Source organism: Pristiophorus japonicus, unplaced genomic scaffold, assembly GCF_044704955.1.
Source record: "Pristiophorus japonicus isolate sPriJap1 unplaced genomic scaffold, sPriJap1.hap1 HAP1_SCAFFOLD_536, whole genome shotgun sequence".
NCBI classification, from domain to species: Eukaryota; Metazoa; Chordata; class Chondrichthyes; family Pristiophoridae; genus Pristiophorus; species Pristiophorus japonicus.
In genome coordinates, this window is record NW_027254443.1 from 63,541 (window position 1) to 132,459 (window position 68,919).

Below are 68,919 nucleotides of genomic sequence, written 5' to 3' on the forward strand. Positions count from 1 at the left end.
TGTTCTCTACTCTCTGTCCTGTGACAGTGGGAACTGGTGCTCTCCACTCTCTGTCCTGTGACAGTGGGAACTGGTGCTCTCCACTCTCTGTCCTGTGACAGTGGGAACTGATGTTATCCACTCTCTGTCCTGTGACAGTGGGAACTGGTGCTCTCCACTCTCCCGTCCTGTGACAGTGGGAACTGGTGCTCTCCACTCTCTGTCCTGTGACAGTTGGAACTGGTGTTCTCCACTCTCTGTCCTGTGACAGTTGGAACTGGTGCTCTCCACTCTCTGTCCTGTGACAATTTGAACTGGTGCTCTCCACTCTCTCTCCGTTCCGTTCACTCTCCTTCCCCTTTCTCTCTCCCAGTCCCCTTTCCTCCCTTACACTGTCTTTGTCACCCTTCCCACTCTCCACTTCCTCTGTCTTTCCTTTCCCCCTCTATCTCTACCCATCTCTCTTTCTCACTTTCCCTTTGCCCTTTTCACCCTCGGCCTTTCTTCCTCTCTCTCCCCTCCCTCCTCTCTCTCTCTGCCCTTCCCCCTTGAGAGACAGAGAGAGAGTGTGTCGGGGTGTGTGTTGTTCACTGATTGTTAGACCTCGGAACTTCTAGTGGGGAGAGGACAACACATGGAACAAAATTTTAGGCTTAACCCAGGGTCCGTTTTATTACACAACAAAAAACCGACTAAAAACTACAGGACGAGACTGCTGAGAGAAATCGACTGAAGACATACAATCACCATTCCTGGCTGTAGTTATTGTAGGTTTGTGGTTGTTGGTTCCGTGACCGGTCGGTTCTCCTTCTATCCGTTCTCTGCAGCGCCTCTTCCTTTCGTCTCCTTCTGTCTCTCTGTTTGTCCTTTTGCTTCATCTTTCCACCTCCTGCTTCTGTACCTTCCTGCTCCTTCCTGCTTGACCAGCTCCGCTGGGCATGGCCACATTGTCCGCATGGTCCCCAGACACGAGACTCCCCAAAGCAAGCGCTCGAATCGGAACTCCCACACGGCAAACGAGCCAAAGGTGGGCAGAGGAAACGTTACAGGGACCACCATCAAAGCCTCCCTGATAAAGTGCAACATCCCCACCGACACCTGGGAGTCCCTGGCCAAAGACCAGTCCGCCCTAAGTGGAGGAAGTGCATCCAGGAGTGTGCTGAGCACCACAAGTCTCGTCGCCGAGAGCGTGCAGAAACCAAGCGCAGGCAGCGGAAGGAGCGTGCGGCAAACCAGTCCCACCCTCCCCTTCCCTCAACAACTGTCTGTCCCACCTGTGACAGGGACTGTGGTTCCCGTATTGGACTGTTCACCACCTGAGAACTCACTTTTAGAGTTGAAGCAAGTCTTACTCGATTCCGAGGGACTGCCGATGATGGTGATATTTATATCCACAGTAAGAATAAGTTCCCTGCTGGGCTGGTGTCCGATGAATGCATCTGGATCGATGCAGTGATTTGTTTAACTGGCTGTGCTGAGGAGTTTGACTGGCTACTAATTTGCACACGGAGTCGACAGTGCAAAAGATAACTCCTTATCCTTAATGCCCTGTTATCCAAAAATGTGCATTTCCTTGGGTCCTTTATAGTCCTGTTTTCTTGCAGACCTGTAGTCTCTGGGGGGAACTGTGTTACCCCCTGTGGCCAATCAACTGTGGGACTCCCCGGATAGACAGTATCAATCTCTTTGTCTGTATGTATAACCAAGTTCAGTCCTTGACCTCAGCCATTGCTTTTAATGGGTGATGTGTCACCACTTGCCTTCCCCCTCCCAGGTAGTCCAAACATTTTTACTTTAAAACAGTTTTACCGTGGTCTCTTCCTGTGCCTTGTTCCAAGAAAAATAGGTTTACCCTTACAGGTGAGAGAGACACAGAGAGAGAGAGAGAGTGAGAGACAAAGAAACAGACAGAGAATGAGAGAGACAGGGAGATGGAGAGACAGAGAGATTGAGAGAGAAAGAGAGAGAGAGACAGAGAGACAGAGAGATTGGGGTAGAGTGTGACTGAGTTGCCTTGGGATGTTTTACTATGTGAAAGACCCGATATATCGATGTTGAGAGGCGAATATTAGTAGAGACGGAGGCAGGAGTCTGGGGGATGAGACACAATCTGAGCGTTTCATTGACCCCTCCTCATTCTTCAAACACACAGCACTAACTGGGGAATGACGCACAGCCCAGAGCAGGTGGCTCCATAGCTCAGGGGTTAGAGCATTGGTTGAGTAAACCAGGGGTCGTGGGTTCAAATCTCACTGGAGCCTACCTAAAATTAGCTCGGTATTTAAATACCTCTCTCTCTTTTCCCTTTCCGACCGATTCTCCCCCTCTCTCTCTCACTCCTCCCCTCTCTCTCTCCCTTCCCCATCACGACCCGTTCGATATATTTTTCTCACTCCTTCCACTCTCTCTTTTCCCTTCCCCTCTCTTTCCTGCTCCTTCCCCTTTCTTGCTCAGAGCAGGTGGCTCCATAGCTCAGGGGTTAGAGCACTGGTCTAGTAAACCAGTGGGTGTGGGTTCAAATCTCACTGGGGCCTACTCAAAATTAGCTCAGTATTTAAATATCTGTTTCTCTCCTCTCCCCTCCCACCTCTCTCCTCTCCCTCTCTCTCACTCCTTCAGGAGCAGGCCATTGGGAAAAGCATAATTTGGTCAGGCAGATTCAGCATGGATTTATGAAGGGGTAGTCATGTTTGACTAATTTGCTGGAATTCTTTGAGGATGTCACCAACAGGGTGGATAAAGGGGAAATCATTTTAAGAGTGGAAGCAAGTCTTCCTCGATTCCGAGGGACTGCCTCTTGCAATGTCTGTCAGCTTGTAATGTTTGTAGCTCCACATTGAGGATGTGGACGTATTGTGTACTGCAAGTGCAGAGTTAATAATAAACAGAATTCGGCGGGTTTCCGGAGACTTCCGAGAGAGCTATGCGCCATGTTAGGAAGCTGTGTGTGCTGTGCCCTGTGAATATATCACACCGATGCTGATGATGTTCGAGACAAAGAGTGAGAGAGAAAGAGGAAGTCAGGTTGAGAGATTGAGTGAGAAGGAAAAAGAGAAAGAGAAAGAGAAAGAGTGAGGGAGAGGCAGAATCCCATTCGGCCCATCGTATCCACGCCGGCCGGCCAAGAGCAACCCAGCCTCATCCCACTTTCCAGCTCAAGGTCTGTTAGTTGCAGCATTTTGAGTACTTTTTAAATGTGGTCAAGAACGAGCCCATCGTTCCACGGTCAGTCTGGGAGCTGTTCAATATTTATAATTAAAGCCCTTGTTAATTGACAGTGAATTTAAAGACTGAGCTAATTTTGAGTCGGCCCCAGTGAAATTTAAACCCACAACCCCTGGTTTACTAGACCAGTGCTCTAACCCCTGAGCTATGGAGCCACCTGCTGTGGGCTGTGGGTCATTCCCCAGTTAGTGCTGTGTGTTTGAAGAATGAGGAGGGAAATGGTCCACGTTGTCCAGGGCCACGCCGTGGATCTTGATGACTGGGGGGCAGTGCTTTGCGGCGAGGACAGGTTGATGGAGTACCTTTGTCTTACGGATGTTTAATGTAAGGCCAGTGCTTTCGTACGCCTCAGTAAATACATTGACTATATCCTGGAGTTCAGCCTCTGAATGTGCGCAGATTCAGGCGTCGTCCGTGTACTGTAGCTCGACGACAGAGGTTGGGGTGATCTTGGTGATCATCGATTCCATTCATGCCACTTCAAAGGGTACGTTTGCAAGGGCTGTGGAACAATGGGACACCTCCAACGTATGTGCAGGCGAGCTGCAAACACTGCTAATCCTGCAAACCACCTTGTGGCAGAGCAGGACAGATCCACGGCGGAACACGATGAACCAGAGCCTCAGACCGAGGAGGCAGAGGTATATGGGGTGCACACATTTACCACAAAGTGTCCCCCGATAATGCTGAAGGTTGAATTAAATGGGCTCCCGGTGTCCATGGAGCTGGACACGGGCGCGAGCCAGTCCATAATGAGCAAAAAGACTTTCGATAAGTTGTGGTGCAACAAGGCTTCAAGGCCAGTCCTGACTCCCATTCGAACCAAACTTAGAACGTACACAAAGGAACTGATTCCCGTAATCGGCAGTGCTACCGGAAAGATCTCCTACGATGGAGCGGTGCACGATTTACCACTGTGGGTGGTACCGGGCGATGGCCCCACGCTGTTCGGCAGGAGCTGGCTGGGAAAGATACATCCGTCGAGGACACCTCATGTGCCCAGGTCCTAAGCAAGTTCCCCTCGCTGTTCGAACCAGGCGTCGGGAAGTTCCAAGGAGCAAAAGTGCAGATCCATTTAATTCCGGGGGCGCGACCCACCCATCACAAGGTGAGAGCGGTACCTTACATGGTGAGAGAGAGGGTGGACATTGAGCTGGACAGGCTGCAACGAGAGGACATCATTTCGCCGATTGAATTCAATGAGTGGGCCAGTCCGATCTTTCCAATCCTCAAGGGAGACGGCACCGTCAGAATCTGTGGTGATTACAAAGTAACTATCAATCGTTTCTCCCTGCAGGATCAATACCCGCTACCAAAGGCAGATGACCTATTTGTCACGCTGGCCGGGGGTGAAAACATTCACGAAGCCGGACTTGACCTCGGCCGACATGACGCAGGAGCTGGTGGAATCTTCGAAAGGCCTCACCTGCCTCAACATGCACAAAGGTCTTTTCGTTTACGACAGATGCCCGTTTGGGATTCGATCAGCCACGGCGATATTCCAGAGGAACACAGAAAGCTTGCTGAAGTGGGTCCCGTGCACCGTGGTCTTCCAGGACGACATCTTGGTTACAGGTCGGGACACCGTCGAGCATTTGCAGAACGTGGAGGAGCTCCTTAGTCGGCTTAATCGTGTGGGGCTCGGGCTGAAATGCTCGCAGTGCGTTTTCCCGGTGCCTGAAGTGGAGTTCCCGGGGAGAAGAATCGCGGCGGACGGCATCAGGCCCACCGATTCGAAGACGGGGGCAATCGAGAAGGCACCGAGACCACAGAACGTGACGGAGCTGCGGTCGTTTCTAGGACTCCTGAACTATGTTGGTAACTTCTTACCGGGTCTCGGCACATTGTTAGAACCCCTGCACCCTCCACTGCGTAAGGGAGATGAATGGGTCTGGGGTAAAAGCCAAGAAAATGCCTTTGAGAAAGCTAGGAAGCTGTCATGTTCAAACAAATTGCTTGTGTTGTACGATCCATGTAAACGTTTGGTACGAGCATGTGATGCGTCGTCGTACGGGGTCGGGTGTGTATTGTAACAAGCTAATGAATTTGGGAAATTGCAACCGGTTGCTTATGCAACCAGAAGTCTGTCTAAGGCCGAGAGGACCTACAGTATGATCGAGAGAGAAGCGTTAGTGTGTGTTTACGGGGTAAAGAAAATGCATCAATATCTGTTCGGGCTCAAATTCGAATTGGAAACCGACCACAAGCCACTTATATCCCTCCTTTCTGAAAATTAGGGGATAAATACGAACGCATCAGCCCGCATCCAGAGATGGGCGCTCACGTTGTCCACATACAACTACGCCATCCGCCACAGGCCAGGCACAGAAAACTGTGCCGATGCTCTCAGTCGGCTGCCATTGCCCACCACCGGGGTGGAGATGACACAGCCCGCAGATTTAGTTATGGTAATGGAAACATTCGAGAGTGAGCAATCACCTGTCACCGCCCGACAGATTAGAACCTGGATGAGCCAGGGCCCCTTACTGTCCTCAGTAAAAAGCCGTGTGCTCCACGGGAGTTGGTCTAGTGTCCCGTTAGAGATGATCGAAGAAATAAAGCCATACCAGCGACACAAAGATGAAATGTTTAGACAGGCAGATTGCCTCCTGTGGGGCATTTGGGTAGGTATGCCAAAAAAGGGCAGGGGCACTTTCATTAGTGATCTCCACAGTACCCACCCAGGCATAGTAATGATGAAAGCGATAGCCAGATCCCACGGGTGGTGGCCCGGTATCGATGCAGACTTAGAGTCCTGCGTGCACAAATGGAATACATGTTCCCAGTTAAGCAACGCACCCAGTGAGGCGCCCCTAAGTTTATAGTCTTGGCCCTCCAAACCGTGGTCTGGGGTTCATGTCGACTATGCAGGCCCATTCTTGGGGAAAAATGTTTTTAGTGGTTGTAGATACGTACTCCAAATGGATCGAATGTGTGATAATGTCTGCAAGCACGTCCACTGCCACCATCGAAAGCCTACGGGCCGTGTTTGCCACGCACGGCCTGCCTGATGTCCTTGTAAGCGACAATGGGCCGTGCTTTACCGGTGCCGAGTTCAAGGAATTCATGACCCGCAATGGGGTCAAACATGTCACGCCTGCCCCGTTTAAGCCAGCGTCCGACGGTCAGGCAGAACGAGCAGTTCAAACAATCAAGCAGAGCTTGAAAAGGGTAACTGAAGGCTCACTGCAGACTCGCTTGTCCCGAGTCCTGCTCAGTTACCGCACAAGACCCCACTCACTTACCGGGGTCCCTTCCACTGAACTGCTGATGAAAAGGGCACTTTAGACAAGGCTCTCGTTAGTCCACCCTGATCTACACGAACAGGTAGAGAGCAGGCGGCTTCAACAGAATACATAACGTGATCGCACAAATGTGTCACGTGAAATTGAAGTAAACGATCCTGTATTTGTGTTGAACTATGGACAAGGTCCCAAGTGGATTGCTGGCACTGTTTTGGTCAAAGAGGGGAGCAAGGTGTTTGTGGTCAAACTCGCAAATGGACTCACCTGCAGAAAACACTTGGACCAAATCAAACTGAGATTTACAGACTATCCAGAACAACCCACAACAGACTCTACCGTCCGTCCAACACACAGACGTAGCAACCGACCCAGCGGTTGACCACGAAGCAGAACCCATCACCCCCCAGCAGTCCAGCAAGGCCAGCTGCACAGCAGCCCAGCGAGGGCCCAACAAATGATTCACCAACACCAGCATTTGTACCGAGACAATCAACCAGGGCAAGGAAGGCCCCAGATCGACTCACATTGTATATAGTTACACTATTGACTTTGGGGCAGGGGGCGGGGGGCAAGTGTTGTTATGAATGTAAACCTGTAATTATCATGTCTGACCACCAGAGGGCTTATCTCCTGGAGTCCCAAGGGATCCCACAATCCCTTGGGAGCACCTGTACTTAAGGAAGCCTCACAGGCTGGTGAGGCACTCTGGAGACCTGTGATAAAGGACTAAGGTCACACCTTACTTTGAGCTTGCAGTATCTCGTCTGACTCTTGATTCAAGACAGAACACCTTCCACTCTCTCTTTTCCCTGTCCCTCTCTTTCCTGCTCCTGCCCCTGAATTTACCAGAGCAGGTGGTTCCATAGCTCAGGGGTTAGAGCACTGGTCTAGTAAACCAGGGGTCGTGAGTTCAAATCTCACTGGGGCCTACTCAGTATTTAAATGCCTCTCTCTCTTCTCCCATTCCGACAGATTCTTCCCTTCCCCATCACAGCTCTTTTTACCCCTCTCTCCCTTTCCCGCTATTTCGCTTTCCCCGTCTCGCCCTCCTTTCCCTCACTCGCATCAACCGCTCTCCTTCCCCATTTCTCCCCTTCCACTCTCTCTCTCCCCTTCCCCTCTCTCTCTCTCCCCTTCCACTGTCCCTTCTTCCCAGTCTCCTCTTCCCCCTCTCTCTCTCTCCTTCCACTCTCTCTTTACCCTTCCCCTCTCTTTCCTGCTCCTTCCGCTGACTTCCCTAGCGCAGGTGGTTCCATAGCTCAGGGGTTCGAGCACTGGTCTAGTAAATCAGAGGTCAGGGGTTCAAATCTTGCTGGGGCCTACTCAAAATTAGTTTAGTGTTTAAATACCTGACTGATCACCCCCTGACCCTCCCCTTACCGCAAGGACCACATCCAACTCCCTCCTGAACATATCCAATGAACTGGTATCAACAACTCTCCGCGGCAGGGAACCCCACAGAACAACAACTCTCCGAGTGAAGACGTCTCTCCCAAACAGCCCACCCCCATCCCAATAGCGTGCCCCACCCCAGCTCAGAACCCATCCAACACCGGGTATACTGCCCCAACACCCAACACGGCCCGTCCCGTCAGAATCCTCCCCAAATGCCGAACACCCCTGGATGTTGAGCACCCAGCCCCTGCGAAGCCAACCACACCACATCCACCAATCGCCATCTGCGCAGTCAACCTGAAAACTCCCTGCACCGAGGCACAGAGCCCACAGGCCTGACCGTCCAACACACTTTGCCCCCCCACCAGACCTTCGCTGCAATGTGGCCCCTCCTATCCCCTGCCCCTCAATCCCCCACCCCTGTCTCCATTCATCTTCCCTCTGCCTCCCCGCACAGGCCCCCACCTTGGGGACGGTAACTTTCTGGGGTTGGGAATTTTAGCTCCCGCCGCAGAATTGGCCTGACCACCCCTCAATGGAAGCAGCGTGCAATTTCCCACACTCCACTTCCTTTGCGGGCACGACCGGATGTTCATGTGACAGTGGGAACTGGTGTTCTCCACTCTCTGTCCTGTGACAGTGGGAACTGTTGTTCTCCACTCTCTGTCCTGTGACAGTGGGAACTGGTGCTCTCCACTCTCTGTCCTGTGACAGTGGGAACTGGTGTTCTCCACTCTCTGTCCTGTGACAGTGGGAACTGGTGCTCTCCACTCTCTGTCCTTTGACAGTGGGAACTGGTGCTCTCCACTCTCTGTCCTGTGACAGTGGGAACTGGTGCTCTCCACTCTCTGTCCTGTGACAGTTGGAACTGGTGTTCTCCACTCTCTGTCCTGTGACAGTGGGAACTAGTGCTCTCCACTCTCTGTCCTGCGACAGTGGGAACTGGTGTTCTCCACTCTCTGTCCTGTGACAGTGGGAACTAGTGCTCTCCACTCTCTGTCCTGTGACAGTGTGAACTGGTGCTCTCCACTCTCTGTCCTGTGACAGTGGGAACTGTTGTTCTCCACTCTCTGTCCTGTGACAGTGGGAACTGGTGCTCTCCACTCTCTGTCCTTTGACAGTGGGAACTGGTGCTCTCCACTCTCTGTCCTGTGACAGTGGGAACTGGTGCTCTCCACTCTCTGTCCTGTGACAGTTGGAACTGGTGTTCTCCACTCTCTGTCCTGTGACAGTGGGAACTAGTGCTCTCCACTCTCTGTCCTGTGACAGTTGGAACTGGTGTTCTCCACTCTCTGTCCTGTGACAGTGGGAACTAGTGCTCTCCACTCTCTGTCCTGCGACAGTGGGAACTGGTGTTCTCCACTCTCTGTCCTGTGACAGTGGGAACTAGTGCTCTCCACTCTCTGTCCTGTGACAGTGTGAACTGGTGCTCTCCACTCTCTGTCCTGTGACAGTGGGAACTAGTGCTCTCCACTCTCTGTCCTGTGACAGTGGGAACTGGTGCTCTCCAATCTCTCTCCTGTGACAGTGGGAACTGGTGCTCTCCATTCTCCCGTCCTGTGACAGTTGGAACTGGTGCTCTCCACTCTCCCATCCTGTGACAGTGGGAACTGGTGCTCTCCACTCTCTGTCCTGTGACAGTGGGAACTGGTGCTCTCCACTCTCCCGTCCTGTGACAGTGGGAACTGGTGCTCTCCACTCTCTGTCCTGTGACAGTGGGAACTGGTGCTCTCCATTCTCCCGTCCTGTGACAGTGGGAACTGGTGCTCTCTACTCTCTGTCCTGCGACAGTGGGAACTGGTGCTCTCCCCTCTCTGTCCTGTGACAGTGGGAACTGGTGTTCTCCACTCTCTGTCCTGTGACAGTGGGAACTGGTGCTCTCCACTCTCTGTCCTGTGACAGTGGGAACTGGTGTTCTCCACTCTCTGTCCTGTGACAGTGGGAACTGGTGCTCTGCACTCTCTGTCCTGTGACAGTGGGAACTGGTGCTCTCCACTCTCTGTCCTGTGACAGTGGGAACTGGTGCTCTGCACTCTCTGTCCTGTGACAGTGGGAACTGGTGCTCTCCACTCTCTGTCCTGTGACAGTGGGAACTGGTGCTCTCCACTCTCTGTCCTGTGACAGTGGGAACTGGTGCTCTCCACTCTCTGTCCTGTGACAGTGGGAAGTGGTGCTCTCCACTCTCTGTCCTGTGACAGTGGGAACTGGTGCTCTCCACTCTCTGTCCTGTGACAGTGGGAACTGGTGCTCTCCTCTCACTGTCCTGTGACAGTGGGAACTGGTGCTCTCCATTCTCCCGTCCTGTGACAGTTGGAACTGGTGCTCTCCACTCTCTCTCCTGTGATAGTGGGAACTGGTGCTCTCCATTCTCCCGTCCTGTGACAGTTGGAATTGGTGCTCTCCACTCTCTGTCCTGTGACAGTGGGAACTGGTGCTCTCCACTCTCTGTCCTGTGACAGTGGGAACTGGTGTTCTCCACTCTCTGTCCTGTGACAGTGGGAACTGGTGCTCTCCACTCTCTGTCCTGTGACAGTGGGAACTGGTGTTCTCCACTCTCTGCCCTGTGACAGTGGGAACTGGTGCTCTCCACTCTCTGTCCTGTGACAGTGGGAACTAGTGCTCTCCACTCTCTGTCCTGTGACAGTGGGAACTGGTGTTCTCCACTCTCTGTCCTGTGACAGTGGGAACTAGTGCTCTCCACTCTCTGTCCTGTGACAGTGTGAACTGGTGCTCTCCAATCTCTGTCCTGTGACAGTGGGAACTAGTGCTCTCCACTCTCTGTCCTGTGACAGTGGGAACTGGTGCTCTCCACTCTCTCTCCTGTGACAGTGGGAACTGGTGCTCTCCATTCTCCCGTCCTGTGACAGTTGGAACTGGTGCTCTCCACTCTCCCATCCTGTGACAGTGGGAACTGGTGCTCTCCACTCTCTGTCCTGTGACAGTGAGAACTGGTGCTCTCCACTCTCCCGTCCTGTGACAGTGGGAACTGGTGCTCTCCACTCTCTGTCCTGTGACAGTGGGAACTGGTGCTCTCCATTCTCCCGTCCTGTGACAGTGGGAACTGGTGCTCTCCACTCTCTGTCCTGCGACAGTGGGAACTGGTGCTCTCCCCTCTCTGTCCTGTGACAGTGGGAACTGGTGCTCTCCCCTCTCTGTCCTGTGACAGTGGGAACTGGTGTTCTCCACTCTCTGCCCTGTGACAGTGGGAACTGGTGTTCTCCACTCTCTGTCCTGTGACAGTTGGAACTGGTGCTCTCCACTCTCTGTCCTGTGACAGTGGGAACTAGTGTTCTCCACTCTCTGTCCTGTGACAATTGGAACTGGTGCTCTCCCCTCTCTGTCCTGTGACAGTGGGAACTGGTGCTCTCCACTCTCTGTCCTGTGACAGTTGGAACTGGTGCTCTCCCCTCTCTGTCCTGTGACAGTGGGAACTGGTGCTCTCCACTCTCTGTCCTGTGACAGTGGGAACTGGTGCTCTCCACTCTCTGTCCTGTGACAGTGGGAACTGGTGTTCTCCACTCTCTGTCCTGTGACAGTGGGAACTGGTGTTCTCCACTCTCTGTCCTGTGACAGTGGGAACTGGTGCTCTCCATTCTCCCGTCCTGTGACAGTGGGAACTGGTGCTCTCCACTCTCTGTCCTGTGACAGTGGGAACTGGTGTTCTCCACTCTCTGTCCTGTGACAGTTGGAACTGGTGCTCTCCACTCTCTGTCCTGTGACAGTGGGAACTGGTGCTCTCCACTCTCTGTCCTGTGACAGTGGGAACTGGTGCTCTCCACTCTCTGTCCTGTGACAGTGGGAACTGGTGCTCTCCACTCTCCCGTCCTGTGACAGTGGGAACTGGTGCTCTCCACTCTCTGTCCTGTGACAGTGGGAACTGGTGCACTCCACTCTCCCGTCCTGTGACAGTGGGAACTGGTGCTCTCCACTCTCTGTCCTGTGACTGTGGGAACTGGTGCTCTCCACTCTCCCGTCCTGTGACAGTGGGAACTGGTGCTCTCCACTCTCTGTCCTGTGACAGTTGGAACTGGTGCTCTCCACTCTCTGTCCTGTGACAGTGGGAACTGGTGTTCTCCACTCTCTGTCCTGTGACAGTGGGAACTGGTGTTCTCCACTCTCTGTCCTGTGACAGTGGGAACTGGTGCTCTCCATTCTCCCGTCCTGTGACAGTGGGAACTGGTGCTCTCCACTCTCTGTCCTGTGACAGTGGGAACTGGTGTTCTCCACTCTCTGTCCTGTGACAGTTGGAACTGGTGCTCTCCACTCTCTGTCCTGTGACAGTGGGAACTGGTGCTCTCCACTCTCTGTCCTGTGACAGTGGGAACTGGTGCTCTCCACTCTCTGTCCTGTGACAGTGGGAACTGGTGCTCTCCACTCTCCCGTCCTGTGACAGTGGGAACTGGTGCTCTCCACTCTCTGTCCTGTGACAGTGGGAACTGGTGCACTCCACTCTCCCGTCCTGTGACAGTGGGAACTGGTGCTCTCCACTCTCTGTCCTGTGACTGTGGGAACTGGTGCTCTCCACTCTCCCGTCCTGTGACAGTGGGAACTGGTGCTCTCCACTCTCTGTCCTGTGACAGTTGGAACTGGTGCCCTGGAACAACAGGCTTATTTTCCTCTTTTCCCTTCCCCCTATCTCTGTCACTCCTTCCCCTCTCGCTCCCCTCCCCCTCTATCTCTTCCCCCTCCCCCTCTATCTCTTTCCTTCTCCTTTTCTCTCTCCCTTTCCCCATCCAGAAGCAGAGAATAAGTGAGAGAGACACGGAGAGAGAGAGAGGCAGAGAATGTGACAGAGAGACAGAGAGATTGAGGCAGAGTGTGACTGAGTTGCCTTGGGATGTTTTACTACGTGAAAGACCCGATATATCGATGTTGAGAGGCGAATATTGAAGAGACGGAGGCAGGAGTCTGGGGGATGAGACACAATCTGAGCGTTTCACTGACCCCTCCTCATTCTTCAAACACACAGCACTAACTGGGGAATGACCCACAACCCAGGGCAGGTGGCTCCATAGCTCAGGGGTTAGAGCACTGCTCTAGGAAACCAGGGGTTGTGGGTTCAAATCTCACTGAAATGAGCTCAGTATTTAAATTAACAAGGAGCTTTCTTTGTAAATATGAAACTGACCCTGTCACCACAGGCTCTCCCCTTCCCCCCACTCTCTCACCCTGCCATTCTCTCTGTCCCCTTCCCCCGAGAGAGAGAGAGCTCAGAGCAGGGAGCTGGGCCCGACTAAAACTGAGCTCAGTATTTAAATTCACCATCAATTGACAAGGGCTTTAATTATAAATATTAAAAAGCTCTGAGACCGACCCTTGAACTGCAGGCTCTTGCTTTCTCTCTTCCCTTTCTCCTCTCTCTATCATTTCCCTTTATTTTCCTCTCTCTCTCCCCTCCGCTCATTCTCCTTCCCCTTTCTCTCTCCAACTCCCTCTTCTCCCCTTCCCCTCTCTCTCTCCCTTCCCACCCCCCACTTCCTCTCTCTCACCTTCCCCTTCTCTATTTCCTTCCCTCTCTGGCCATCCTCTCCCTTTTCCCCCACTCCATTTCTTTCTTCCTCTGTCTCCCCTGTGTACCGCTCCCTCTCACCCCTCCACTCACTCTCCTTCACCCTTTCTCTCTCCCTTCCCCCCTTTCCCACTCTCTCTCCCCTTCCTCTCCCTTTCCTTCCCCCTCTATCTCTCTCCATCCCTCTCTCCTTCTCTCTCTCCTTCCCGCTCACTCTCTCCCTTTTCCCTTCTGACTGTAACTTTCTCGCTCCCCTTCCCATCTCTCGCTCCCCTTCCCATCTCTCTCACCCCTTCCCATCTCTCACTCCCCTTCCCATCTCTCTCACCCCTCCCCATCTCTCGCTCCCCTTCCCATCTCTCTCACCCCTCCCCATCTCTCGCTCCCCTCCCCATCTCTCGCTCCCCTCCCCATCTCTCGCTCCCCTTCCCATCTCTCTCACCCCTTCCCATCTCTCGCTCCCCTTCCCATCTCTCGCTCCCCTTCCCCTCTCTCTCTCTCCCCTTACCCTCTCTCTCTCCCCTTCCCATCTCTCGCTCCCCTCCCCATCTCTCTCTCCCTTTCCCCTCTCTCTCTCTCCCCTTCCCCTCTCTCTCTCCCCTTCCCATCTCTCGCTCTCCCCTTCCCCTCTCTCTCTCCCCTCCCCATCTCTCGCTCCCCTCCCCATCTCTCTCTCCCTTTCCCCTCTCTCTCTCTCCCTTTCCCTCTCTCTCCCCATTCCCCTCTCGCTCTCACTTTCCCTTTACCATTTTCACTCTCTCCCTCTGCCTTTCTTCACCTCTATCTCCCCTCCCTCCTCTCTCTCTCTCTACCCTTCCCACTCACGAGACAGAAAGAAAGTGAAAAAGATACAGAGAGAGAGAGTGACACAGAGAAAGTGAGAATGAGAGAGAGACAGAGAGAGTGAGCGAGAGAGAGAGAGAGACAGAGAGAGTGAGCGAGAGAGACAGAGAGAGACAGAGAGAGATTGAGCCAGAGTGTGACTGAGTTGCCTTGGGCTATTTTATCTCCCTCCCTTCCCCTTCACTCTCTCTTCCCCCCTCTCCCTTTTCCCATCTCTCTCACTCCTTTCCCTCTCATGACGCCTTCTCACTCTCCCCTTCCCTCTCTGTCTCCACTCCCAGCTCTCTCTCAACTCCCCTCTCTCCACTTCGCTCTCTCATTCCTCCTCCTCTCTCTCCCTTCCCTCCTCTCTCTCTCACTCTTATCCCTCTCTCCGCTTTCCCCTCTCTGCCACTCCCATCTCTCTCTCCCTCCCTTCTCTCCACTTCTCTCTCTCCACTCCCCCCTCTCTCTCCCTTCCCCTCCACCTCTCTCTCTCGTCCCCCTTCACTCTCTCTTCCCCCTCTCTCCCTTTTCCCATCTCTCGCTCACTCCTTTCCATCTCACTACCCCCTCTCATTCTCCCCTTCCCCCCTGCCTTCTCACTCTCCACTTCCCTCTCTGCCTGCCTCCCCTTCCCCTCTCTTCCCTTCACTCTCCCTTTCCCCCACTCCCTTCCACATCACGACCCATTCTACATCTTTTTACCCCTCTCTCCCTTTCCCGCTATCTCGCTTTCCCCGTCTCTCACTCATTCCCCTCTCCCCCCTTCCCCCTCCCTCGCTTCTCCCTCTCACCTTCACCCTCTCTCCCTTTCTCCCCTCCCTCTCTCCCCTTCCACCTCAGCCTTTTCACTCTTCCTCTCCCTCCTCTCTTTCCCATTCCCACGCTCTCCCCTCTCTCTCTCTCTTTTCCCTTCCCCCTCTCTCTCATTTCTTCCCCACTCTCTCCCCTTCCCCCACTCTCTCCCGTTCCCCCTCTCTCTCACTCCTTCCACTCTCTCATTTCCCTTCCCCCTCTTTCCTGCTCCTTCCCCTGACTTGTCTCGAGAATCTGGCTCCATAACTCAGGGGTTAGAGCACTGGTCGAGTAAACCAGAGATCATGGGTTCAAATCTCACTGGGGTCTCCTCACAATTAGCTCAGTATTTAAATTCACCATCAATTAACAAGGACTTTAATCATAAATGTTAAACAGCTCTGAGACTGACCCTCAAACTACAGGCTCTCAATCTCTCTCACTGCCTTCTATTGTTCTTCTCTCCCTTTCCCCACTTCATTTCTTTCCTCCTCTGTCTCTCCTGTGCCTTGCTCTCTCTCCTTCCCCATTTCTCTCTCCCTGTCCTTCCACCTCCATCTCTGTCCATTTGCCTCCTTCACTCCCCCCTCTGTCGTTCTCACTCTCCACTTTCCTCACTGTCTCTCTCCCCTTCCCTCTCCCTTTGCCCCACTCCCTCACCATACCATTCTCTCTCACCTTCTCCCTTTCCTCCTCTCTCCCCTTCCCTCTCGAGAGACAGACAAACAATCATGTTCCAATGATTGTTCAGGGATGAATCACCAAGAATGATTATATTCGGGCCCCACCTCCTTGTTAACAATAGTAAGAAGCAAACATGAGCTGGTGTTACAGGTGGCTCCATAGCTCAGGGGTTAGAGCACTGGTCTTGTAAACCAGGGGTCGTGGGTTCAAATCTCACTGGGGCCTACTCAATTTTGGCTTCTGTTCCTGAACTCGCTGTCAATCGGCGACAGGCCGACACCATCAACAGGAACCGACTCACTTCACAGTTTAAATACAGCCCACAGCACTTTCACTTTCTGTGACCAGTCTGTAACCGAGTCTTCTTCATATCCAGTCTGAGAGCCACCGATATTTGTTTTAGATTCGTTGCGGGATATGGCCGTCGATAGCAAGGCCGGCATTTATTGCCCATCCCTAATTGCCCCTGGAGAAGGTCGTGGTGAGCAGCCTTCTTGAACACAACTGAGGGCCTCACTTGACCGTTTCACAGGGGCAGTTAAGAGTCAAACCCACATTGCCGTGGGTCTCAATATTCCTCGCTGCCATGCTCCACCTCACAGTCAACAAGCTCCCCGCTGGAGTGGAACTAAACTACAGACCCAGTGGGAACCTGTTCAACCTTCGTCGTCTCCAGGCCAGGTCCAAGACCACCCTGTTATCATCCCCTGGGAAAGTCGTCGCTAGAGTCCTCCTCAACCGTCTTCTCCCTGTGGCCGAGGAGCTCCTCCCGGAGTCACAGTGCGGGTTTGGTCCCCTACGGGGTACAACGGACATATAATCATAGAAACATAGAAACTAGGTGCAGGAGTAGGCCATTCGGCCCTTCGAGCCTGCACCACCATTCAATATGATCATGGCTGATCGTGTAACTTCAGTACCTCATTCCTGCTTTCTCGCTTTCCCCGTCTCTCACTCATTCCCCTCTCCCTCCTTCCCACTCCGTCCCCTCACCCTCTCTCCCCTTCCCCCTCTCTCCCTTTCTCCCTTTCTCCCCTCCTGACCCACTCTCTCCTCCCTCTCTCCCCTTCCACCTCTGCCTTTTCACTCTCCCTCTCCCCCCTCCCTTTCCCATTCCTCCTCTCTCCCTTCCCTGTCTCTCTCTTCGCTTTCCTTTCAGATTCTCCCCTTCTCCCTCTCCCTCCCCTGCGTCCTTCCTCTCTCTCCTTCCACTTTCTCTCTCCCAGTCCCCCTTCCTCCCTTCCACACTCTCTCTCCCCTTCCCATTGGGGTGATCGACCAGACAAACGCACCCTTCCGTCAACGTTACCGAGATGGCGCGAGACGAGAAGGCGCGATGAAACAATCCCGCCCTTCCCCTCCATCTCTCCCCTTGCCCTCTCTCCCACTCCTTCCACTCTCTCTCCCCTCTCTCTCCTTCCCCTCTCTCTCCCCTTCCCCTCTCTCCTTCCCCTCTCTCCTTCCCCTCTCTCCTTCCCCTCTCTCTCCCCTTCGCCCTCTATCTCCCCTTCTCCCCTCTTTCTCCCCTTCCCCCTCTCTCTCGCCTTCCCCCTCTCTCTCCTCTTCCCCCTCTCTCTCTCCCCTTCCTCCTCTCTCCCCTTCGCCCTCTCTCTCCCCTTCCCCTCTCTCTCCCCTTCGCCCTCTCATACTCCACTTCTCCCCCTCTCCCCTCTCTCTCCCCTTCCCCCTCCCTCTCCCCTTCCCACACTCTCTCCCCTTCCCCCTCTCTCTCCCCCCTTCCCCCTGTCTCTCCCCTTCCCCCTCTCTCTCCCCTTCCCCTCTCTCTCTCCCCTTCCCCTCTCTCTCCCCTTCGCCCTCTCTCTCCCCTTCCCCCTCTCTCTCCCCTTCCCACACTCTCTCCCCTTCCCCCTCTCTCTCCCTTCCCCCCTCTCTCCTCTTCCCCCTTGCTCTCCCATTCCCCTCTCCCCTCTCTCTCTCTCCAATTCCCTCTCTCTCTCCCCCTCCCATTGCTCTCCCCTTCCCCACCCTCTCCCCTTCCCCTCTCTCTCTCCCCTTCCCCCTCTCTCTCCCCCCTTCCCCTCTCTCTCCCCTTTCCCCTCTCTCTCCCCTTCCCCTCTCTCTCCCCTTCCCCCTCTCTCTCCCCTTCCCACACTCTCTCCCTTCCCCCTCTCTCTCCCCTTCCCACACTCTCTCCCTTCCACCTCTCTCTCCCCCCTTCCCCCTCTCTCTCTTCCCTTCCCCCTCTCTCTCCCCTTCCCCTCTCTCTCTCTCTCTCTCTCTCTCCCCTTCCCCTCTCTCTCCCCTTCCCCCTCTCACTCCCATTCCTTCTTTCTCCCCTTCCCCACTTTCTCCCCTTCCCCTCTCTCTCCCCTTCCCCTCTCTCTCCCCTTCCCCTCCCTCTCTCCCCCCCTTCCCCTCTCTCTAACCCCTCCCCCATCGCTCTCACCTTCCTCCCTCTCTCTCCCCTTCCCCTCCCTCTCTCCCCCCCTTCCCCTCTCTCTATCCCCTCCCCCATCGCTCTCACCTTCCTCCCTCTCTCTCCCCTTCCCCCTCGAGAGACAGAGAAAAAGTGAGAGAACGAGAGAAAGAGACACAGAGAGCAAACCCAGCGCAGGTGGCTCCATAGCTCACGGGTTAGAGCACTTGTCCAGTAAACCCGAGGCTGGGTCCTGCTCAAAATTAGCTTAATATTTAAATTCACCATTAGTTAACAAGGGTTTAATTATAAATATTAACCAGCTCCAAGACCGACTCTGGAACAGCAGGCTTGTCTCTCTGACACACTCTCTCCCACTTCCCCATCACAAACTGTTCTCCATCTGCTTTCCCTGCCTATTGCCTCACCTTCTCCCTTTCTCTTTCCTTTCAGATTCTCACCTTCTCCCTCTCTCTCCCCTGCGTCCTTTCTCTCTCTCTCCCCTTCCCATTGGGGTGGTCAACCAGAAAAACGCATCCTTCCGTCAACGTTACCGAGATAATGCAAGACGAGAAGTTGCGATGAAACAATCCCTCTCTCTCTCTCCCCTTCCCCTCTCTTTCCTGCTCCTTCCCCGGTCTTTCCCAGCGGAGCTGGCTCCACAGCTCAAGGGTTAGAGCACTGCTCTCGTAAATCAGCAGTTATGAGTTCAAATCTGACTGGGGCCTACTCAAAGTTCACTCAGTATTTAAATTCACCATCAATAAACAAGGGGTTAAATTATAAATATTAAACAGCTCCAAGACCAACCCTCAAACTGCAGGCTCTTGATCTCTCTCTCTGCCTTCCCCATCACTGCCTTTTATTTTTCTTCTCTCGCTCTCCTTCCCCCCTCTCCCTGTCCCCCTTTCCCCCCTCTCCCTGTCTCCCTTTCCCCCCGTCCCCTGTCTCTCGCCCTCCCTTCCCACTCTCCACTTCCTCTCTCTTCCCTTCCCCCTCTCTATTTCCGTCCCTCTGTACCCATCCTCTCCCGTTCCCCCGCTCCATTTCTTTCCTCCTCTGTCTCTCCTGTGTCCCGCTCTCTCTCTCTCTCTCCTCCACTCACTCTCCTTCCCCCTTTCTCACTCCCCCTTTCTCTCCCCCTTCCTCCCCTCCCCTTCCTCTCCCTTTCCTTCCACCTCTATCTCTCTCCAACCCCCTCCTTCTCTCTCCCCTCTCCCTTCCTTACCCTTCACTCTCTCTTCACCCTCTCTCTCTGTCACTCCTTCCCCTCTCATGACCCCCTCTCGCTCTCCCCTTCACCCCTCCCTTCTCACTCTCCACTCCCCTCTCTGTCTATCACCCCTTTCCCCTCTCAGCACACTACCCCAATCCCATGTGCAAAGTTAAAGCACATGAGATTGGGGGTAGTGTGCTGACGTGGATTGAGAACTGGTTGTCAGACAGGAAGCAAAGAGTAGGAGTAAATGAGTACTTTTCAGAATGGCAGGCAGTGACTAGTGGAGTGCCGCAAGGTTCTGTGCTGGGGCCCCAGCTGTTTACATTGTACATTAATGATTTAGACCAGGGGATTAAATGTAGCATCTCCAAATTTGCGGATGACACTAAGTTGGGTGGCAGTGTGAGCTGCGAGGAGGATGCTATGAGGCTGTAGAGTGACTTGGATAAGTTAGGTGAGTGAGAAAATGCATGGCAGATGAAGTATAATGTGGATAAATGTGAGGTTATCCACTTTGGTGGTAAAAACAGAGAGACAGACTATTATCTGAATGGTGACAGATTAGGAAAAGGGGAGGTGCAACGAGACCTGGGTGTCATGGTACATCAGTCATTGAAGGTTGGCATGCAGGTACAGAAGGTGGTTAAGAAAGCAAATGGCATGTTGGCCTTCATAGCGAGGGGATTTGAGTACAGGGGCAGGGAGGTGTTGCTACAGTTGTACAGGGCCTTGGTGAGGCCACACCTGGAGTATTGTGTACAGTTTTGGTCTCCTAACCTGAGGAAGGACATTCTTGCTATTGAGGGAGTGCAGCGAAGGTTCACCAGACCGATTCCCGGGATGGCAGGACTGACATATCAAGAAATACTGGATCAACTGGGCTTGTATTCACTGGAGTTCAGAAGAATGAGAGGGGACCTCATAGAAACGTTTAAAATTCTGACGGGTTTAGACAGGTTAGATGCAGGAAGAATGTTCCCAATGTTGGGGAAGTCCAGAACCAGGGGTCATAGGCTAAGGATAAGGGGTAAGCCATTTAGGACCGAGATGAGGAGAAACTTTTTCACCCAGAGAGTGGTGAACCTGTGGAATTCTCTACCACAGAAAGTAGTTGAGGCCAATTCACTAAATATATTCAAAAAGGAGTTAGATGTGGTCCTTACTACGAGGGGGATCAAGGGGTATGGTGAGAAAGCAGGAATGGGGTACTGAAGTTGCATGATCAGCCATGAACTCATTGAATGGTGGTGCAGGCTCGAAGGGCCGAATGGCCTACTCCTGTACCTATTTTCTATGTTTCTATGTTTCTATGTCTATGTTTCTATGTTTCCCTTCCCCCTCTCTTTCCCCCATTCCCTCACCGTACCATTCTCTCTTGCCTTCCCCCTCTATCTCTCCCCTCCCTCTCTCCCTTAACCCCTCTCTTTCTCCCTTTCCTCCTCTCTCCCCTTCCCTCTCGAGAGACAGAGAGAAAGTGAGAGACAGAGAGAACGAGAGAGAGAGACACAGAGAGCCAGGCCAAGGCAGGTGGCTCCATAACTCAGGGTTTAGAGCTATGGTCTTGTTAAACCAGTAGTCGTGGGTTCAAATATCCCTAGGGCCTACTCAAAATTAGCTCAGTATTTAAATTCATGGTCAATTAACAAGGGCTTTAATTATAAATATTAACCAGCTCCAAAACCGACCCTGGAACAACAGGTTCCTTTTTTCTCTTTCCCCTTCCCCCTATCTCTCTCACTCCTTCCCCTCTCTCCCCCCCACCCCCTCTATCTCTTCCCCTCTCCTTTTCTCTCTCCCCTTCCCCATCCAGAAGCAGAGAAAAAGTGAGGGAGACACGGAGAGAGAGAGAGAGGCAGAGAATGAGAGAGACACAGTGAGACAGAGAGATTGGGACAGAGTGTGACTGAGTTGCCTTGGGATGTTTTACTACGTGAAAGACCCGATATATCGATGTTGAGAGGCGAATATTAGAAGAGACGGAGGCAGGAGTCTGGGGGATGAGACACAATCTGAGTGTTTCACTGACCCCTCCTCATTCTTCAAACACACAGCACTAACTGGGGAATGACCCATAGCCCAGAGCAGGTGGCTCCATAGCTCAGGGGTTAGAGCACGGGTCTAGTAAACCAGGGGTCGTGGGTTCAAATCTCACTGGGGCCTGCTCAGTATTTAAATTCACTGTCAATTAACAAGGACTTTAATTATAAATATTAAACAGCTCCAAGACAGACCCTGGAACTGCAGGCTCTCGATTCCTCTCTCTCTGCCTTCCCCATCACTGCCCTTTATATTTCTCTCTCGTTCCGTTCTCTCTCCTTCCCCTTTCTCTCTCCCAATCCTGCTTCCTCCCTTGCACTGTCTTTCTCACCCTTCCCACTCTCCACTTCCTCTGTCTTTCCTTCCCCCTCTTTCTCTACCCATCCTCTCTGCCTTTCTCCCTTTCCTTTTCTTTCTCTCCCATTCCCCCTCCCTCTCCCCGTCCCCTCTCGTTCTCACTTTCCCTTTACCCTTTTCACCCTCTGCCATTCTTCCTCTCTCTCCCCTCCCTCCTCTCTCTCTCTGCCCTTCCCCCTTGAGAGACAGAGAGAGAGTGTGTCGGGGTGTGTGTTGTTCACTGATTGTTAGACCTCGGAACTTCTAGTGGGGAGAGGACAACACATGGAACAAAATTTTAGGCTTAACCCAGGGTCCGTTTTATTACACAACAAAAAACCGACTAAAAACTACAGGACGAGACTGCTGAGAGAAATCGACTGAAGACATACAATCGCCATTCCTGGCTGTAGTTATTGTAGGTTTGTGGTTGTTGGTTCCGTGACCGGTCGGTTCTCCTTCTATCTGTTCTCTGCAGCGCCTCTTCCTTTCGTCTCCTTCTGTCTCTCTGTTTGTCCTTTTGCTTCATCTTTCTACCTCCTGCTTGTGTACCTTCCTGCTCCTTCCTGCTTGACCAGCTCCGCTGGGCAGGGCCACGTTGTCCGCATGGTCCCCAGACACGAGACTCCCCAAAGCAAGCGCTCGAATCGGAACTCCCACACGGCAAGCGAGACAAAGGTGGGCAGAGGAAACGTTACAGGGACACCCTCAAAGCCTCCCTTGATAAAATGCAACATCCCCACTGACACCTGGGAGTCCCTGGGCCAAAGACCAGTCCCGCCCTAAGTGGAGGAAGTGCATCCGGGAGGGTGCTGAGCACCACAAGTCTCATCGCCGAGAGCGTGCAGAAACCAAGCGCAGGCAGCGGAAGGAGCGTGCGGCAAACCAGTCCCACCCTCCCCTTCCCTCAACAACTATCTGTCCCACCTGTGACAGGGACGGTAATTCCAGTATTAGACTGTTCACCACCTGAGAACTCACTGTTAGAGTTGAAGCAAGTCTTACTCGATTCCGAGGGACTGCCGATGATGGTGATATTTATATCCACAGTAAGAATAAGTTCCCTGCTGGGCTGGTGTCCGATGAATGCATCTGGATCGATGCAGTGATTTGTTTAACTGGCTGTGCCGAGGAGTTTGACTGGCTACTAATTTGCACATGGAGTCGACAGTGCAAAAGATAACTCCTTATCCTTAATGCCCTGTTATCCAAAAATGTGCATTTCCTTGGGTCCTTTATAGTCCTGTTTTCTTGCAGACCTGTAGTCTCTGGGGGGACCTGTGTTACCCCCTGTGGCCAATCAACTGTGGGACTCCCCGGATAGACAGTATCAATCTCTTTGTCTGTATGTATAACCAAGTTCAGTCCTTGACCTCAGCCATTGCTTTTAATGGGTGATGTGTCACCACTTGCCTTCCCCCTCCCAGGTAGTCCAAACGTTTTTACGTTAAAACAGTTTGTTCGCTGTCTCTTCCTGTGCCTTGTTCCAAGAAAAATAGGTGTACCCTTACAGGTGAGAGAGACACAGAGAGAGAGAGAGAGAGTGAGAGACAAAGAACAGACAGAGAATGAGAGAGACAGGGAGATGGAGAGACAGAGAGATTGAGAGAGAAAGAGAGAGAGAGACAGAGAGACAGAGAGATTGGGGTAGAGTGTGACTGAGTTGCCTTGGGATGTTTTACTTTGTGAAAGACCCGATATATCGATGTTGAGAGGCGAATATTAGAAGAGACGGAGGCAGGAGTCTGGGGGATGAGACACAATCTGAGCGTTTCATTGACCCCTCCTCATTCTTCAAACACACAGCACTAACTGGGGAATGACGCACAGCCAAGAGCAGGTGGCTCCATAGCTCAGGGGTTAGAGCATTGGTAGAGTAAACCAGGGGTCGTGGGTTCAAATCTCACTGGAGCCTACCTAAAATTAGCTCGGTATTTAAATACCTCTCTCTCTTTTCCCTTTCCGACCGATTCTCCCCCTCTCTCTCTCACTCCTCCCCTCTCTCTCTCCCTTCCCCATCACGACCCGTTCGATATCTTTTTCTCACTCCTTCCACTCTCTCTTTTCCCTTCCCCTCTCTTTCCTGCTCCTTCCCCTGTCTTGCACAGAGCAGGTGGCTCTATAGCTCAGGGGTTAGAGCACTGGTCTAGTAAACCAGGGGTCGTGCGTTCAAATCTCACTGGGGCCTACTCAAAATTAGCTCAGTATCTAAATATCTGTCTCTCTCTCTTCTCCCTTTACTTTCAGATTCTCCCCCTCTCGCTCTTACTTTCTGTCCCCTCTCTTCATCACTCCTTCCCTCTCTCCCCTTAACTTCTCTTTCCCCTTCCTCCCTCTCTCTTCCCTGCCCATCTTTCCTCCTCGCAGTCTCCCCTCCCCGCTCTCTCCTCTCACTCCTTCAGGAGCAGGCCATTGGGAAAAGCATAATTGGGTCAGGCAGAGTCAGCATGGATTTATGAAGGGGAAGTCATGTTTGACTAATTTGCTGGAATTCTTTGAGGATGTAACCAACAGGGTGGATAAAGGGGAACTCATTTTAAGAGTGGAAGCAAGTCTTCCTCGATTCCGAGGGACTGCCTCTTGCAATGTCTGTCAGCTTGTAATGTTTGTAGCTCCACATTGAGGATGTGGACGTATTGTGTACTGCAAGTGCAGAGTTAATAATAAACAGAATTCGGCGGGTTTCCGGAGACTTCCGAGAGAGCTGCGCGCCATGTTCGGAAGCTGTGTGTGCTGTACCCTGTGAATATATCACACCGATGCTGATGATGTTAGAGACAAATAGTGAGAGAGAAAGAGAAAGTCAGGTTGAGAGATTGAGTGAGAAGGAAAAAGAGTAAGGGAGAGGCAGAATCCCATTGGGCCCATCGTATCCACGCCGGCCGGCCAAGAGCAAAAGCAGCCGCATCCCACTTTCCAGCTCGAGGTCTGTCAGTTGCAGCACTTTAAGTACTTTTTAAATGTGGTCAACAACAAGCCCATCATTCCAGGAGCTGTTCAATATTTATAATTAAAGCCCTTGTTAATTGACGGTGAATTTAAAGACTGAGCTAATTTTGAGTAGGCCCCAGTGAGATTTGAACCCACAACCCCTGGTTTACTGGACCAGTGCTCTAACCCCTGAGCTATGGAACCACATGCCCTGGGCTGTGGGTCATTCTCCAGTTAGTGCTGTGTGCTTGAAGAATGAGGAGGTAAATGGTCCCCGGTGTCCAGGGCCACGCCGTGGACCTTGTTGACTGGGGGACAGTGCTATGCGGCGAGGACAGGTTGGTGGAGGACCTTTGTCTTACGGATGTTTAGTGTAAGGCCAGTGCTTTCGTACGCCTCAGTAAATACATTGACTATATCCTGGAGTTCAGCCTCTGAATGTGCGCAGATTCAGGCGTCGTCCGTGTACTGTAGCTCGACGACAGAGGTTGGGGTGATCTTGGTGATCATCGATTCCATTCATGCCGCTTCAAAGGGTACGTTTGCAAGGGCTGTGGAACAATGGGACACCTCCAACGTATGTGCAGGCGAGCTGCAAATCCTGCTAATCCTGCAAACCACCTTGTTGCAGAGGAGGACAGATCCACGGCGGAACACGATGAACCAGAGCCTCAGACTGAGGAGGCAGAGGTATATGGGGTGCACACAATTACCTCTAGGTGTCCCCCGATAATGCTGAAGGTTGAATTAAATGGGCTCCCGGTGTCCATGGAGCTGGACACGGGCTCGAGCCAGTCCATAATGAGCAAAAAGACTTTCGATAAGTTGTGGTGCAACAAGGCTTCAAGGCCAGTCCTGACTCCCATTCGAACCAAACTTAGAACGTACACAAAGGAACTGATTCCCGTAATCGGCAGTGCTACCGGAAAGGTCTCCTACGATGGAGCAGTGCACGATTTACCACTGTGGGTGGTACCGGGCGATGGCCCCACGCTGTTCGGCAGGAGCTGGCTGGGAAAGATACATCCGTCGACGACACCTCATGTGCCCAGGTCCTAAGCAAGTTCCCCTCGCTGTTCGAACCAGGCGTCGGGAAGTTCCAAGGAGCAAAAGTGCAGATCCATTTAATTCCGGGGGCGTGACCCATCCATCACAAGGTGAGAGCGGTACCTTACATGGTGAGAGAGAGGGTGGACATTGAGCTGGACAGGCTGCAACGAGAGGACATCATTTCGCCGATCGAATTCAATGAGTGGGCCAGTCCGATCGTTCCAATCCTCAAGGGAGACGGCACCGTCAGAATCTGTGGTGATTACAAAGTAACTATCAATCGTTTCTCCCTGCAGGATCAATACCCGCTACCAAAGGCTGATGACCTATTTGTCACGCTGGTTGGGGGGGAAAACATTCACGAAGCCGGACTTGACCTCGGCCTACATGACGCAGGAGCTGGTGGAATCTTCGAAAGGCCTCACCTGCCTCAACACGCACAAAGGTCTTTTCGTTTACGACAGATGCCCGTTTGGGATTCGATCAGCCACGGCGATATTCCAGAGGAACACGGAAAGCTTGCTGAAGTGGGTCCCGTGCACCGTGGTCTTCCAGGACGACATCTTGGTTACAGGTCGGGACACCGTCGAGCATTTGCAGAACGTGGAGGAGGTCCTTAGTCGGCTTAATCGTGTGGGGCTCGGGCTGAAATGCTCGCAGTGCGTTTTCCCGGTGCCTGAAGTGGAGTTCCCGGGGAGAAGAATCGCGGCGGACGGCATCAGGCCCACCGATTCGAAGACGGGGGCAATCGAGAAGGCACCGAGACCACGGAACGTGACGGAGCTGTGGTCGTTTCTAGGACTCCTGAACTATGTTGGTAACTTCTTACCGGGTCTCGGCACATTGTTAGAACCCCTGCACCCTCCACTGCGTAAGGGAGATGAATGGGTCTGGGGTATAAGCCAAGAAAATGCCTTTGAGAAAGCTAGGACGCTGTCATGTTCAAACAAATTGCTTGTGTTGTACGATCCATGTAAACGTTTGGTACGAGCATGTGATGCGTCGTCGTACGGGGTCGGGTGTGTGTTGTAACAAGCTAATCAATTTGGGAAATTGCAACCGGTTGCTTATTCAACCAGAAGTCTGTCTAAGGCCGAGAGGACCTACAGTATGATCGAGAGAGAAGTGTTAGCGTGTGTTTACGGGGTAAAGAAAATGCATCAATATCTGTTCGGGCTCAAATTCGAATTGGAAATCGACCACAAGCCACTTATATCCCTCCTTTCTGAAAATTAGGGGATAAATACGAACGCATCGGCCCGCATCCAGAGATGGGCGCTCACGTTGTCCACATACAACTATACCATCCGCCACAGGCCAGGCACAGAAAACTGTGCCGATGCTCTCAGTAGGCTGCCATTGCCCACCACCGGGGTGGAGATGACACAGCCCGCAGATTTAGTTATGGTAATGGTACATTCGAGAGTGAGCAATCACCTGTCACCGCCCGACAGATTAGAACCTGGATGAGCCAGGGCCCCTTACTGTCCTCAGTAAAAAGCCGTGTGCTCCACGGGAGTTGGTCTAGTGTCCCGTTGGAGATGAACGAAGAAATAAAGCCATACCAGCGACACAAACATGAAATGTTTAGACAGGCAGATTGCCTCCTGTGGGGCATTTGGGTAGGTATGCCAAAAAAGGGCAGGGGCACTTTCATTAGTGATCTCCACAGTACCCACCCAGGCATTGTAATGATGAAAGCGATAGCCAGATCCCACGGGTGGTGGCCCGGTATCGATGCAGACTTAGAGTCCTGTGTGCACAAATGGAATACATGTTCCCAGTTAAGCAACGCACCCAGGGAGGCGCCCCTAAGTTTATGGTCTTGGCCCTCCAAACCGTGGTCTGGGGTTCATGTCGACTATGCAGGCCCATTCTTGGGGAAAAATGTTTTTAGTGGTTGTAGATACGTACTCCAAATGGATCGAATGTGTGATAATGCCGGCAAGCACGTCCGCTGCCACCATCGAAAGCCTACGGGCCGTGTTTGCCACGCACGGCCTGCCTGATGTCCTTGTAAGCGACAATGGGCCGTGCTTTACCGGTGCCGAGTTCAAGGAATTCATGACCCGCAATGGGGTCAAACATGTCACGCCTGCCCCGTTTAAGCCAGCGTCCGACGGTCAGGCAGAACGAGCAGTTCACACAATCAAGCAGAGCTTGAAAAGGGTAACTGAAGGCTCACTGCAGACTCGCTTGTCCCGAGTCCTGCTCAGTTACCGCACAAGACCCCACTCGCTTACCGGGGTCCCTTCCACTGAACTGCTGATGAAAAGAGCACTTCAGACAAGGCTCTCGTTAGTCCACCCTGATCTACACGAACAGGTAGAGAGCAGGCGGCTTCAACAGAATACATAACGTGATCGCACAAATGTGTCACGTGAAATTGAAGTAAACGATCCTGTATTTGTGTTGAACTATGGACAAGGTCCCAAGTGGATTGCTGCCACTGTTTTGGCCAAAGAGGGGAGCAAGGTGTTTGTGGTCAAACTCGCAAATGGACTCACCTGCAGAAAACACTTGGACCAAATCAAACTGAGATTTACAGACTATCCAGAACAACCCACAATAGACTCTACCGTCCGTCCAACACACAGACGTAGCAACCGACCCAGTGGTTGACCACGAAGCAGAACCCATCACCCCCCAGCAGCCCAGCAAGGCCAGCTGCACAGCAGCCCAGCGAGGGCCCAACAAATGATTCACCAACACCAGCATTTGTACCGAGACGATCAACCAGGGCAAGGAAGGCCCCAGATCGACTCACATTGTATATAGTTACACTATTGACTTTGGGGCAGGGGGCAGGGGAGAAGTGTTGTTACGAATGTAAACCTGTAACTATCATGTCTGACGACCAGAGGGCTTATCTCCTGGAGTCCCAAGGGATCCCACAATCCCTTGGGAGCACCTGTACTTAAGGAAGCCTCACAGGCTGGTGAGGCACTATGGAGACCTGTGATAAAGGACTAAGGTCACACCTTACTTTGAGCTTGCAGTATCTCGTCTGACTCTTGATTCAAGACAGAACACCTTCCACTCTCTCTTTTCCCTGTCCCTCTCTTTCCTGCTCCTGCCCCTGCCTTTACCAGAGCAGGTGGTTCCATATCTCAGGGGTGAGAGCACTGGTCTAGTAAACCAGGGGTAGTGAGTTCAAATCTCACTGGGGCCTACTCAAATTTAGCTCAGTATTTAAATACCTCTCTCTCTCTTCTCCCTTTCCTGCAGATTCTTCCCTTCACCATCACAACTCTTTTTACCGCTTTCCCTGTCTCGCCCTCCTTTCCCTCACTCGCATCAACCGCTCCCCTTCCCCTCTCTCTCTCTCCCCTTCAACTGTCTCTTCTTCCCAGTCTCCTCTTCCCCCTCTCTCTCTCTCCTTCCCCTCTCTCACTCCATCCCCTCCCTCTCTCGCCTCTTCCTCCTCTCTCTTTCCCCTTCCCCCTCTCTCTCACTTCCTTCCACTCTCTCTTTACCCTTCCCCTCTCTTTCCTGCTCCTTCCGCTGACTTCCCTAGTGCAGGTGGTTCCATAGCTCAGGGGTTCGAGCACTGGTCTGGTAAATCAGAGGTCATGGGTTCAAATCTTGCTGGGGCCTACTCAAAATTAGTTTAGTGTTTAAATACCTGACTGATCACCCCCGGACCCTCCCCTCACCGCAAGGACGACATCCAACTCCCTCCTGAATTTCTCCAATGAACTGGCATCAACAACTCTCTGCGGCAGAGAACCCCACAGACCAACAACTCCCCGAGTGAAGATGTGTCTCCCAAACAGCCCACCCCCATCCCAATAGCGTGCCCCCCGGCTCGGGACCCATCCAACAGTGGTACACTCCCCTCCCCCAACACGGCCCATCCCATCAGAATCCTCCCCAAATGCCGAACACCCCTGGATGTCGAGCACCCAGCCCCCGCGAAGCCAACCACACCACATCCACCAATCGCCATCTGCGCAGTCAACCCGAACACTCCCTGCACTGAGGCGCAGAGCCCCCAGGCCCGACCATCCAACACACTTTGCCCCCCCACCAGACCTTCGCTGCACTGTGGCCACTCAATCCCCCACCCCTGTCTCCATTCATCTTCCCTCTGACTCCCCGCACAGGCCCCCACCTTGGGGGCGGTAACCTTCTGGGGCTGGGAATTTTAGCTCCCGCCGCAGAATTGGCCTGACCACCCCTCAATGGAAGCATCGTGCAATTTCCCAAACTCCACTTCCTTTGCGGGCACGACCGGATGTTCATGTGACAGTGGGAACTGGTGTTCTCCACTCTCTGTCCTGTGACAGTGGGAACTGGTGTTCTCCACTCTCTGTCCTGTGACAGTGGGAACTGGTGTTCTCCACTCTCCGTCCTGTGACAGTGGGAACTGGTGTTCTCCACTCTCTGTCCTGTGACAGTGGGAACTGGTGTTCTCCACTCTCTGTCCTGTGACAGTGGGAACTGGTGCTCTCCACTCTCTGTCCTGTGACAGTGGGAACTGGTGCTCTCCACTCTCTGTCCTGTGACAGTGGGAACTGGTGCTCTCCACTCTCCCGTCCTGTGACAGTGGGAACTGGTGCTCTCCACTCTCTGTCCTGTGACAGTGGGAACTGGTGCTCTCCACTCTCCCATCCTGTGACAGTGGGAACTGGTGCTCTCCACTCTCCCATCCTGTGACAGTGGGAACTGGTGTTCTCCACTCTCTGTCCTGTGACAGTGGGAACTGGTGCTCTCCACTCTCTGTTCTGTGACAGTGGGAACTGGTGTTCTCCACTCTCTGTCCTGTGACAGTGGGAACTGGTGCTCTCCACTCTCTGTCCTGTGACAGTGGGAACTGGTGTTCTCCACTCTCTGTCCTGTGACAGTGGGAACTGGTGTTCTCCACTCTCCATCCTGTGACAGTGGGAACTGGTGCTCTCCACTCTCTGTCCTGTGACAGTGGGAACTGGTGCTCTCCACTCTCTGTCCTGTGACAGTGGGAACTGTTGCTCTCCACTCTCTGTCCTGTGACAGTGGGAACTGGTGCTCTCCACTCTCTGTCCTGTGACAGTGGGAACTGGTGCTCTCCACTCTCTGTCCTGTGACAGTGGGAACTGGTGATCTCCACTCTCCCGTCCTGTGACAGTGGGAGCTGGTGCTCTCCACTCTCTGTCCTGTGACAGTGGGAACTGGTGCTCTCCACTCTCTGTCCTGTGACAGTGGGAACTGGTGTTCTCCACTCTCTGTCCTGTGACAGTGGGAGCTGGTGCTCTCCACTCTCTGTCCTGTGACAGTGGGAACTGGTGTTCTCCACTCTCTGTCCTGTGACAGTGGGAACTGGTGCTCTCCACTCTCTGTCCTGTGAAAGTGGGAACTGGTGCTCTCCACTCTCCCGTCCTGTGACAGTGGGAACTGGTGCTCTCCACTCTCTGTCCTGTGACAGTGGGAACTGGTGCTCTCCACTCTCCCGTCCTGTGACAGTGGGAAATGGTGCTCTCTACTCTCTGTCCTGTGACAGTGGGAACTGGTGTTCTCCACTCTCTGTCCTGTGACAGTGGGAACTGGTGCTCTCCACTCTCTGTCCTGTGACAGTGGGAACTGATGTTCTCCACTCTCTGTCCTGTGACAGTGGGAACTGGTGTTCTCCACTCTCTGTCCTGTGACAGTGGGAACTGTTGTTCTCCACTCTCTGTCCTGTGACAGTGGGAACTGGTGTTCTCCACTCTCTGTCCTGTGACAGTGGGAACTGGTGCTCTCCACTCTCCCATCCTGTGACAGTGGGAACTGGTGCTCTCCACTCTCCCATCCTGTGACAGTGGGAACTGGTGTTCTCCAATCTCTGTCCTGTGACAGTGGGAACTGGTGTTCTCCACTCTCCATCCTGTGACAGTGGGAACTGGTGTTCTCCACTCTCCATCCTGTGACAGTGGGAACTGGTGTTCTCCACTCTCTGTCCTGTGACAGTGGGAACTGGTGCTCTCCACTCTCCCATCCTGTGACAGTGGGAACTGGTGCTCTCCACTCTCCCATCCTGTGACAGTGGGAACTGGTGTTCTCCACTCTCTGTCCTGTGACAGTGGGAACTGGTGCTCTCCACTCTCTGTCCTGTGACTGTGGGAACTGGTGTTCTCCACTCTCCCGTCCTGTGACAGTGGGAACTGGTGTTCTCCACTCTCTGTCCTGTGACAGTGGGAACTGGTGCTCTCCACTCTCTGTCCTGTGACAGTGGGAACTGGTGTTCTCCACTCTCTGTCCTGTGACAGTGGGAACTGGTGTTCTCCACTCTCCATCCTGTGACAGTGGGAACTGGTGCTCTCCACTCTCTGTCCTGTGACAGTGGGAACTGGTGCTCTCCACTCTCTGTCCTGTGACAGTGGGAACTGCTGCTCTCCACTCTCTGTCCTGTGACAGTGGGAACTGGTGTTCTCCATTCTCTGTCCTGTGACAGTGGGAACTGGTGCTCTCCACTCTCTGTCCTGTGACAGTGGGAACTGGTGCTCTCCACTCTCTGTCCTGTGACAGTGGGAACTGGTGCTCTCCACTCTCTGTCCTGTGACAGTGGGAACTGGTGCTCTCCACTTTCCCGTCCTGTGACAGTGGGAACTGGTGCTCTCCACTCTCTGTCCTGTGACAGTGGGAACTGGTGCACTCCACTCTCCCGTCCTGTGACAGTAGGAACTGGTGCTCTCCACTCTCTGTCCTGTGACAGTGGGAACTGGTGCTCTCCACTCTCTGTCCTGTGACAGTGGGAACTGGTGCTCTCCACTCTCTGTCCTGTGACAGTGGGAACTGGTGTTCTCCACTCTCTGTCCTGTGACAGTGGGAACTGGTGTTCTCCACTCTCTGTCCTGTGATAGTGGGAACTAGTGCTCTCCACTCTCTGTCCTGTGACAGTGGGAACTGTTGTTCTCCACTCTCTGTCCTGTGACAGTGGGAACTGGTGTTCTCCACTCTCTGTCCTGTGACAGTGGGAACTGGTGCTCTCCACTCTCCCATCCTGTGACAGTGGGAACTGGTGCTCTCCACTCTCCCATCCTGTGACAGTGGGAACTGGTGTTCTCCACTCTCTGTCCTGTGACAGTGGGAACTGGTGCTCTCCACTCTCTGTTCTGTGACAGTGGGAACTGGTGTTCTCCACTCTCTGTCCTGTGACAGTGGGAACTGGTGCTCTCCACTCTCTGTCCTGTGACAGTGGGAACTGGTGTTCTCCACTCTCTGTCCTGTGACAGTGGGAACTGGTGTTCTCCACTCTCCATCCTGTGACAGTGGGAACTGGTGCTCTCCACTCTCTGTCCTGTGACAGTGGGAACTGGTGCTCTCCACTCTCTGTCCTGTGACAGTGGGAACTGTTGCTCTCCACTCTCTGTCCTGTGACAGTGGGAACTGGTGCTCTCCACTGTCTGTCCTGTGACAGTGGGAACTGGTGCTCTCCACTCTCTGTCCTGTGACAGTGGGAACTGGTGATCTCCACTCTCCCGTCCTGTGACAGTGGGAGCTGGTGCTCTCCACTCTCTGTCCTGTGACAGTGGGAACTGGTGCTCTCCACTCTCTGTCCTGTGACAGTGGGAACTGGTGTTCTCCACTCTCTGTCCTGTGACAGTGGGAGCTGGTGCTCTCCACTCTCTGTCCTGTGACAGTGGGAACTGGTGTTCTCCACTCTCCCGTCCTGTGACAGTTGGAACTGGTGCTCTCCACTCTCTGTCCTGTGACAGTGGGAACTGGTGCTCTCCACTCTCTGTCCTGTGACAGTGCGAACTGGTGCTCTCCACTCTCTGTCCTGTGACAGTGGGAACTGGTGTTCTCCACTCTCTGTCCTGTGACAGTGGGAACTGGTGTTCTCCACTCTCTGTCCTGTGACAGTGGGAACTAGTGCTCTCCACTCTCTGTCCTGTGACAGTGGGAACTGTTGTTCTCCACTCTCTGTCCTGTGACAGTGGGAACTGGTGCTCTCCACTCTCTGTCCTGTGACAGTGGGAACTGGTGCTCTCCACTCTCCCATCCTGTGACAATGGGAACTGGTGCTCTCCACTCTCCCATCCTGTGACAGTGGGAACTGGTGTTCTCCACTCTCTGTCCTGTGACAGTGGGAACTGGTGCTCTCCACTCTCTGTTCTGTGACAGTGGGAACTGGTGTTCTCCACTCTCTGTCCTGTGACAGTGGGAACTGGTGCTCTCCACTCTCTGTCCTGTGACAGTGGGAACAGGTGTTCTCCACTCTCTGTCCTGTGACAGTGGGAACTGGTGTTCTCCACTCTCCATCCTGTGACAGTGGGAACTGGTGCTCTCCACTCTCTGTCCTGTGACAGTGGGAACTGGTGCTCTCCACTCTCTGTCCTGTGACAGTGGGAACTGTTGCTCTCCACTCTCTGTCCTGTGACAGTGGGAACTGGTGCTCTCCACTCTCTGTCCTGCGACAGTGGGAACTGGTGCTCTCCACTCTCTGTCCTGTGACAGTGGGAATTGGTGATCTCCACTCTCCCGTCCTGTGACAGTGGAAGCTGGTGCTCTCCACTCTCTGTCCTGTGACAGTGGGAACTGGTGCTCTCCACTCTCTGTCCTGTGACAGTGGGAACTGGTGTTCTCCACTCTCTGTCCTGTGACAGTGGGAACTGGTGTTCTCCACTCTCTGTCCTGTGACAGTGGGAACTGGTGCTCTCCACTCTCCCATCCTGTGACAGTGGGAACTGGTGTTCTCCACTCTCTGTGCTGTGACAGTGGGAACTGGTGCTCTCCACTCTCTGTCCTGTGACAGTGGGAACTGGTGTTCTCCATTCTCTGTCCTGTGACAGTGGGAACTGGTGCTCTCCACTCTCTGTCCTGTGACAGTGGGAACTGGTGATCTCCACTCTCCCGTCCTGTGACAGTGGGAGCTGGTGCTCTCCACCCTAGTCCTGTGACAGTGGGAACTGGTGTTCTCCACTCTCCCGTCCTGTGACAGTTGGAACTGGTGCTCTCCACTCTCTGTCCTGTGACAGTGGGAACTGGTGCTCTCCACTCTCTGTCCTGTGACAGTGGGAACTGGTGCTCTCCACTCTCTGTCCTGTGACAGTGGGATCTGGTGCTCTCCACTCTCTGTCCTGTGACAGTGGGAACTGGTGCTCTCCACTCTCTGTCCTGTGACAGTGGGAACTGGTGCTCTCCACTCTCTGTCCTGTGACAGTGGGAACTGGTGCTCTCCACTCTCTGTCCTGTGACAGTGGGAACTGGTGCTCTCCACTCTCTGTCCTGTGACAGTGGGAACTGGTGCTCTCCACTCTCTGTCCTGTGACAGTGGGAACTGGTGCTCTCCACTTTCCCGTCCTGTGACAGTGGGAACTGGTGCTCTCCAGTCTCTGTCCTGTGACAGTGGGAACTGGTGCTCTCCACTCTCCCGTCCTGTGACAGTAGGAACTGGTGCTCTCCACTCTCTGTCCTGTGACAGTGGGAACTGGTGCTCTCCACTCTCTGTCCTGTGACAGTGGGAACTGGTGCTCTCCACTCTCTGTCCTGTGACAGTGGGAACTGGTGTTCTCCACTCTCTGTCCTGTGACAGTGGGAACTGGTGTTCTCCACTCTCTGTCCTGTGATAGTGGGAACTAGTGCTCTCCACTCTCTGTCCTGTGACAGTGGGAACTGTTGTTCTCCACTCTCTGTCCTGTGACAGTGGGAACTGGTGTTCTCCACTCTCTGTCCTGTGACAGTGGGAACTGGTGCTCTCCACTCTCCCATCCTGTGACAGTGGGAACTGGTGCTCTCCACTCTCCCATCCTGTGACAGTGGGAACTGGTGTTCTCCACTCTCTGTCCTGTGACAGTGGGAACTGGTGCTCTCCACACTCTGTCCTGTGACAGTGGGAACTGGTGTTCTCCACTCTCTGTCCTGTGACAGTGGGAACTGGTGCTCTCCACTCTCTGTCCTGTGACAGTGGGAACTGGTGTTCTCCACTCTCTGTCCTGTGACAGTGGGAACTGGTGTTCTCCACTCTCCATCCTGTGACAGTGGGAACTGGTGCTCTCCACTCTCTGTCCTGTGACAGTGGGAACTGGTGCTCTCCACTCTCTGTCCTGTGACAGTGGGAACTGTTGCTCTCCACTTTCTGTCCTGTGACAGTGGGAACTGGTGCTCTCCACTCTCTGTCCTGTGACAGTGGGAACTGGTGCTCTCCACTCTCTGTCCTGTGACAGTGGGAACTGGTGATCTCCACTCTCCCGTCCTGTGACAGTGGGAGCTGGTGCTCTCCACTCTCTGTCCTGTGACAGTGGGAACTGGTGTTCTCCACTCTCCCGTCCTGTGACAGTTGGAAATGGTGCTCTCCACTCTCTGTCCTGTGACAGTGGGAACTGGTGCTCTCCACTATCTGTCCTGTGACAGTGGGAGCTGGTGCTCTCCACTCTCTGTCCTGTGACAGTGGGAACTGGTGCTCTCCACTCTCTGTCCTGTGACAGTGGGAACTGGTGCTCTCCACTCTCTGTCCTGTGACAGTGGGAACTGGTGCTCTCCACTCTCTGTCCTGTGACAGTGGGAACTGGTGCTCTCCACTCTCCCGTCCTGTGACAGTGGGAACTGGTGCTCTCCACTCTCTGTCCTGTGACAGTGGGAACTGGTGCTCTCCACTCTCCCGTCCTGTGACAGTGGGAAATGGTGCTCTCTACTCTCTGTCCTGTGACAGTGGGAACTGGTGTTCTCCACTCTCTGTCCTGTGACAGTGGGAACTGGTGCTCTCCACTCTCTGTCCTGTGACAGTGGGAACTGATGTTCTCCACTCTCTGTCCTGTGACAGTGGGAACTGGTGTTCTCCACTCTCTGTCCTGTGACAGTGGGAACTGTTGTTCTCCACTCTCTGTCCTGTGACAGTGGGAACTGGTGTTCTCCACTCTCTGTCCTGTGACAGTGGGAACTGGTGTTCTCCACTCTCCCATCCTGTGACAGTGGGAACTGGTGCTCTCCACTCTCCCATCCTGTGACAGTGGGAACTGGTGTTCTCCAATCTCTGTCCTGTGACAGTGGGAACTGGTGTTCTCCACTCTCCATCCTGTGACAGTGGGAACTGGTGTTCTCCACTCTCCATCCTGTGACAGTGGGAACTGGTGTTCTCCACTCTCTGTCCTGTGACAGTGGGAACTGGTGCTCTCCACTCTCCCATCCTGTGACAGTGGGAACTGGTGCTCTCCACTCTCCCATCCTGTGACAGTGGGAACTGGTGTTCTCCACTCTCTGTCCTGTGACAGTGGGAACTGGTGCTCTCCACTCTCTGTCCTGTGACTGTGGGAACTGGTGTTCTCCACTCTCCCGTCCTGTGACAGTGGGAACTGGTGTTCTCCACTCTCTGTCCTGTGACAGTGGGAACTGGTGCTCTCCACTCTCTGTCCTGTGACAGTGGGAACTGGTGTTCTCCACTCTCTGTCCTGTGACAGTGGGAACTGGTGTTCTCCACTCTCCATCCTGTGACAGTGGGAACTGGTGCTCTCCACTCTCTGTCCTGTGACAGTGGGAACTGGTGCTCTCCACTCTCTGTCCTGTGACAGTGGGAACTGCTGCTCTCCACTCTCTGTCCTGTGACAGTGGGAACTGGTGTTCTCCATTCTCTGTCCTGTGACAGTGGGAACTGGTGCTCTCCACTCTCTGTCCTGTGACAGTGGGAACTGGTGCTCTCCACTCTCTGTCCTGTGACAGTGGGAACTGGTGCTCTCCACTCTCTGTCCTGTGACAGTGGGAACTGGTGCTCTCCACTTTCCCGTCCTGTGACAGTGGGAACTGGTGCTCTCCACTCTCTGTCCTGTGACAGTGGGAACTGGTGCACTCCACTCTCCCGTCCTGTGACAGTAGGAACTGGTGCTCTCCACTCTCTGTCCTGTGACAGTGGGAACTGGTGCTCTCCACTCTCTGTCCTGTGACAGTGGGAACTGGTGCTCTCCACTCTCTGTCCTGTGACAGTGGGAACTGGTGTTCTCCACTCTCTGTCCTGTGACAGTGGGAACTGGTGTTCTCCACTCTCTGTCCTGTGATAGTGGGAACTAGTGCTCTCCACTCTCTGTCCTGTGACAGTGGGAACTGTTGTTCTCCACTCTCTGTCCTGTGACAGTGGGAACTGGTGTTCTCCACTCTCTGTCCTGTGACAGTGGGAACTGGTGCTCTCCACTCTCCCATCCTGTGACAGTGGGAACTGGTGCTCTCCACTCTCCCATCCTGTGACAGTGGGAACTTGTGTTCTCCACTCTCTGTCCTGTGACAGTGGGAACTGGTGCTCTCCACACTCTGTCCTGTGACAGTGGGAACTGGTGTTCTCCACTCTCTGTCCTGTGACAGTGGGAACTGGTGCTCTCCACTCTCTGTCCTGTGACAGTGGGAACTGGTGTTCTCCACTCTCTGTCCTGTGACAGTGGGAACTGGTGTTCTCCACTCTCCATCCTGTGACAGTGGGAACTGGTGCTCTCCACTCTCTGTCCTGTGACAGTGGGAACTGGTGCTCTCCACTCTCTGTCCTGTGACAGTGGGAACTGTTGCTCTCCACTCTCTGTCCTGTGACAGTGGGAACTGGTGCTCTCCACTCTCTGTCCTGTGACAGTGGGAACTGGTGCTCTCCACTCTCTGTCCTGTGACAGTGGGAACTGGTGATCTCCACTCTCCCGTCCTGTGACAGTGGGAGCTGGTGCTCTCCACTCTCTGTCCTGTGACAGTGGGAACTGGTGTTCTCCACTCTCCCGTCCTGTGACAGTTGGAAATGGTGCTCTCCACTCTCTGTCCTGTGACAGTGGGAACTGGTGCTCTCCACTATCTGTCCTGTGACAGTGGGAGCTGGTGCTCTCCACTCTCTGTCCTGTGACAGTGGGAACTGGTGCTCTCCACTCTCTGTCCTGTGACAGTGGGAACTGGTGCTCTCCACTCTCTGTCCTGTGACAGTGGGAACTGGTGCTCTCCACTCTCTGTCCTGTGACAGTGGGAACTGGTGCTCTCCACTCTCCCGTCCTGTGACAGTGGGAACTGGTGCTCTCCACTCTCTGTCCTGTGACAGTGGGAACTGGTGCTCTCCACTCTCCCGTCCTGTGACAGTGGGAACTGGTGCTCTCTACTCTCTGTCCTGTGACAGTGGGAACTGGTGTTCTCCACTCTCTGTCCTGTGACAGTGGGAACTGGTGCTCTCCACTCTCTGTCCTGTGACAGTGGGAACTGATGTTCTCCACTCTCTGTCCTGTGACAGTGGGAACTGGTGTTCTCCACTCTCTGTCCTGTGACAGTGGGAACTGTTGTTCTCCACTCTCTGTCCTGTGACAGTGGGAACTGGTGCTCTCCACTCTCTGTTCTGTGACAGTGGGAACTGGTGTTCTCCACTCTCTGTCCTGTGACAGTGGGAACTGGTGCTCTCCACTCTCTGTCCTGTGACAGTGGGAACTGGTGTTCTCCACTCTCTGTCCTGTGACAGTGGGAACTGGTGTTCTCCACTCTCCATCCTGTGACAGTGGGAACTGGTGCTCTCCACTCTCTGTCCTGTGACAGTGGGAACTGGTGCTCTCCACTCTCTGTCCTGTGACAGTGGGAACTGTTGCTCTCCACTCTCTGTCCTGTGACAGTGGGAACTGGTGCTCTCCACTCTCTGTCCTGTGACAGTGGGAACTGGTGCTCTCCACTCTCTGTCCTGTGACAGTGGGAACTGGTGATCTCCACTCTCCCGTCCTGTGACAGTGGGAGCTGGTGCTCTCCACTCTCTGTCCTGTGACAGTGGGAACTGGTGCTCTCCACTCTCTGTCCTGTGACAGTGGGAACTGGTGTTCTCCACTCTCTGTACTGTGACAGTGGGAGCTGGTGCTCTCCACTCTCTGTCCTGTGACAGTGGGAACTGGTGTTCTCCACTCTCCCGTCCTGTGACAGTTGGAACTGGTGCTCTCCACTCTCTGTCCTGTGACAGTGGGAACCGGTGCTCTCCACTCTCTGTCCTGTGACAGTGCGAACTGGTGCTCTCCACTCTCTGTCCTGTGACAGTGGGAACTGGTGTTCTCCACTCTCTGTCCTGTGACAGTGGGAACTGGTGTTCTCCACTCTCTGTCCTGTGACAGTGGGAACTAGTGCTCTCCACTCTCTGTCCTGTGACAGTGGGAACTGTTGTTCTCCACTCTCTGTCCTGTGACAGTGGGAACTGGTGCTCTCCACTCTCTGTCCTGTGACAGTGGGAACTGGTGCTCTCCACTCTCCCATCCTGTGACAGTGGGAACTGGTGCTCTCCACTCTCCCATCCTGTGACAGTGGGAACTGGTGTTCTCCACTCTCTGTCCTGTGACAGTGGGAACTGGTGCTCTCCACTCTCTGTTCTGTGACAGTGGGAACTGGTGTTCTCCACTCTCTGTCCTGTGACAGTGGGAACTGGTGCTCTCCACTCTCTGTCCTGTGACAGTGGGAACTGGTGTTCTCCACTCTCTGTCCTGTGACAGTGGGAACTGGTGTTCTCCACTCTCCATCCTGTGACAGTGGGAACTGGTGCTCTCCACTCTCTGTCCTGTGACAGTGGGAACTGGTGCTCTCCACTCTCTGTCCTGTGACAGTGGGAACTGTTGCTCTCCACTCTCTGTCCTGTGACAGTGGGAACTGGTGCTCTCCACTCTCTGTCCTGTGACAGTGGGAACTGGTGCTCTCCACTCTCTGTCCTGTGACAGTGGGAACTGGTGCTCTCCACTCTCCCATCCTGTGACAGTGGGAACTGGTGTTCTCCACTCTCTGTCCTGTGACAGTGGGAACTGGTGCTCTCCACTCTCTGTCCTGTGACAGTGGGAACTGGTGTTCTCCATTCTCTGTCCTGTGACAGTGGGAACTGGTGCTCTCCACTCTCTGTCCTGTGACAGTGGGAACTGGTGATCTCCACTCTCCCGTCCTGTGACAGTGGGAGCTGGTGCTCTCCACTCTCTGTCCTGTGACAGTGGGAACTGGTGTTCTCCACTCTCCCGTCCTGTGACAGTTGGAACTGGTGCTCTCCACTCTCTGTCCTGTGACAGTGGGAACTGGTGCTCTCCACTCTCTGTCCTGTGACAGTGGGAACTGGTGCTCTCCACTCTCTGTCCTGTGACAGTGGGAGCTGGTGCTCTCCACTCTCTGTCCTGTGACAGTGGGAACTGGTGCTCTCCACTCTCTGTCCTGTGACAGTGGGAACTGGTGCTCTCCACTCTCTGTCCTGTGACAGTGGGAACTGGTGCTCTCCACTCTCTGTCCTGTGACAGTGGGAACTGGTGCTCTCCACTCTCTGTCCTGTGACAGTGGGAACTGGTGCTCTCCACTCTCAGTCCTGTGACAGTGGGAACTGGTGCTCTCCACTTTCCCGTCCTGTGACAGTGGGAACTGGTGCTCTCCAGTCTCTGTCCTGTGACAGTGGGAACTGGTGCTCTCCACTCTCCCGTCCTGTGACAGTAGGAACTGGTGCTCTCCACTCTCTGTCCTGTGACAGTGGGAACTGGTGCTCTCCACTCTCTGTCCTGTGACAGTGGGAACTGGTGCTCTCCACTCTCTGTCCTGTGACAGTGGGAACTGGTGTTCTCCACTCTCTGTCCTGTGACAGTGGGAACTGGTGTTCTCCACTCTCTGTCCTGTGATAGTGGGAACTAGTGCTCTCCACTCTCTGTCCTGTGACAGTGGGAACTGTTGTTCTCCACTCTCTGTCCTGTGACAGTGGGAACTGGTGTTCTCCACTCTCTGTCCTGTGACAGTGGGAACTGGTGCTCTCCACTCTCCCATCCTGTGACAGTGGGAACTGGTGCTCTCCACTCTCCCATCCTGTGACAGTGGGAACTGGTGTTCTCCACTCTCTGTCCTGTGACAGTGGGAACTGGTGCTCTCCACACTCTGTCCTGTGACAGTGGGAACTGGTGTTCTCCACTCTCTGTCCTGTGACAGTGGGAACTGGTGCTCTCCACTCTCTGTCCTGTGACAGTGGGAACTGGTGTTCTCCACTCTCTGTCCTGTGACAGTGGGAACTGGTGTTCTCCACTCTCCATCCTGTGACAGTGGGAACTGGTGCTCTCCACTCTCTGTCCTGTGACAGTGGGAACTGGTGCTCTCCACTCTCTGTCCTGTGACAGTGGGAACTGTTGCTCTCCACTTTCTGTCCTGTGACAGTGGGAACTGGTGCTCTCCACTCTCTGTCCTGTGACAGTGGGAACTGGTGCTCTCCACTCTCTGTCCTGTGACAGTGGGAACTGGTGATCTCCACTCTCCCGTCCTGTGACAGTGGGAGCTGGTGCTCTCCACTCTCTGTCCTGTGACAGTGGGAACTGGTGTTCTCCACTCTCCCGTCCTGTGACAGTTGGAAATGGTGCTCTCCACTCTCTGTCCTGTGACAGTGGGAACTGGTGCTCTCCACTCTCTGTCCTGTGACAGTGGGAACTGGTGTTCTCCACTCTCTGTCCTGTGACAGTGGGAACTGGTGTTCTCCACTCTCTGTCCTGTGACAGTGGGAACTGGTGCTCTCCACTCTCCCATCCTGTGACAGTGGGAACTGGTGTTCTCCACTCTCTGTCCTGTGACAGTGGGAACTGGTGCTCTCCACTCTCTGTCCTGTGACAGTGGGAACTGGTGTTCTCCATTCTCTGTCCTGTGACAGTGGGAACTGGTGCTCTCCACTCTCTGTCCTGTGACAGTGGGAACTGGTGATCTCCACTCTCCCGTCCTGTGACAGTGGAGCTGGTGCTCTCCACTCTCTGTCCTGTGACAGTGGGAACTGGTGTTCTCCACTCTCCCGTCCTGTGACAGTTGGAACTGGTGCTCTCCACTCTCTGTCCTGTGACAGTGGGAACTGGTGCTCTCCACTCTCTGTCCTGTGACAGTGGGAACTGGTGCTCTCCACTCTCTGTCCTGTGACAGTGGGAGCTGGTGCTCTCCACTCTCTGTCCTGTGACAGTGGGAACTGGTGCTCTCCACTCTCTGCCCTGTGACAGTGGGAACTGGTGCTCTCCACTCTCCCGTCCTGTGACAGTGGGAACTGGTGCTCTCCACTCTCTGTCCTGTGACAGTGGGAACTGGTGCTCTCCACTCTCCCGTCCTGTGACAGTGGGAACTGGTGCTCTCTACTCTCTGTCCTGTGACAGTGGGAACTGGTGTTCTCCACTCTCTGTCCTGTGACAGTGGGAACTGGTGCTCTCCACTCTCTGTCCTGTGACAGTGGGAACTGATGTTCTCCACTCTCTGTCCTGTGACAGTGGGAACTGGTGTTCTCCATTCTCTGTCCTGTGACAGTGGGAACTGTTGTTCTCCACTCTCTGTCCTGTGACAGTGGGAACTGGTGTTCTCCACTCTCTGTCCTGTGACAGTGGGAACTGGTGCTCTCCACTCTCCCATCCTGTGACAGTGGGAACTGGTGCTCTCCACTCTCCCATCCTGTGACAGTGGGAACTGGTGTTCTCCAATCTCTGTCCTGTGACAGTGGGAACTGGTGTTCTCCACTCTCCATCCTGTGACAGTGGGAACTGGTGTTCTCCACTCTCCATCCTGTGACAGTGAGAACTGGTGTTCTCCACTCTCTGTCCTGTGACAGTGGGAACTGGTGCTCTCCACTCTCCCATCCTGTGACAGTGGGAACTGGTGCTCTCCACTCTCCCATCCTGTGACAGTGGGAACTGGTGTTCTCCACTCTCTGTCCTGTGACAGTGGGAACTGGTGCTCTCCACTCTCTGTCCTGTGACTGTGGGAACTGGTGTTCTCCACTCTCCCGTCCTGTGACAGTGGGAACTGGTGTTCTCCACTCTCTGTCCTGTGACAGTGGGAACTGGTGCTCTCCACTCTCTGTCCTGTGACAGTGGGAACTGGTGTTCTCCACTCTCTGTCCTGTGACAGTGGGAACTGGTGTTCTCCACTCTCCATCCTGTGACAGTGGGAACTGGTGCTCTCCACTCTCTGTCCTGTGACAGTGGGAACTGGTGCTCTCCACTCTCTGTCCTGTGACAGTGGGAACTGCTGCTCTCCACTCTCTGTCCTGTGACAGTGGGAACTGGTGTTCTCCATTCTCTGTCCTGTGACAGTGGGAACTGGTGCTCTCCACTCTCTGTCCTGTGACAGTGGGAACTGGTGCTCTACACTCTCTGTCCTGTGACAGTGGGAACTGGTGCTCTCCACTCTCTGTCCTCTGACAGTGGGAACTGGTGCTCTCCACTTTCCCGTCCTGTGACAGTGGGAACTGGTGCTCTCCACTCTCTGTCCTGTGACAGTGGGAACTGGTGCTCTCCACTCTCCCGTCCTGTGACAGTAGGAACTGGTGCTCTCCACTCTCTGTCCTGTGACAGTGGGAACTGGTGCTCTCCACTCTCTGTCCTGTGACAGTGGGAACTGGTGCTCTCCACTCTCTGTCCTGTGACAGTGGGAACTGGTGTTCTCCACTCTCTGTCCTGTGACAGTGGGAACTGGTGTTCTCCACTCTCTGTCCTGTGATAGTGGGAACTAGTGCTCTCCACTCTCTGTCCTGTGACAGTGGGAACTGTTGTTCTCCACTCTCTGTCCTGTGACAGTGGGAACTGGTGTTCTCCACTCTCTGTCCTGTGACAGTGGGAACTGGTGCTCTCCACTCTTCCATCCTGTGACAGTGGGAACTGGTGCTCTCCACTCTCCCATCCTGTGACAGTGGGAACTGGTGTTCTCCACTCTCTGTCCTGTGACAGTGGGAACTGGTGCTCTCCACACTCTGTCCTGTGACAGTGGGAACTGGTGTTCTCCACTCTCTGTCCTGTGACAGTGGGAACTGGTGCTCTCCACTCTCTGTCCTGTGACAGTGGGAACTGGTGTTCTCCACTCTCTGTCCTGTGACAGTGGGAACTGGTGTTCTCCACTCTCCATCCTGTGACAGTGGGAACTGGTGCTCTCCACTCTCTGTCCTGTGACAGTGGGAACTGGTGCTCTCCACTCTCTGTCCTGTGACAGTGGGAACTGGTGATCTCCACTCTCCCGTCCTGTGACAGTGGGAGCTGGTGCTCTCCACTCTCTGTCCTGTGACAGTGGGAACTGGTGTTCTCCACTCTCCCGTCCTGTGACAGTTGGAAATGGTGCTCTCCACTCTCTGTCCTGTGACAGTGGGAACTGGTGCTCTCCACTATCTGTCCTGTGACAGTGGGAGCTGGTGCTCTCCACTCTCTGTCCTGTGACAGTGGGAACTGGTGCTCTCCACTCTCTGTCCTGTGACAGTGGGAACTGGTGTTCTCCACTCTCTGTCCTGTGACAGTGGGAACTGGTGCTCTCCACACTCTGTCCTTGACAGTGGGAACTGGTGTTCTCCACTCTCTGTCCTGTGACAGTGGGAACTGGTGCTCTCCACTCTCTGTCCTGTGACAGTGGGAACTGGTGTTCTCCACTCTCTGTCCTGTGACAGTGGGAACTGGTGTTCTCCACTCTCCATCCTGTGACAGTGGGAACTGGTGCTCTCCACTCTCTGTCCTGTGACAGTGGGAACTGGTGCTCTCCACTCTCTGTCCTGTGACAGTGGGAACTGTTGCTCTCCACTTTCTGTCCTGTGACAGTGGGAACTGGTGCTCTCCACTCTCTGTCCTGTGACAGTGGGAACTGGTGCTCTCCACTCTCTGTCCTGTGACAGTGGGAACTGGTGATCTCCACTCTCCCGTCCTGTGACAGTGGGAGCTGGTGCTCTCCACTCTCTGTCCTGTGACAGTGGGAACTGGTGTTCTCCACTCTCCCGTCCTGTGACAGTTGGAAATGGTGCTCTCCACTCTCTGTCCTGTGACAGTGGGAACTGGTGCTCTCCACTATCTGTCCTGTGACAGTGGGAGCTGGTGCTCTCCACTCTCTGTCCTGTGACAGTGGGAACTGGTGCTCTCCACTCTCTGTCCTGTGACAGTGGGAACTGGTGCTCTCCACTCTCTGTCCTGTGACAGTGGGAACTGGTGCTCTCCACTCTCTGTCCTGTGACAGTGGGAACTGGTGCTCTCCACTCTCCCGTCCTGTGACAGTGGGAACTGGTGCTCTCCACTCTCTGTCCTGTGACAGTGGGAACTGGTGCTCTCCACTCTCCCGTCCTGTGACAGTGGGAACTGGTGCTCTCTACTCTCTGTCCTGTGACAGTGGGAACTGGTGTTCTCCACTCTCTGTCCTGTGACAGTGGGAACTGGTGCTCTCCACTCTCTGTCCTGTGACAGTGGGAACTGATGTTCTCCACTCTCTGTCCTGTGACAGTGGGAACTGGTGTTCTCCACTCTCTGTCCTGTGACAGTGGGAACTGTTGTTCTCCACTCTCTGTCCTGTGACAGTGGGAACTGGTGTTCTCCACTCTCTGTCCTGTGACAGTGGGAACTGGTGCTCTCCACTCTCCCATCCTGTGACAGTGGGAACTGGTGCTCTCCACTCTCCCATCCTGTGACAGTGGGAACTGGTGTTCTCCAATCTCTGTCCTGTGACAGTGATAACTGGTGTTCTCCACTCTCCATCCTGTGACAGTGGGAACTGGTGTTCTCCACTCTCCATCCTGTGACAGTGGGAACTGGTGTTCTCCACTCTCTGTCCTGTGACAGTGGGAACTGGTGCTCTCCACTCTCCCATCCTGTGACAGTGGGAACTGGTGCTCTCCACTCTCCCATCCTGTGACAGTGGGAACTGGTGTTCTCCACTCTCTGTCCTGTGACAGTGGGAACTGGTGCTCTCCACTCTCTGTCCTGTGACTGTGGGAACTGGTGTTCTCCACTCTCCCGTCCTGTGACAGTGGGAACTGGTGTTCTCCACTCTCTGTCCTGTGACAGTGGGAACTGGTGCTCTCCACTCTCTGTCCTGTGACAGTGGGAACTGGTGTTCTCCACTCTCTGTCCTGTGACAGTGGGAACTGGTGTTCTCCACTCTCCATCCTGTGACAGTGGGAACTGGTGCTCTCCACTCTCTGTCCTGTGACAGTGGGAACTGGTGCTCTCCACTCTCTGTCCTGTGACAGTGGGAACTGCTGCTCTCCACTCTCTGTCCTGTGACAGTGGGAACTGGTGTTCTCCATTCTCTGTCCTGTGACAGTGGGAACTGGTGCTCTCCACTCTCTGTCCTGTGACAGTGGGAACTGGTGCTCTCCACTCTCTGTCCTGTGACAGTGGGAACTGGTGCTCTCCACTCTCTGTCCTGTGACAGTGGGAACTGGTGCTCTCCACTTTCCCGTCCTGTGACAGTGGGAACTGGTGCTCTCCACTCTCTGTCCTGTGACAGTGGGAACTGGTGCTCTCCACTCTCCCGTCCTGTGACAGTAGGAACTGGTGCTCTCCACTCTCTGTCCTGTGACAGTGGGAACTGGTGCTCTCCACTCTCTGTCCTGTGACAGTGGGAACTGGTGCTCTCCACTCTCTGTCCTGTGACAGTGGGAACTGGTGTTCTCCACTCTCTGTCCTGTGACAGTGGGAACTGGTGTTCTCCACTCTCTGTCCTGTGATAGTGGGAACTAGTGCTCTCCACTCTCTGTCCTGTGACAGTGGGAACTGTTGTTCTCCACTCTCTGTCCTGTGACAGTGGGAACTGGTGTTCTCCACTCTCTGTCCTGTGACAGTGGGAACTGGTGCTCTCCACTCTCCCATCCTGTGACAGTGGGAACTGGTGCTCTCCACTCTCCCATCCTGTGACAGTGGGAACTGGTGTTCTCCACTCTCTGTCCTGTGACAGTGGGAACTGGTGCTCTCCACACTCTGTCCTGTGACAGTGGGAACTGGTGTTCTCCACTCTCTGTCCTGTGACAGTGGGAACTGGTGCTCTCCACTCTCTGTCCTGTGACAGTGGGAACTGGTGTTCTCCACTCTCTGTCCTGTGACAGTGGGAACTGGTGTTCTCCACTCTCCATCCTGTGACAGTGGGAACTGGTGCTCTCCACTCTCTGTCCTGTGACAGTGGGAACTGGTGCTCTCCACTCTCTGTCCTGTGACAGTGGGAACTGGTGATCTCCACTCTCCCGTCCTGTGACAGTGGGAGCTGGTGCTCTCCACTCTCTGTCCTGTGACAGTGGGAACTGGTGTTCTCCACTCTCCCGTCCTGTGACAGTTGGAAATGGTGCTCTCCACTCTCTGTCCTGTGACAGTGGGAACTGGTGCTCTCCACTATCTGTCCTGTGACAGTGGGAGCTGGTGCTCTCCACTCTCTGTCCTGTGACAGTGGGAACTGGTGCTCTCCACTCTCTGTCCTGTGACAGTGGGAACTGGTGCTCTCCACTCTCTGTCCTGTGACAGTGGGAACTGGTGCTCTCCACTCTCTGTCCTGTGACAGTGGGAACTGGTGCTCTCCACTCTCCCGTCCTGTGACAGTGGGAACTGGTGCTCTCCACTCTCTGTCCTGTGACAGTGGGAACTGGTGCTCTCCACTCTCCCGTCCTGTGACAGTGGGAACTGGTGCTCTCTACTCTCTGTCCTGTGACAGTGGGAACTGGTGCTCTCCACTCTCTGTCCTGTGACAGTGGGAACTGGTGCTCTCCACTCTCTGTCCTGTGACAGTGGGAACTGGTGCTCTCCACTCTCCCATCCTGTGACAGTGGGAACTGGTGTTCTCCACTCTCTGTCCTGTGACAGTGGGAACTGGTGCTCTCCACTCTCTGTCCTGTGACTGTGGGAACTGGTGTTCTCCACTCTCCCGTCCTGTGACAGTGGGAACTGGTGTTCTCCACTCTCTGTCCTGTGACAGTGGGAACTGGTGCTCTCCACTCTCTGTCCTGTGACAGTGGGAACTGGTGTTCTCCACTCTCTGTCCTGTGACAGTGGGAACTGGTGTTCTCCACTCTCCATCCTGTGACAGTGGGAACTGGTGCTCTCCACTCTCTGTCCTGTGACAGTGGGAACTGGTGCTCTCCACTCTCTGTCCTGTGACAGTGGGAACTGCTGCTCTCCACTCTCTGTCCTGTGACAGTGGGAACTGGTGTTCTCCATTCTCTGTCCTGTGACAGTGGGAACTGGTGCTCTCCACTCTCCCATCCTGTGACAGTGGGAACTGGTGCTCTCCACTCTCCCATCCTGTGACAGTGGGAACTGGTGTTCTCCACTCTCTGTCCTGTGACAGTGGGAATTGGTGCTCTCCACTCTCTGTCCTGTGACTGTGGGAACTGGTGTTCTCCACTCTCCCATCCTGTGACAGTGGGAACTGGTGTCCTCCACTCTCTGTCCTGTGACAGTGGGAACTGGTGCTCTCCACTCTCTGTCCTGTGACAGTGGGAACTGGTGTTCTCCACTCTCTGTCCTGTGACAGTGGGAACTGGTGTTCTCCACTCTCCATCCTGTGACAGTGGGAACTGGTGCTCTCCACTCTCTGTCCTGTGACAGTGGGAACTGGTGCTCTCCACTCTCTGTCCTGTGACAGTGGGAGCTGGTGCTCTCCACTCTCTGTCCTGTGACAGTGGGAACTGATGTTATCCACTCTCCCGTCCTGTGACAGTTGGAACTGGTGCTCTCCACACTCTGTCCTGTGACAGTGGGAACTGGTGCTCTCCACTCTCTGTCCTGTGACAGTGGGAACTGGTGCTCTCCACTCTCTGTCCTGTGACAGTGGGAGCTGGTGCTCTCCACTCTCTGTCCTGTGACAGTGGGAACTGCTGCTCTCCACTCTCTGTCCTGTGACAGTGGGAACTGGTGCTCTCCACTCTCTGTCCTGTGACAGTGGGAACTGGTGCTCTCCACTCTCTGTCCTGTGACAGTGGGAACTGGTGCTCTCCACTCTCCCGTCCTGTGACAGTTGGAACTGGTGCTCTCCACTCTCTGTCCTGTGACAGTTGGAACTGGTCGCCCTGGAACAACAAGCTTATTTTCCTCTTTTCCCTTCCCCCTATCTCTGTCACTCCTTCCCCTCTCACTCCCCTCCCCCCCTATCTCTTCCCCCTCCCTCTCTATCTCTTTCCTTCTCCTTTTCTCTCTCCCTTATCCAGAAGCAGAGAATAAGTGAGAGAGACACGGAGAGAGCGCGAGAGGCAGGGAATGAGACAGAGAGTCAGAAAGACAGAGAGACAGAGAGATTGGGACAGAGTGTGACTGAGTTGCCTTGGGATGTTTTACTACGTGAAAGACCCGATATATCGATGTTGAGAGGTGAATATTGAAGAGACGGAGGCAGGAGTCTGGGGGATGAGACACAATCTGAGCGTTTCACTGACCCCTCCACATTCTTCAAACGCACAGCACTAACTGGGGAATGACCCACAGCCCAGGGCAGGTGGTTCCATAGCTCAGGGGTTAGAGCACTGGTCTAGTAAACCAGGGGTCGTGGGTTCAAATCTCATTGGGTCCTACTCAGCTCAGTATTTAAATTAGCAAGGGCTTTAATTATAAATATGAAACCAACCCTGACACAACAGGCTCTCCCCTCTCCCCCAATCTTCCCTTCTCACTCTTACTCTCTGTCACCTTCCCCCTCTCTCAATCCCTTTTCACCTTCTCCCTTCCCTCCTCTCTCTCACTCTCTCACTCCTGCCCCTCTCTCTCGTACCCCTTCACTTTCTCTTCTCCCTTTTCCCGTCTCTCTCTCTCTCACTCCCCCCTCTCGCTCCCCCCTTCTCACTCTCCACTTCCCTCTCTGTCTATCTCCCTTTCCCCTCTCTTCCCTTCCCCCAGACACCACAGGCTCTCCCCTTTCCCCCACTCTCTCACCCTGCCATTCTCTCTCCCCTTCTCCCTCTATCTCTCCCTTTCCTCTCTCCCTTAACCCCTCTCTCTCTCTCTCTCCCTTTCCCTCTCTATCCCCTTCCACCCCGAGAGAAAGAGAGAGAGAGAGAGAGAGAGAGAGAGCTCAGAGCAGGTAGCTGGGCCCTACTAAAACTTAGCTCAGTATTTAAATTCACCATCAATTGACAAGGGCTTTAATTATAAATATTAAAAAGCTCTGAGACCGACCCTGGAACTACAGGCTCTCGATTTATCTCTTCCCTTCCTCCTCTCTCTATCATTTCCCTTTATTTTTCTCTCTCTCTCCCCTCCGCTCACTCTCCTTCATCCTTTCTCTCTCCCTTCCCCCCTTTCCCACTCTCTCTCCCCTTCCTCTCCCTTTCCTTCCCCCTCTATCTCTCTCCATCCCCTTCTCCTTCTCTCTCTCCTTCCCTCTCACTCTCTCCCTTTTCCCTTCTGACTCGAACTTTCTCTCTCCTCTTCCCATCTCTCGCTCCCCTCCCCATCTCTCGCTCCCCTCCCCATCTCTCTCTCCCCCCCCATCTCTCACTCCCCTCCCCATCTCTCGCTCCCCTCCCCATCTCCCTCTCCCCCCCCATCTCTCGCTCCCCTTCCCATCTCTCGCTCCCCTCCCCATCTCTCTCTCCCCCCCCCATCTCTCACTCCCCTCCCCATCTCTCGCTCCCCTTCCCCTCTCTCTCCCCTTCCCCTCTCTCTCTCTCCCCTCCCCATCTCTCGCTCCCCTCCCCATCTCTCGCTCCCCTCCCCATCTCTCTCTCCCCCCCATCTCTCACTCCCCTCCCCATCTCTCGCTCCCCTTCCCCTCTCTCTCCCCTTCCCCTCTCTCTCACTCCCCTTCCCATCTCTCGCTCCACTTCCCCTCTCTCTCTTTCCCTTTCCCTCTCTCTCCCCTTTCCCCTCTCGTTCTCACTTTCCCTTTACCCTTTTCACTCTCTCCCTCTGCCTTTCTTCCCCTCTCTCTCCCCTCCCTCCTCTCTCTCTCTCTACCCTTCCCACTCACGAGGCAGAGAGAAAGTGAAAAAGATACAGAGAGAGAGAGTGACACTGAGAAAATGAGAATGAGAGAAAGACAGAGAGAGTGAGCGAAAGAGACAGAGAGAGGGAAAGAGAGATAGAGAGAGAGAGAGAGAGAGAGAGAGACAGAGAGAGATTGAGCCAGAGTGTGACTGAGTTGCCTTAGGCAATTTTATCTCCCTCCCTTCTCCTTCACTCTCTCTTCCCCCTCTCTCCCTTTTCCTGTCACTCTCACTCCTTTCCCTCTCATGACGCCGTGTCACTCTCCCCTCCCATCTCTCTCTCACCTCCCCTCTCTCCACTTCGCTCTCTCATTCCAACCCCTCTCACTCCCATTCCTTCTTTCTCCCCTTCCCCACTTTCTCCCCTTCTCCTCTCTCTCCCCTCCCCCTCTCTCTCCCCTTCCCCTCCCTCTCTCCCCCCCTTCCCCTCTCTCTATCCCCTCCCCCATCGCTCTCACCTTCCTCCCTCTCTCTCCCCTTCCCCCTTGAGAGACAGAGAAAAAGTGAGAGAACGAGAGAAAGAGATATAGAGAGCCAACCCAGCGCAGGTGGCTCCATAGCTCACAGGTTAGAGCACTAGTCGATTAAACGTGAGATTGTGGGTTCAAACCTCCATGGGTCTTGTTCAAAATTAGCTTAATATTTAAATTCACCATTAGTTAACAAGGGTTTAATTATAAATATTAACCAGCTCCAAGACCAACCCTCAAACTGCAGGCTCTTGATCTCTCTCTCTGCCTTCCCCATCACTGCCTTTTATTTTTCTTCTCTCGCTCTCCTTCCCCCCTCTCCCTGTCCCCCTTTCCCCCCTCTCCCTGTCTCCCTTTCCCCCTTCCCCTGTCTCTCGCCCTCCCTTCCCACTCTCCACTTCATCTCTCTCCCCTTCCCCCTCTCTATTTCCGTCCCTCTGTACCCATCCTCTCCCGTTCCCCCGCTCCATTTCTTTCCTCCTCTGTCTCTCCTGTGTCCCGCTCTCTCTCTCTCTCCTCCACTCACTCTCCTTCCCCCTTTCTCACTCCCCCTTTCTCTCCCCCTTCCTCCCCTCCCCTTCCTCTCCCTTTCCTTCCACCTCTATCTCTCTCCAACCCCCTCCTTCTCTCTCCCCTCTCCCTTCCTTACCCTTCACTCTCTCTTCACCCTCTCTCTCTGTCACTCCTTCCCCTCTCACGACCCCCTCTCGCTCTCCCCTTCGCCCCTCCCTTCTCACTCTCCACTCCCCTCTCTGTCCATCACCCCTTTCCCCTCTCAGCACACTACCCCAGTCCCATGTGCAAAGTTAAAGCACATGAGATTGGGGGTAGTGTGCTGACGTGGATTGAGAACTGGTTGTCAGACAGGAAGCAAAGAGTAGGAGTAAATGGGTACTTTTCAGAATGGCAGGCAGTGACTAGTGGGGTACCGCAAGGTTCTGTGCTGGGGCCCCAGCTGTTTACATTGTACATTAATGATTTAAACCAGGGGATTAAATGTAGTATCTCCAAATTTGCGGATGACACTAAGTTGGGTGGCAGTGTGAGCTGCGAGGAGGATGCTATGAGGCTGCAGAGTGACTTGGATAGGTTAGGTGAGTGAGCAAATGCATGGCAGATGAAGTATAATGTGGATAAATGTGAGGTTATCTACTTTGGTGGTAAAAACAGAGAGACAGACTATTATCTTGTTAGCGTTAGTGTTTTCTTAGAAGAATCACTCAACACTCAGAGTCGGTTCCAATGCTGATGCAGCTTTTATAACGCTCAGCGGGGAGGAAAAACTCAGGACCGTATCCAGGTTTCTCTCCACAGAACAAAGGATTACATGCACCTTTATATGTTTCACAACAGTTACAAAACAGTTTACTACAGCTACACAGCCCATCACGGCTGGACACAAGCCAATCACAATGATTATAGATTACATATAGGTTATTTTAACCCAATAGAATTCCCCTTATGTCTCAGGAACCATGTGTTCGTCTTTTGTCAGCTTGGGCTGATTGATATAGGTTCTCTCACTAGTTCTTTCTTCTTGGAGAAATAATTGGTTTCTAACCTTGTTTACAGGAGATGGGTTCTCTTATCTCTTTCTTCCTGGGGAATTAATTGGTTTATGGCCTTGAATATGGGAGATGGGTTCTCTCCTCATTATTCTTATCCTGCATCCAAGGCATTCCTATAGTGGGCCTCACAGGGTTATTGCTCGGTCATTGAACATTCAACAGTTCACAGCTTGACTACCTGATTTCCCATCATGCCTGGGCAGCCATTTTATGTGTGGCCACTTTAAACTTATATGCGTTTAGATATATCTAGCAGGTGCCTAATGCCGAGTATTCTGGTATATTCTAAAGGTGCCTACCTCCTACAACAATCTGAATGGTGACAGATTAGGAAAAGGGAAGGTGCAACGAGACCTGGGTGTCATGGTACATCAGTCATTGAAGGTTGGCATGCAGGTACAGCAGGCGGTTAAGAAAGCAAATGGCATGTTGGCCTTCATAGTGAGGGGATTTGAGTACAAGGGCAGCGAGGTGTTGCTTCAGTTGTACAGGGCCTTGGTGAGGCCACACCTGGAGTATTGTGTACAGTTTTGGTCTCCTAACCTGAGGAAGGACATTCTTGCTATTGAGGGAGTGCAGCGAAGGTTCACCAGACTGATTCCCGGGATGGCGGGACTGACATATCAAGAAATACTGGATCAACTGGGCTTGTATTCACTGGAGTTCAGAAGAATGAGAGGGGACCTCATAGAAACGTTTAAAATTCTGACGGGTTTAGACATGTTAGATGCAGGAAGAATGTTCCCAATGTTGGGGAAGTCCAGAACCAGGGGTCACAGTCGAAGGATAAGGGGTAAGTCATTTAGGACCGAGATGAGGAGAAACTTCTTCACCCAGAGAGTGGTGAACCTGTGGAATTCTCTACCACAGAAAGTAGTTGAGGCCAATGCACTCAATCTATTCAAAAGGGAGTTAGATGTAGTCCTTACTACTAGGGGGATCAAGGGGTATGGTGAGAAAGCAGGAATGGGGTACTGAAGTTGCATGTTCAGCCATGAACTCATTGAATGGTGGTGCAGGCTCGAAGGGCCGAATGGCCTACTCCTGTACCTATTTTCTATGTTTCTATGTTTCTATGTCTATGTTTCTATGTTTCCCTTCCCCCTCTCTTTCCCCCATTCCCTCACCGTACCATTCTCTCTCGCCTTCCCCCTCGATCTCTCCCCTCCCTCTCTCCCTTAACCCCTCTCTTTCTCCCTCTCCTTCTCTCTCCCCTTCCCTCTCGAGAGACAGAGAGAAAGTGAGAGACAGAGAGAACGAGAGAGAGAGACACAGAGAGCCAGGCCAAGGCAGGTGGCTCCATAACTCAGTGGTTAGAGCACTGGTCTTGTTAAACCAGTAGTCGTGGGTTCAAATATCCCTCGGGCCTACTCAAAATTAGCTCAGTATTTAAATTCATGGTCAATTAACAAGGGCTTTAATTATAAATATTAACCAGCTCCAAAACCGACCCTGGAACAACAGGTTCCTTTTTTCTCTTTCCCCTTCCCCCTATCTCTCTCACTCCTTCCCCTCTCTCCCCCCTCCCCCTCTATCTCTTCCCCTCTCCTTTTCTCTCTCCCCTTCCCAATCCAGAAGCAGAGAAAAAGTGAGGGAGACACGGAGAGAGAGAGAGAGGCAGAGAATGAGAGAGAGACAGAGAGACAGAGAGATTGGGACAGAGTGTGACTGAGTTGCCTTGGGATGTTTTACTACGTGAAAGACCCGATATATCGATGTTGAGAGGCGAATATTGAAGAGACGGAGGCAGGAGTCTGGGGGATGAGACACAATCTGAGCGTTTCACTGACCCCTCCTCATTCTTCAAACACACAGCACTAACTGGGGAACAACCCACAGGCCAGGTTAGGTGGCTCCATAGCTCAGGGGTTAGAGCACTGGTCTAGTAAACCAGGGCTCGTGGGTTCAAATCTCACTGGGGCCTGCTCAGTATTTAAATTCACTGTTAATTAACAAGGACTTTAATTATAAATATTAAACAGACCCTGGAACTGCAGGCTCTCAATTTTTCTCTCTCTGCCTTCCCCATCACTGCCCTTTATATTTCTCTCTCGTTCCGTTCAATCTCCTTCCCCTTTCTCTCTCCCAGTCCTGCTTCCTCCCTGACACTGTCTTTCTCACCCTTCACACTCTCTATTTCTCTGTCTTTCCCCATCTCTCACTCATTCCCCTCTCTCTTCATCTGCCTTCTCCTCTTTCTCCTCCCTCTCTCTCTCCCCTTCCAGCTCTTACACACTCGTTATCCTCTCTCTCGCTCCTTCCCCACTCTCTCTCACTCCTTCACTTTTCTCTCTCCCTTTCCCCTCTCCTCTTCTCATCTCTCTTACACTCACTCTGCCCTTTCCAAATCTCTCTCTCCCTTCCCCATCACGACCCTTTCTACATCGTTTCACCCCTCTCTCCCTTTCCCATTATCTCGCTTTCCCCGTCTCTCACTCATTCCCCTCTCCCCCCTTCCCCCTTCCTCGCCTCACCCTCTCTCCTTCCCCCTCTCTCCCCTTCCCTCACTCACACCTTCCCCTCTCGCTCCCCCTTCCACTCTCTCTCTCTCCCCATCCCCTTCCTCTATTTCCCCTTTCCCTCTCTCTTCCTCCCCCTCTCCCCTTCTCCACTCTATCCCCTTCTCCTCCCTCTCTTTCCCCTCCCCTCTCTCGCTCCCCTTTCCCTCCCTCTTCCTCTCTCTCTCTCACTCCTTTCCCACTTTTTCCGCTTCCCCCTCTCTCTCACTCCTTCCCCACTCTCTCCTCTTCCCCACTCTCTCCCCTTCCGTCTCTCTCTCACTCCTTCTGTTATGTATGTAAACCTGTAATTACCGTGTCTAACCACCAGAGGGCTTTTCCCGTGGAGTCCAAAGGGAGCCCACAATCCCTTGGGAGCAGCTGTATATCAGGAGGCCTCACAGGCTGGAGAGGCACTCTGAGATCTACGGTCACACTTACTTTGAGCTTGCAGCATCTAGTCTGACTCTTTGTTCAAGACATAACAACAGGCGACGAGGTACAGATGACGAACCCCAATGCAACAATGCGGAGAACTGTGAGCATTCTGGAGAAATTTTCGGAGGGAGATGATTGGGAAACCTTCGTGGAATGACTTGAGCAATACTTTGTGGCCAAGGAGCTGGAAGAAGAAGCGAGCACTGCCAAACCAAGGGCGATCCTCCTCACCGTTTGTGGGGCATCAACATATGGCCTCATGAAAATCCTGCTCGCTACAACAAAACCCACAGACAAGTCGTACAATGCGTTGTGCACACTGGTCCGCGAGCATCTAAATACAAAGGAAAGCGTTCTGATGGCGAGGTACCGGTTCTACACGTACAAGAGGTCTGAAGGCCAGGAAGTGGCAAGCTATGTCACCGATCAAGGGGCCCGACTCTCTGCTTCCTGTCTGCCAACCAGTTCTCTGTCCACGTCAGTAATTACCCCCAATACCATGTGCTTTGATTTTGCACACCAATCTCTTGTGTGGGACCTTGTTAAAAGCCTTTTGAAAGTCCAAATACACCACATCCACTGGTTCTCCCTTGTCCACTCTACCAGTTACATCCTCAAAAAATTCCAGAAGATTTGTCGAGCATGATTTGCCTTTCATAAATCCATGCTGACTTGGACCGATCCTGTCACTGCTTTCCAAATGCGCTGCTATTACATCTTTAATGATTGATTCCAACATTTTCCCCACTACTGATGTCAGGCTAACCGGTCTATAATTCCCTGTTTTCTCTCTCCCTCCTTTTTTAAAAAGTGTTATTACATGAGCTACCCTCCAATCCATTGGAACTGATCCAGAGTCGATAGACTGTTGGAAAATGATCACCAATGCGTGCACTATATCTAGGGCACACTTCCTTAAGTGCTCTGGGATGCAGACTATCAGGCCCCGGGGATTTATCGGCCTTCAATCCCATCAATTTCCCTCACACAATTTCGTGACTAATAAGGATTTCCTTCAGTTCCTCCTTCTCGCTAGACCCTCGATCCCCTAGTATTTCCGGAAGTTTATTTGTGTCTTCCTTAGTGAAGACAGAACCAAAGTATTTGTTCAATTGGTCTGCCATTTCTTTGTTCCCCATTATAAATTCTGACTGCAAGGGACCTACATTTGTCTTCACTAATCTTTTTCTCTTCACATATCTGTAGAAGCTTTTGCAGTCAGTTTTTGTTTTCCCTGCAGGCTTCCTCTCATACTCTATTTTCCCCCTCCTAATTAAACCCTTTGTCCTCCTCTGCTGAATTGTAAATTTCTAAACAGGCTCCCCTCACACCCTTCCCCCTCTCCTCTTCTCGTCTCTCTTACACTCTCTCTCCCCTTCCAAATCTCTCTCTCCCTTCCCCATCATGACCCGCTCTACATCTCTTTACCCCTCTCTCCCTTTCCCGCTATCTCGCTTTCCCAGTCTCTCACTCATTCCCCCATCTCACCCTGTCCCCTCCCCTCTCTCTTCTATCAACTTCTTTCTCTCTTCTCCCTTTCTTTTCAGATTCTCCCCTTCCTCATCTCTCCCCTTCCCTCTCTCACTCCTTCCCCCCTCTCTCTTCGCCCTTTTCACTCTCTCTCTCTCCCCTTCCCCTCCCACGTTACCCTTCCCCTTGCTCTCTCTCTCTCCCCTTCCCCTCTCTCCCCTTCCCTCTCTACTTTCATTCTCTCCCCATTCCTTCCCCTCTCTCTCCTTCCTCCTTTGTTTTCCCTATCTCTCCCCTCCCCCTCTGTCCCCTCCCCCTCTTTCCCTGACCCACCCTCTTCCCCCTCGCTCTCCTTTCCCCTTTCCACTCCCCTCTCTCCCCTCCTCTCTCTTTTCCTTCCCCTTCTATTCAGATTCTCCTCTTTTCCCCCTCTCTCCCCTGCCTCCCCCTCGCTCTACTTCCCAACTCGCTCCCCTTCCCCTCTCTCCCCTTCCCCTCTCTTTCTATCCCCTTACACTCGCTCCCATTCCCCCCCTCTCTCTACCCTTCCCTTTCTCAATCCTTCACGTCTCGCTCTTCCCTCCCACGCTCCCTCTCCCCTTCCCCCTCTCTCACACTCCTTCCCCGCTCCCTCTCCCTCACTCCTTCAGGAGCAGGCCATTGGGAAAAGCATAATTCGGTCAGACAGAGTCAGCATGGATTTATGAAGGGGAAGTCATGTTTGACTAATTTGTTGGAATTCTTTAAGGATGTAACGAACAGGGTGGATAAAGGGGGAATCATGTTAAGAGTGGAAGCAAGTCTTCCTCGATTCCGAGGGACTGCCGATGATGATGTGAGAAACAGAGAGTGAGAGAGTCGGGAAAGGAAATAATCCCATTCGGCCCATTGTATCCGTGCCGGTCGACCAAGAGCTCCCCAGCCTAATCCCACTTTCCAGCTCTCGGTCCGTAGCCCTGCAGGTTACGGCACTTCAAGTGTTCATCCAAGTACTTTTTAAATATGTTAATCTTTTAATGTGGACAAGAAGGAGCCTGTTGTTCCAGGGTCAGTCTGGGAGCTGTTTAATATTTATAATTAAAGCCCTTGTTAATTGAAAGTAATTTAAATACTGAGCTAATTTTGAGTAGGCCCCAGTGAGATTTGAACGCACTATCCCTGATTTACTAGACAAGTGCTCTACCCCCTGAGCTATGGAGCCACCTGCTCTGGGAAAGACAGGGGAAGGAGCAGGAAAGAGAGGGGAAGGGAAAAGAGAGAGTGGAAGGAGTGAGAGAGAGGGGAAGGAGAGAGAGAGAGAGAGGAAAGGGAAAGAGAGGGAGGGGAAGGAGAGAGAGAGAAGGGGAAGGGGAGAGGGAGCATGGAAGGGGAGAGAGAATGAGGGGAAGGGGAAAGAGAGGGAGGAGATGGAACTCTCCCCTTGCTCTCTCTCTCCCCTTCCCCTCTCTCCCCTTCCCCCTCTACTTTTATTCTCTCCCCATTCCTTCCCCTCTCTCTCCCTTTCCTGCTATCTCGCTTTCCCCGTCTCTCACTCATTCCCCCCTCTCACCGTGTCCCCTCCCCTTCTCTCCTCTACCACTTCTCTCTCTCTTCTCCCTTTCTTTTCAGATTCTCCCCTTCCTCGTCTCTCTCCTTCCCTCTCTCACTCCTTCCCCCCTCTCTCCTCTCCCTTTTCACTCTCTCTCTCTCCCCTTCCCCTCCCAGGTTACCCTTCCCCTTGCTCTCTCTCTCCCCTTCCCCTCTCTCCCCTTCCCTCTCTACTTTCATTCTCTCCCCATTCCTTCCCCTCTCTCTCCTTCCTCCTATATCTTCCCCATCTCTCCCCTCCCCCTCTCTCCCCTCCTCCTCTTTCCCTGACCCACTCTCTTCTCCTTCGCTCTCCTTCCCCCTTTCCCTTTACCTCTCCACTCCTCTCTCTCCCCTCCTCTCTCTTTTCTTTCCCCTTCTATTCAGATTCTCCCCTTCTCCCCCTCTCTCCCCTGCCTACTCCCTCGCTCGCCTTCCCATCTCGCTCCCCTTCCCTTCTCTCCCCTTCCCCTCTCTTTCTCTCCCCTTACACTCGCTCCCATCCCCCCCCCTCTCTCTACCCTTCCCTTTCTCAATTCTTCACGTCTCGCTCTCCCCTTCCACGCTCCCTCTCCCCTTCCCATCTCTCTCTCTCCTTTCCTTCCCTCTTGTTTCCTTTCCTCTCTCTCTCACTCCTTCCACGCTCTCTTTTCCCTTCCCCTCTCTTTCCTGTTCCTTCCCCTGCTCTGTCCCAGAACAGGTGGCTCCATAGCTCAGGGGTTAGAGAGCTGGTCTTGTCAAACCACGGGTCGTGAGTTCAAATCTCACTAGGGCCTACTCAATTTTGGCTTCTGTTACTGAATTGACCGTCAATCAGCGACAGGCCGACACCATGAACAGGAACCGCTCACTCCGCACATTACAATCTGCCCACAGTACTTTCACTTCCCACTCCCAGTCTGTATCCCACCTTTTCCACATCCAGTCTCAGAGACACCGATATATCACTGACTCATAGAAACTTACAGCAGGGAAGGAGGCCATTTTGGCCCATCGTGTCTGCGCCGGCCGACCAAGAGCTATCTTCTGGGCAGGCCACATTGTCCGCATGCCCCAGACACGAGACTCCCAAAGCAAGCGCTCTACTCGGAACTCCAACATGGCAAACGAGCCGAAGGTGGGCAGAGGGAACGTTACAGGGACTGTAGACGTCCAGGTCTCCCAGGGCGGTGTGTTACACAAACTCCACCTGTGGATTGTAGCCGGCGACGGTCCCACGCTGCTGGGCAGGAATTGGATGAACCGGGTCCACATCAGGCGAAGTGGTGCTGTGGAGGAAAAGAGCACCACCTCCTGCCTGCAGCAAGACCACAAAATGGCTGCAGCACCACAAGCATGTGGAAGAAAAGAGCACCACAAAATGGCTGCAGCACCACAAGCATGTGGAAGAAAAGAACACCACAAAATGGCTGCAGCACCACAAGCACGTGGAAGAAAAGAGCACCACAAAATGGCTGCAGCACCACAAGCACGTGGAAGAAAAGAGCACCACAAAATGGCTGCAGCATCACAAGCAACAGGCAGCAGACCTCCTCCATGCTACGAGTCAACATGGAGAAGCAGCACATGACATCGAGCGGCCAATCGGATTTGAAAGCTCCCTTAAAGGAGACCGGTAACCAAAAAAATTTCAAGGGGCAGTTCCAACTATTTGAGTGCACGGACTTTAAAGCTAAAGATGCAATTCAAGGGTGCAAGAATGGAAATGTGTGCAATGTAACCATGAATTGTGATGCTGGTTTAACTCATGTGACTAATGAGATGAATGCAGGTTAAGAACAAGTTTGTTATGCTTAACAGTAATGATAGAGATTGTGAAATGCCTAATGTAACCATGTCTGTTGAAACCAGGACACCCAAAAGTGATGCAAATGCTAGAATATATAATGCAAGCTCGACTATGCGTGATCAGAGCCAAGGTGTAATGTATACCGGAAAAGGACATTGAGTCCTACAGGGACCATGCTGATGCCAATGGAATGCCCCTGTGGGAGACCCCCAGGTCCAGCAGGCTACCTGACCATGTAGCCTGGACCTTTGGAACGAATGTGATGCTCCTTGCAGGACACACACACAGGCAGTGGGAGCAGTCCCACTACAGGGACAAGTGGTCAATGGGCAGCCCAGCCACCACCAATGGCAACCTGCACCAGACCAGCCCTACAGCCCCATGGCCACCAGGGCCAACACCAGGAGCATGAGGCCAATAGCCTCCAGCTTCCCTGAGATGACAGGCCAGGAAGTGGCGAGCTATGTCGCCGAGCTAAGGGGCCTTGCAGGACATTGCGAATTTGAAGGACATTTGGAGCGCATGCTCAGGGATTTCTTTGTACTTGGCATTGACCATGAAATAAAACTTTGCAAACTTTTGACGATAGAGACCCCAAACTTGAGTAAGGCCATAGCGATAGCCCAGGCGTTTATTGCCACCAGTGACAATACTAAGCAAATCTCTCAGCACACAAGTGCTGCTGCAAGTACTGTGAACAAAGTGATGTTGTTTTATTAACCTTTTATGATGGGGAGAGAGAGAGTGGAGGGGGGGAGGGAGGGAGGGAGGGCAAGGAGAGGGAAACAGTCCTGCTCAGTTACCGCACAAGACCCCACTCGCTTACCGGGGTCCCTTCCACTGAACTGCTGATGAAAAGGGCACTTCAGACAAGGCTCTCGTTAGTCCACCCTGATCTACACGAACAGGTAGAGAGCAGGCGGCTTCAACAGAATACATAACGTGATAGCGCAAATGTGTCACGTGAAATTGAAGTAAACGATCCTGTATTTGTGTTGAACTATGGACAAGGTCCCAAGTGGATTGCTGGCACTGTTTTGGCCAAAGAGGGGAGCAAGGTGTTTGTGGTCAAACTCAGAAATGGACTCACCTGCAGAAAACACTTGGACCAAATCAAACTGAGATTTACAGACTATCCAGAACAACCCACAATAGACTCTACCGTCCGTCCAACACACAGACGTAGCAACCGACCCAGCGGTTGACCACGAAGCAGAACCCATCATCCCCCAGCAGTCCAGCAAGGCCAGCTGCACAGCAGCCCAGCGAGGGCCCAACAAATGATTCAACAACACCAGCATTTGTACCGAGACGATCAACCAGGGCAAGGAAGGTCCCAGATCGACTCACATTGTATATAGTTACACTATTGACTTTGGGGCAGGGGGCAGGGGAGAAGTGTTGTTATGAATGTAAACCTGTAATTATCATGTCTGACCACCAGAGGGCTTATCTCCTGGAGTCCCAAGGGATCCCACAATCCCTTGGGAGCACCTATACTTAAGGAGGCCTCACAGGCTGGTGAGGCACTCTGGAGACCTGTGATAAAGGACTAAGGTCACACCTTACTTTGAGCTTGCAGTATCTCGTCTGACTCTTGATTCAAGACAGAACATCTTCCACTCTCTCTTTTCCCTCTCCCTCTCTTTCCTGCTCCTGCCCCTGCCTTTACCAGAGCAGGTGGTTCCATAGCTCAGGGGTTAGAGCACTGGTCCAGTAAACCAGGCGGTCGTGAGTTCAAATCTCACTGGAGCCGACTCAAAATTAGCTCAGTATTTAAATACTTCTCTTTCCTACAGATTCTTCCCTTCCCCATCACAGCCCTTTTTCCCGCTATTTCGCTTTCCCCGTCTCACCCTCCTTTCCCTCACTCGCATCAACCGCTCTCCTTCCCCATTTCTCCCCTGCCACTCTCTCTCTCCCCTTCCCCTCTCTCTCTCTCCCCTTCCACTGTCTCTTCTTCCCAGTCTCCTCTTCCCCCTCTCTCTCACTCCTTCCACTCTCTCTTTACCCTTCCCCTCTCTTTCCTGCTCCTTCCGCTGACTTTCCCAGAGCAGGTGGTTCCATAGCTCAGGGGTTCGCGCACTGGTTTAGTAAATCAGAGGTTATGGGTTCAAATCTCGCTGAGGACTACTCAAAATTAGTTTAGTGTTTAAATACCTGGCTGATCACCCCCCCCCCGGACCCTCCCCAACCGAAAGAAACACATCCAACTCCCTCCTGAACATATCCAATGAACTGCCATCAATAACTCTCCGCGGCAGGGAACCCCACAGGGAACAACTCCCCGAATGAAGACGTCTCTCCCAAACAGCCCACCCCCATTCCAAGAGCGTGCCCCTGCCCCTGGCTCCGGACCCATCCAACACTGGGAATACTCCCCCCACACCCAACATGGCCCGTCCCGTCAGAATCCTTCCCAAATGCCAAACACACTCGGATGTCGAGCACCCAGTCCCCGCGAAGCCAACCACACGACATTCACCAATCGCCATCTGCGCACTCAACCCGAACACTCCCTGCACCGAGGCACAGAGCCCCCAGGCCCGACTGTCCAACACACTTTGCCCCCCGCCCCCCCCCCCCCCCCCAGACCTTCGCTGCAATGTGGCCCCTCAATCCCATGCCCCATTCTCCATTCATTGCCCAGCACAGGCCCCCACCTTGGGGGTGGTGACCTTCTTGGGCTGGGAATTTTAGACTTCCAGCGTGGAAGTCCTGCTCCCGACGCAGAATTGGCCTCACCACCCCTCAATAGAAGCAGAGTGCAATTTCCCACACTCCACTTCCTTTGTGGGCACTACCGGATGTTCATGTGACAGTGGGAACTGGTGTTCTCCACTCTCTGTCCTGTGACAGTGGGAACTGGTGCTCTCCACTCTCCCGTCCTGTGACAGTGGGAACTGGTGCTCTCCACTCTCTGTCCTGTGACAGTGGGAACTGGTGTTCTCCACTCTCTGTCCTGTGACAGTGGGAACTGGTGCTCTCCATTCTCTGTCCTGTGACAGTGGGAACTGGTGTTCTCCACTCTCTGTCCTGTGACAGTGGGAACTGGTGCTCTCCACTCTCTGTCCTGTGACAGTGGGAACTGGTGCTCTCCAATCACCCGTCCTGTGACAGTGGGAACTGGTGTTCTCCACTCTCCCGTCCTGTGACAGTTGGAACTGGTGCTCTCCACTCTCTGTCCTGTGACAGTGGGAACTGGTGCTCTCCACTCTCTGTCCTGTGACAGTGGGAACTGGTGCTCTCCACTCTCTGTCCTGTGACAGTGGGAACTGGTGTTCTCCACTCTCCCGTCCTGTGACAGTGGGAACTGGTGCTCTCCACTCTCTGCCCTGTGACAGTGGGAATTGGTGCTCTCCACTCTCTGTCCTGTGACAGTGGGAACTGGTGCTCTCCACTCTCTGTCCTGTGACAGTGGGAACTGGTGCTCTCCACTCTCTGTCCTGTGACAGTTTGAACTGGTGCTCTCCACTCTCTGTCCTGTGACAGTGGGAACTGGTGCTCTCCACTCTCTGTCCTGTGACAGTTGGAACTGGTGCTCTCCACTCTCCCGTCCTGTGACAGTGGGAACTGGTGCTCTCCACTCTCCCGTCCTGTGACAGTGGGAACTGGTGCTCTCCACTCTCTGTCCTGTGACAGTGGGAACTGGTGCTCTCCACTCTCTGTCCTGTGACAGTGGGAACTGGTGCTCTCCACTCTCTGTCCTGTGACAGTGGGAACTGGTGCTCTCCACTCTCTGTCCTGTGACAGTGGGAACTGCTGCTCTGCACTCTCCCATCCTGTGACAGTGGGAACTGGTGCTCTCCACTCTCTGTCCTGTGACAGTGGGAACTGGTGTTCTCCACTCTCTGTCCTGTGACAGTGGGAACTGGTGCCCTGGAACAACAGGCTTATTTTCCTCTTTTCCCTTCCCCCTATCTCTGTCACTCCTTCCCCTCTCGCTCCCCTCCCCCTCTATCACTTCCCCCTCCCCCTCTATCTCTTTCCTTCTCCTTTTCTCTCTCCCTTTCCCCATCCAGAAGCAGAGAATAAGTGAGAGAGACACGGAGAGAGAGAGAGTGGCAGGGAAAGAGACAGAGAGACAGAGAGATTGGGACAGAGTGTGACTGAGTTGCCTTGGGATGTTTTACTACGTGAAAGACCCGATATATCGATGTTGAGAAGTGAATATTGAAGAGACGGAGGCAGGAGTCTGGGGGATGAGACACAATCTGAGCGTTTCACTGACCCCTCCTCATTCTTCAAACACACAGCACTAACTGGGGAAGGACCCGCAGTCCAGGGCATGTGGTTCCATAGCTCAGGGGTTAAAGCACTGGTTTAGTAAACCAGGGGTTGTGGGTTCAAATCTCACTGGGGCCTACTCAAAATGAGCTCAGTATTTAAATTAACAAGGAGCTTTATTTGTAAATATGAAACTGACCCTGTCACCACAGGCTCTCCCCTTTCTCCCTTCTCTCTCTTGTACCTCTTCACTTCCCTCTCTGTCCATTTCCCTTCCCACAGGCTCTCCCCTCACCCTGCCATTCTCTCTGTCCCCTTCCCCAGAGAGAGCTCAGAGCAGGTAGCTGGGCCCTACTAAAACTGAGCTCAGTATTCAAATTCACCATCAATTGACAAGGGCTTGAATTATAAATATTAAAAAGCTCTGAGTCCGACCCTGGAACTACAAGCTCTCGTTTTATCTCTTCCCTTCCTCCTCTCTCTATCATTTCCCTTTATTTTTCTCTCTCCCTCCCCTCCGCTCACTCTCCTTCCCCTTTCTCTCTCCCTTCCCCCCTTTCCCACTCTCTCTCCCCTTCCTCTCCCTTTCCTTCCCCCTCTATCTCTCTCCATCCCGCTCTCCTTCTCTCTCTCCTTCCCCCTCACTCTCTCCCTTTTCCCTTCTGACTGTAACTTTCTCGCTCCCCTTCCCATCTCTCGCTCCCCTTCCCATCTCTCTCACCCCTCCCCATCTCTCGCTCCCCTTCCCCTCTCTCTCTCACCCCTCCCCATCTCTCGCTCCCCTTCCCATCTCTCACTCCCCTTCCCCTCTCTCTCTCTCTCCCCTTCCCCTCTCTCTCTCTCCCCTTCCCATCTCTCGCTCCCCCCCCATCTCTCTCTCCCTTTCCCCTCTCTCTCTCTCCCTTTCCCTCTCTCTCCCCATTCCCCTCTCGCTCTCACTTTCCCTTTACCATTTTCACTCTCTGCCTCTGCCTTTCTTCCCCTCTATTTCCCCTCCCTCCTCTCTCTCTCTCTACCCTTCCCGCTCACGAGACAGAAAGAAAGTGACAAAGATACAGAGAGAGAGTGACACAGAGAAAGTGAGAATGAGAGAGAGACAGAGAGAGTGAGTGAGAGAGACAAAGAGAGATAGAGATAGAGAGAGAGAGGGATAGAGAGAGTGAGCGAGAGAGACAGAGAGAGAGAAAGAGAGATAGAGAGAGAGAGAGAGAGAGACAGAGAGAGATTGAGCCAGAGTGTGACTGAGTTGCCTTGGGCTATTTTATCTCACTCCCTTCCCCTTCACTCTCTCTTCCCCCCTCTCCGTTTTCCCATCTCTCTCACTCCTTTCCCTCTCATGACGCCTTCTCACTCTCCCCTTCCCCCTCTCTCTCCACCCCCATCTCTCTCTCACCTCCCCTCTCTCCACTTCGCTCTCTCATTCCTCCTCCTCTCTCTCCCTTCCCTCCTCTCTCTCTCACTCTTATCACTCTCTCCTCTTCCCCCTCTCTCTCCACTCCCATCTCTCTCTCCCTCCCTTCTCTCCACTTCTCTCTCTCCACTCCCCCCTCTCTCTCCCTTCCCCTCCCCCTCTCTCTCTCGTCCCCCTTCACTCTCTCTTCCCCCTCTCTCCCTTTTCCCATCTCTCACTCACTCCTTCCCCTCTCACGGCCCCCTCTCACTCTCCCCTTCCCCTCTGCCTTCTCACTCTCCACTTCCCTCTCTGCCTGCCTCCCCTTCCCCTCTCTTCCCTTCACTCTCCCTTTCCCCCAGTCCCTTCCCCATCACGACCCGTTCTACATCTTTTTACCCCTCTCTCCCTTTCCCGCTATCTCGCTTTCCCCGTCTCTCACTCATTCCCCTCTCCCCCCTTCCCCCTCCCTCGCTTCTCCCTCTCACCTTCGCCCTCTCTCCCTTTCGCCCTCTCTCCCCTCCCTCTCTCCCCTTCCACCTCAGCCTTTTCACTCTTCCTCTCCCTCCTCTCTTTCCCATTCCCCCGCTCTCCCCTCTCTCTCTCTCTTTTCCCTTCCCCCTCTCTCTCATTTCTTCCCCACTCTCTCCCCTTCCCCCTCTCTCTCACTCCTTCCACTCTCTCATTTCCCTTCCCCTCTCTTTCCTGCTCCTTCCCCTGACTTGTCTCGAGAAGCTGGCTCCATAACTCAGGGGTTAGAGCACTGGTCGAGTAAACCAGAGATCATGGGTTCAAATCACACTGGGGTCTCCTCACAATTAGCTCAGTATTTAAATTCACCATCAATTAACAAGGACTTTAATCATAAATGTTAAACAGCTCTGAGACTGACCCTCAAACTACAGGCTCTCAATCTCTCTCACTGCCTTCTATTATTCTTCTTTCCCTTTCCCCCACTCCATTTCTTTCCTCCTCTGTCTCTCCTGTGCCTTGCTCTCTCTCCTTCCCCATTTCTCTCTCCCTGTCCTTCCACCTCGATCTCTGTCCATTTGCCTCCTTCACTCCCCCCTCTGTCGTTCTCACTCTCCACTTTCCTCTCTGTCGATCTTCCCTTCCCTCTCCCTTTGCCCCACTCCCTCACCATACCATTCTCTCTCGCCTTCTCCCTTTCCTCCTCTCTCCCCTTCCCTCTCGAGAGACAGAGAAACAATCATGTTCCAATGATTGTTCAGGGATGAATCACCAAGAATGATTATATTCGGGCCCCACCTCCTTGTTAACAATAGTACGAAGCAAACAGGAGCTGGTGTTACAGGTGGCTCCATAGCTCAGGGGTTAGAGCACTGGTCTTGTAAACCAGGGGTCGTGGGTTCAAATCTCACTGGGGCCTACTCAATTTTGGCTTCTGTTCCTGAACTCGCTGTCAATCAGCGACAGGCCGACACCATCAACAGGAACCGACTCACTTCACAGTTTAAATACAGCCCACAGCACTTTCACTTTCTGTGACCAGTCTGTAACCGAGTCTTCTTCATATCCAGTCTGAGAGCCACCGATATTTGTTTTAGATTCGTTCCTGGGATATGGCCGTCGATAGCAAGGCCGGCATTTATTGCCCATCCCTAATTGCCCCTGGAGAAGGTCGTGGTGAGCAGCCTTCTTGAACACAACTGAGGGCCTCACTTGACCGTTTCACAGGGGCAGTTAAGAGTCCAACCCACATTGCCGTGGGTCTCAATATTCCTCGCTGCCGTGCTCCACCTCACAGTCAACAAGCTCCCCGCTGGAGTGGAACTAAACTACAGAACCAGTGGGAACCTGTTCAACCTTCGTCGTCTCCAGGCCAGGTCCAAGACCACCCTGTTATCATCCCCTGGGAAAGTCATCGCTAGAGTCCTCCTCTACCATCTACTCCCTGTGGCCGAGGAGCTCCTCCCAGAGTCACAGTGCGGGTTTGGTCCCCTACGGGGTACAACGGACATAGAATCATAGAAACATAGAAACTAGGTGCAGGAGTAGGCCATTCGGCCCTTCGAGCCTGCACCACCATTCAATATGATCATGGCTGATCGTGTAACTTCAGTACCCCATTCCTGCTTTCTCTCCATACCCCCTTGATCCCTTTAGCCATAAGGGCCACATCTAACTCCCTTTTGAATATATCTAACAAACTGGCCTCAACAACTCTCTGTGGTGGAGAATTCCACAGGTTCACAACCCTCTGAGTGAAGAAGTTTCTCCTCATCTCGGTCTTAAATGGCTTACCTCTTATCCTTAGACTGTGACCCCTGGTTCTGGACTTCCCCAACATCAGCAACATTCTTCCTGCATCTAACCTGTCTAAACCCGT

General features: G+C 53.3%; 15 non-coding genes across 15 annotated transcripts; 13 read left to right on the top strand and 2 right to left on the bottom strand.

Annotated features, from left to right (window-relative positions):
- Positions 1-2,167: 2,167 nt before the first annotated feature.
- Positions 2,168-2,240, top strand: trnat-agu (transfer RNA threonine (anticodon AGU)). The gene has a single exon. It is a non-coding gene; the product is annotated as a tRNA-Thr (tRNA).
- A 200-nt stretch (positions 2,241-2,440) lies between these two features.
- On the top strand, positions 2,441-2,513 carry trnat-agu (transfer RNA threonine (anticodon AGU)). Its single transcript has one exon. It is a non-coding gene; the product is annotated as a tRNA-Thr (tRNA).
- A 773-nt stretch (positions 2,514-3,286) lies between these two features.
- trnat-agu (transfer RNA threonine (anticodon AGU)) lies at positions 3,287-3,359 on the bottom strand. The gene has a single exon. It is a non-coding gene; the product is annotated as a tRNA-Thr (tRNA).
- A 3,946-nt stretch (positions 3,360-7,305) lies between these two features.
- trnat-agu (transfer RNA threonine (anticodon AGU)) lies at positions 7,306-7,378 on the top strand. Its single transcript has one exon. It is a non-coding gene; the product is annotated as a tRNA-Thr (tRNA).
- Positions 7,379-15,809: 8,431 nt separating this feature from the next.
- On the top strand, positions 15,810-15,882 carry trnat-ugu (transfer RNA threonine (anticodon UGU)). The gene has a single exon. It is a non-coding gene; the product is annotated as a tRNA-Thr (tRNA).
- A 5,458-nt stretch (positions 15,883-21,340) lies between these two features.
- On the top strand, positions 21,341-21,413 carry trnat-agu (transfer RNA threonine (anticodon AGU)). The gene has a single exon. It is a non-coding gene; the product is annotated as a tRNA-Thr (tRNA).
- A 2,055-nt stretch (positions 21,414-23,468) lies between these two features.
- trnat-agu (transfer RNA threonine (anticodon AGU)) lies at positions 23,469-23,541 on the top strand. The gene has a single exon. It is a non-coding gene; the product is annotated as a tRNA-Thr (tRNA).
- A 200-nt stretch (positions 23,542-23,741) lies between these two features.
- On the top strand, positions 23,742-23,814 carry trnat-agu (transfer RNA threonine (anticodon AGU)). Its single transcript has one exon. It is a non-coding gene; the product is annotated as a tRNA-Thr (tRNA).
- An 874-nt stretch (positions 23,815-24,688) lies between these two features.
- Positions 24,689-24,761, bottom strand: trnat-agu (transfer RNA threonine (anticodon AGU)). The gene has a single exon. It is a non-coding gene; the product is annotated as a tRNA-Thr (tRNA).
- Positions 24,762-28,706: 3,945 nt separating this feature from the next.
- On the top strand, positions 28,707-28,779 carry trnat-agu (transfer RNA threonine (anticodon AGU)). Its single transcript has one exon. It is a non-coding gene; the product is annotated as a tRNA-Thr (tRNA).
- A 20,890-nt stretch (positions 28,780-49,669) lies between these two features.
- Positions 49,670-49,742, top strand: trnat-agu (transfer RNA threonine (anticodon AGU)). Its single transcript has one exon. It is a non-coding gene; the product is annotated as a tRNA-Thr (tRNA).
- Positions 49,743-55,042: 5,300 nt separating this feature from the next.
- Positions 55,043-55,115, top strand: trnat-agu (transfer RNA threonine (anticodon AGU)). Its single transcript has one exon. It is a non-coding gene; the product is annotated as a tRNA-Thr (tRNA).
- Positions 55,116-62,634: 7,519 nt separating this feature from the next.
- On the top strand, positions 62,635-62,708 carry trnat-agu (transfer RNA threonine (anticodon AGU)). The gene has a single exon. It is a non-coding gene; the product is annotated as a tRNA-Thr (tRNA).
- Positions 62,709-65,244: 2,536 nt separating this feature from the next.
- Positions 65,245-65,317, top strand: trnat-agu (transfer RNA threonine (anticodon AGU)). Its single transcript has one exon. It is a non-coding gene; the product is annotated as a tRNA-Thr (tRNA).
- A 2,569-nt stretch (positions 65,318-67,886) lies between these two features.
- trnat-ugu (transfer RNA threonine (anticodon UGU)) lies at positions 67,887-67,959 on the top strand. Its single transcript has one exon. It is a non-coding gene; the product is annotated as a tRNA-Thr (tRNA).
- Positions 67,960-68,919: the final 960 nt, after the last annotated feature.